Source organism: Chelonoidis abingdonii, chromosome 5 (assembly GCF_003597395.2).
Source record: "Chelonoidis abingdonii isolate Lonesome George chromosome 5, CheloAbing_2.0, whole genome shotgun sequence".
NCBI lineage: Eukaryota > Metazoa > Chordata > Testudines > Testudinidae > Chelonoidis > Chelonoidis abingdonii.
The window spans coordinates 65489696-65561784 of record NC_133773.1 but is presented as its reverse complement, the minus strand read 5'-3'; the positions used below and the strand labels follow the sequence as shown (position 1 = coordinate 65561784).

The window sequence follows — 72089 nt, the reverse complement described above, 5'->3', positions numbered from 1 at the left end:
ATGTAGTGAAGCTAGATGCAGAGAGTGTGGCAGGGCGTATGGGGGGGTGCGATGGCCTTCCCTGGGGAGAGCGGGAGGCGTTTCTCTTAACGTATGCTGGATTCCGCCCTGGTTCCCTACACAGCTTGCCTCATGTGCACGCATGGTCCCCCACCCCTCACGGCACAATGGCGCGGACTCGTTAGCCTGATCTGAGACAAGACCACGTGCTCTCCCTATAACTGCGGAAGCGCATTGTTACACGCTCGGCTGAAACTTTTTGAAGAGATACAGGAGGCTGATTACCGCGAGCGTACGATGAAGACAAATCAATGGGCTATTCACATCTAGCATGCTTGCAGGCAGCATACCCCCCTCCTCCCAAAACATTTCCATCCTTACAATAAAAGCTTTTACCAGGAAAGCAGGCTCCTCTGCTGGTTCTCACTACCAAGTTGCCAGTGGCTGCCGACTGGCTAGCTTTTCCTGTGGCGGAAATAGCTCCTGCTGCATGACTCCTGGGAGTCTCCCAAGCAACCGTCAGTAGCCTCCTTTTGGTTTCCTCAACCCCCTCCCCCTCCTCTCCCGGCTCTAACTGTCCATCATGATCCTCGGAATTGCAGTGGGTCACATCCAAGTATCACATCCACGCCCTTGTAAAAAGGCAGGTCGTGGGGCAGCACCTGAGCGGCGGTTTCCCTCCTGTGCTTTGCATGTAGGCACTCCGCAGCTCCTTTACTTACCCTGCACTGCCACCGCATCCGTCATAGCCCTGTATGCATTGACTTTGAGTATCTGGCCGTAGGTATCATATTTCTTACAGCTGCGAGCGCAGCTGTGCCTGCACAGTTCCTCCTCACCAAACACTGATGAGATCCTGCAGCTCGGGAGTTCTCCATGCTGGCGGTCATTTGGGGCGTGGAGGTATGGTCACTGACTCATGATTGATTGCACTCCACGTCTCGCTGAGCAAACAGGAAAGGGATTTTTAAAATTCCCGGGGCATTTAAAGGGCAGGTCACCTGAGCCCAGGGCAGAGTGCGAAACGATGACCAGAAAGGCTGTAAAGGTATGCTGGGATACCTCCTAATACCCTGGAGGCCAGTTACAGCGCTGGTGAGTGTCCACACCGGATGAGCAGCGCTGTATCACCAGCGCTGGATTCGCTACACCTATAGCAGACCAGGAGTACAGCCAGCGCTGCAGACAGGGAGTTGCAGTGCTGGCTGAGCTTTGTAAGTGTGGACACCGAGTAAGTTGCAGCGCTGTAACCCCCTCACCAGCGCTGCAACTTGCAAGTGTAGCCAAGGCCAAAGTCTACATGAGAGAGCTTACAGCGGCACAACTGCACCTCTGTAGTGCTGCTAGTACAGATGCTATAAGCTGATGGGCGAGAGCTCTCCCATCGACTTAATTACTCCAGCCCCAGCTAGTGGCAGTAGCTATGTTGACGGGAGAAGCTCTCCCGCCCACATTGTACTGGCTGTCCACACGGGCGATTATGTTTGTGTAACTTATGTCGCTTGGGAAGTGGCTTATTGATACCCAACGGACGTTAGTTCTACCAACTTAAGTTGTAGTGTGTACATAGCCTGAGATAAATCTAGCATTGGTGTACAAATTATTCCATTGAACTACTAGAGGCCTAGATAGAGTCACCCCAAACACTCCACTTGATCTCACACGTAATATAGCTCTCCTCTTGAAGAAGTTTAAATTATGATCCAGTGGCCTTCCAGAGTCACAGACAAATCCTTAGGGTCCCTCCTAAGTACCAACGGTGAAGGTCTCATATTTTGTATTTTTAGACTGTCAGCTGCCTGACACAGAAACTGTGACAAGCAAACTGTTGGCACTTAATGAATGATAAATAATAATGGAGGTTTTTCTGAAGCTGTTTTCCACTAAATTATTTTTTGAGATAACAAACTTTTGCAGTTCTGTACAACTAGGCTCATAGCGTAATTATTTTTCAATATTGTATTTCACATGGCAATAATGGAACTTGCAGCCCTCTGGTAGAGTGCAAAAAATAATTGGTTAAAACATTTAAACGCTTCCCACAATCAATCAGTTTTTCATTCTGTAAACAAACAAACTGGAAATCTACTCATGCGATTGATTTTCTGTAAAAGCTGTAAGAGCACAATCAATCCCAAACGAGTCTTCTGCTGCAGCAAAATTCATGTAGTTACTAAATTACAGATTTCTAAGAAGATGCCCTTCAGTAGTCAATTGTAAGAGATGGACAACCAGGAAATCTGTTTGTTCCTTTAAAGTGCCTATTTTGAAAGAGGTCTAGTAACTGTTTTTAAAATAGTAAAAACAATTATTTTTTCTACAGACTTAATCCCTTGCACTTTTGCTGGATTTGAAATATCAAGAAAGTACAGCGAAGAAAAAAGAATCCATTTTAACAAGTGACTTCATTTCAGTTTTACATACCAACACGGAATGCCAGAAACCAAAACAAAAAGCTAACAAACTAATTATTTTCCTTTGGAGTGTTCTTATTTATTAAACCACAAGTCACTGCCAATTAATATTAGGAATCTGAGTCCTTGTTACACAAAAAGAAAATGCAGAGTCAAGTCTGAAACTCCTTTCTTAGTTAATTCACCAATTTCTCTGTAAATAAGCAATAGATACTGTGGCACATGTGAGCTAGGTTTTGTATAAGCCTGGCAGGTAAAGGCTAGAACACTCATAATGTTGTGGGATCCTACTTTAGTGATTTGCAGGGTAAATAATTTTTTTTAAATGAGTCTAGTTTCCTAGAAGCCAGAGCAATTGGATTGCAACTTGCACTTATAGAACTTAATCCTACAAGGTTTGTCTTGCACTGAAGCCAGGAGAAGAGGAGGGTTTAGGGTGACCAGATGTCCTGATTTTATAGGGACAGTCCCTATTTTGGGGTCTTTTTCTTATACAGGCTCCTATTACCCCTCATCCCCATCCTGATTTTTCACACTTGCTGTCTGGTCACCCTAGAAGGGTTGTCAACACCTTGCAGAATTGACGCCATAGTATTTAGAGCCAAGATCTGGATGAATACTGTGAAGAATAACCTCCAAAAATTTGTGTATCTAAAACTAGTGAATACCATCATATCAAATTCCCATTCTCCGTATAATCACTGTTCTGGAACGTTTAGATAGATGCTTAAATCTGAAAATATTTCATTCTGAAGACCACCAGCAAGAGCTGATCATACCACTGATGCTTCATTTTCCATAATCTGAGCACCCATGAAATAAAGAATAATGGGAGACATTAGATTACTTTATATCTGCCATGAGTGTAGTAATGAAGTTCAAAAACTGAACTAATCTTTCCCTGATAAATGGTGGGCACTATAGGTTTTATAATAAAATTATTCATCTTCCATAACATGCCTTGTAATATTTTGTTTGATATGAAGCTGTACAATGATGATGAAAGGTTTATATTGTTGCTTTCCAATTGTTTTCTCATCAGACAGAGCTTTGTCTTTCTCCCAGCTTGTTTTAATAGCAGTTAGAGAATTATAAACTATTCTATTGTTTAACTAAAATGAAGTATTTTAGATTCAAGAATTAAATTTAATTATTTCATCTTAAATATACCACTCTAATTTTACAAAGATTGCTTTTCTTAAAGATTAACAATCAAACAAAATTACCCGGGGAGAGAGAGCTGTGCAGAATAACTACTTCATGTGTATTTTCTGGAAAGATAAATTACCTCTGGGATGTTCTGCCTGCTTTGGATAAAGTTATTGAAGAGAACCATATTATATAGAGCAATTAATGAATAATTTGATAAACCATCTCTCTTTTATAACAACAAAATTAAGTGAGCTGATTCGGTTTCTAATAAGGTGATTTCTCTCCTGGAAAATTAATTGTTTTTAATCATAGATGGAGCAATTTCTAATTTACTAGCATTTTCTTTTAAAACACTTCCAGTAATCAAGATAAGTAACATTTTCACTTTATTATCGGAACCTTGATTGCAGCTAATTGGCACTTCATAAGAATTAATTCAAGGAAATAATTGATTTATAGGTCCACATTGGAAATGCTTGATCTCTCTGCAAGGAAAATCTTCATATTGGCAATAGCCTGAGATCCTTCCTCAGTCCTTACAGGCAATGCCCAATGGAGTTCATACGGCAGGTTCAAGGCCTCTATATTCCCAGAGGAGAAATGTGGTTGTAGTCTGCATTCCATTCTATGTAAGGCCAGCTCTATTTGCTAGTACAGGGGACAGGACAATAGCTCCACCATCACTTCTTTTCTTTCCTCTACCTGTGACTTTTGAGGAGATTAGTACAGTTGTCTGTCCTACTTTAAATCAGTTCTGCTCTCAAAGCAGCCCTTGTGTGCCTTACTGTCTTACTACCCCCTCACCACTTGTGCATCTTTGCAGTATTGGACACAGTACTAATTAGACCAGATCCAAAGAACATACACTTTCAAACTGACAGCAGTGTAAATAAACAAGTGCTTCCTTTTATCTTAGCAAATTGCTATTTTTGCCTCTGTACTGAAAGCACTTATCTATATTTGCAGCAAAAATGTTCCGTGTGCAGTAGTAGCCTAGATACATCCTGGGCAACACAGGGAAAAAAAAGTTTCCTTTGTCTTGACACCTCTTGTAAGGAAAATATCCTGTAATTAACAAAACACAATCTAGAAATCTGTGGGCAATTAAAATAATTGAATTTCCTTACAGGCCAGAATATTTTCATATGGGCCATCAAAACACAGATTTATCTCTTGTTTTTAAGCCTGTTTCAGTCTTCATTTTTGTATCTAACATGAGTATATTTAGACTGTCACAATCATTTAGCTTCATTAGTTGGTGTATGTGAAATCTCCCATTTTACCTTGCTTTGTACATAAATGTCTGAAAAAATAAGGTGCAAAAATCTATTTTTCACTAAAGTAGTATTTAGTACACAAACAAAATGCAGGATCGTGATGCTGTCAACAAATATTTGACAAGACATAAAAACTATTAGATACGTATTTTATTGCTATGTTCGATGCTAATCTGAAATAAAGTATTACTGACAGTTTGTTTAGAAGCAATCACAATTTGTAAAACTTTGATCAGTAAAATGGACAAGTTTTTGGGGGGCTTTTTCTGTTTTAGATTGCTGCCTCAATAAAGCTATACTATACATTTGATTGAGCATTTTTGCTGTAGCAGGAATAATCTAACTAATATCTTGCTGCATCATCTTGACATCCACCCATACACAGTCAGGGAGAAAGTCAGGTCAACAGAGAGGAGAAAGATGCTTTTGGAGGCACGCAGCCCTAGCCTCTTTTGCATATCCCATTGGAATAGGGAAAGAACAATCTTTTTGCTCATCTAAGCACAAGGATTGCAAATGTACTTTGTCCTTTTACAGGCAGTGCAAGAGATCGGAGGTGTGAAAAGGCTCCTTGGGCAACTCTTCCTCCTCCGTCCTCAACTCTGCACTCAGAGAAGGGCCAGGTGGAATCTGGATCTGAAAGAACACTCCGGTTATATATTTAGGCTGGGATTTTCAAAGGAACCTAAGGGAGGTAGATGCCCAACTCTGACTGAATTTCAAAGAGGAAATAAGTGCCTAACTCCCTTAGGTTCCTTTGAAAATCCCAGCTTTTAACAACAGTATAAAAATTTATGGTTTATGCAAATATAAGAGCTATCACCGTTACCATGATCATTTGTCATCTATAGGCGGTGTCCAGTTTCTATTCCATTCCAATGGTGTTGCAGTGATCCCCTTTTCAAAAATAGTTTGAAACAAGAATGATATTAAAATATTGTTGTATGTTTTTATTTCTTTCCCTGCTCAATGTTTACAAATGATGTGAGCCCCTGCAAGGCAATGCTGACTTGATTCACTCTCTGAGCTAAAAGCAAACCTTTAGTGAGGGATTTCTACAAGCAATGCTCATTTTTCTATTAGTTCACTTTTCTCATCCACCTGTCAATCAGAAGATGAGCTTATCATTTATATTAAGCCTCTTTATTTGTAACTGAATACTTTAAAATATATTCCTTCATGCATTTTGCTTTGGAATAGCCATTTTAGTTTTCCCTGTTATCAAAATGCTGCATAGTCAGAGATAAGAGGGTTGATTTTCTGCCTTATTACCATGCCTGAAAATATTTTTGTTATTGTGATAATATAACTGCAAAGGATGTGAAGCAAGCAATGATTATTTGCCATTAGAAATTTTTGCTTCTATTATTAAAACATTGCATCAATAGAAACTATGCTATTGGTAACTGGCAATCCTGAACTTGAATTATAGGGTTTTGGTACATAATATAAATATTTATGGAGTGACATTTAATTTAGCAAAATAAACTTGTGCCTTGTATATGCATATGTTTAGTTCTATAATCATTAGCCCACAGAACATCTAATTTGACAGTATTGGTGTATATAAAACTAGTAAAATATTAACTTAGTCCTTAGAATAACAATACTTCTTTCTTATTTTGTGTTTTTACTCAGTAGATCTCAAAGCACTTTACAAAGGAGGTCAGTGTCATTATCCCTATTTTACAAATAGAGAAGCAGAGGCAAAATGACTTGCCCAAGATCACACAGCTGGTGAGTGGCACAAGTAGGAATAGAATCTGACCCCTCCAATCATTGCTAATATACAAAGTGCCATGTTGCATAAGGCTTTGGTCCACCTCACCCAACAGCCTGTCTTTGACAGTGACCAGCAGGAGGTGCTTCTGAAGAAAGTACAAGTAACTCTGCAATAAATGCATTTGTGGGATAATCTGGCCCCAGTGAAAGTCTCATTGTGATGTAGTGTTCTCACCCCATACTAGCCTGGAAGGGGTTAATGAGGCTCATAAGAGGCCAAGTAATCTGATAGGCCAGAGGGAGAATTAGACTTGATGAGCAAACACTAATTGAGGATGGAGCACAGCTGAGCAGGAGCAGGCAGGGCTAATAAAAAGCCAGGCAGTATGCAGTAGAAAAGAATGAAAGAACATCCTCTGAAAGGATTGGTGAGTGTTCAGGGAAAGCAGGGTAGAATTAAAAAATCATTACTTCACTTTTTTTTAAATGATACAGGACTGAGTGAGCGGATATCAATTTTTTGCTTATGTGAAAACTGTGGTAGATGGCAGTTCTAGTCTCACATGCTGAGGCTACTGTGTGATAAAATGACAGGAAAAGAAGGAGTAGAGGGGGAGGATTGCAGTGAGGGAGCTGGCAGTCACCCTCTGGGCTTTGAGAGGGAAAGAATGAGAACGTGTGTATGTGTAATTGGACTGTTGGCTCCTTACTAAAACTCAGTGGTTTTTTTTGGTTGGCTAGCTCCCAGTACCAAAAGTAAGGGGAAAGGTGGATGGGAAATCAGGACCTTGAGACTGACAGTCCCCAGGAACAATAGGGAGAGGCCAGTGCTTGGGGTCAGCTTGATTGACAGGGCGGGCAGGCTAACAAAGGCAGATGGGACCTCCCTGACCTCTGTGTGAGCTGGAATTGCCTGGGTCAGACAAAGTGGGGCTGACCTAAGGAGAGCGCAAGAGCCCAAGTGGAGCTGGAGAGGAAAGCTGTGCCAGCCAGAGAGAAGCAGCCCAGGGAGCAGATCTGTGCTGGGAGAAGAGCCACAGCAACAAAAGCCAGAGAAGCAGACCAGGTAGCAGGCCCACACTGGAAGCAGAGCAACAGAAGCAGCCCACAGAGCAGACCTGTGCTGGGAGCAGAGTGCAGCAACCAGAGCCAGAGGGGCCAGAAAAGCAGCCCATGGAGCTGGCGGGAGAGCAGCAGTGCTGAGGCAGAGTGGGGCTGGGGTTGGGGCTGGAGCAATCCCCAGAGCCAGGTACAGTGAGCAGCTTGGGAGAGTGAGGGGGACCTGGGCAGCGAGCCCAGTGCAGGGAGATGCCTGCAGCAAAAAAGCCTTGCAGGCCACACTTGGGGGAGAGGGAAGGACTGTAACCCTGACAAGCAGGGGCTGATGCTGGGAAGAAGGGTCCTGCCACCTAGAGCCTGAAGGCGTGTGGCCACGGCCAGAGCAAGTGTCCAACCTGCAGCACAGCCAGGGCCTGAGAAGGAGGCCTGGCACATGTGAAGAACAGACTGAAATTCCCTTATATTCCAAAGACTGCTGGTTGTGATAACCCTGTTCTGTGACAGAGACATATGTTTTCCTTTAACATTTCCCATTTTTTCCTTTAAAAAAAAATTGATTGCTGTTTAATAAATTCTACTTGCCTGGAACTACATATAGTCAGGGAAGTGCCCAGTGCGGAGAGAGCACCCTGAGAGGGGACACCCTAGCCCCTGCCATAAGTGACCATGGCAAGGTTGGGAGGCCAAGCCCTGCAGCAGGGTGGATTTGATTTAAATCAATTTGATTTAAATCACTAGTCAGGAAGACTTGATTTAATCATGGATTCCTGCATAAGTGTATTCTTGTTGATTGGTATAACCTTAATACATCTGTCTCTGAAGATATGTATCTTTTGTTTTTAGAAGGCACACACTATATATTTTAAAGTGATTTATCAGAAAATGAATGATTGATTATTTCATTTACCAAAGGTAATTGAAGCAGATATTTATGAAGTCATTGGGAAGTAAACTATCTCCAGGTCAACCACTTAATCATTAATATTTGGACGACTTTCTTGCCAGGCTGTATTAGGAGGAGAACATCACCAGATAGACACTTAAATTATTTTAGTTAACTAAAACCACGTTATGTATTCTAGATTTTTTTCTTCAACAGCAAACATATAATATTTTACCAAAACAAACACACGAATTTTTGAATTTAGTTAAACATTCAAGTTTTTTAAAATCAGGTTTGTTTTTTGTTTTGTTTTTAACTAAAATAGTTAAATGAAATACTTAAAAAACAAAAACTAAATCTACTATGACAGCCAGGTCAACATGAGAAACTTAAAATAGTGGCTTCTGCAGCTAACTCAGTCATCTTCACTTCATTTTCCTGTTTTGTTCATAATCTGGAAAAGAAAAACAAGCTTTCCTGCTTTTTTTCAGGTCCCAAACGATTTCTTAATTTGGAATGAATTAGTCTAAAGGAAAAATATTCTTTCTACACCAGCAGAAGAAGCTACTGCGGTTAAAAGTGAGATTATCATTTCAACTGTCTCTGAATCCAAGTGCTTAAGTGACTTCTTCCAGTTCCCTGGTGTGACTTTCTTTAAAACATCAGCAAACATATATGCTTGACTGGTTCACCCTTAGCTCTGAAGATTATTAAAGTTGACATTATGGAGGGATGATTGCTAGATGTCCATGTCATAACCAACTCCTCTTCTTCAGCAGTTAAGGTTTGACTCTGGTACTGAGTTTTGAGAATACAACTCTACCCTGATATAACACAGTCCTCAGGAGCCAAAAAATCTCACCGCCTTATAGGTGAGACTGCATTATATACGGTTCAGTCTGGTACCTGGCTGTGATTTAAAGGGCCGGGTGCTCGAGCCGCAGTGGATGGAGCCTCTGGCCCTTCAAATCACTGCTGAAGCCTGGCTGCCAGAGCCCTGGCGGGGATTTAAAGGGCTCGGTGCTCCAGCTGCTGTGGGGAGCCCCAGTCCCTTTATTTCACCGGGGCTCTGGCAGCCAGGGTTGGATGGTTTTTTAAAGGGCCCAGGGCTCCACAAGAATTCGGATATAATGCGGTAAAGCAGCAGGGCTCAGGTGGCGCTTTAAAGGGCCTGGGGATCCCCACTGCTTTACCACGTTATATCTGAATTTGTGTTGTATAGAGTTGCGTTCTATTGGGGTAGAAGTGTACTTGCAAGAAAATGAGCTCTAGATAATGCTTGTCCCATTGGTTTTTTTTTTTTAACACTTGTAATTTAACTGTCATTGCATATTTCTCGTTCTAAGATCTCACTCAGTTCCTTCCAAATTTCAACAGCATCAGCAATAAAACAGCTATTTCCCTGGACTTTGTTCAAGGCTACAGAAATAGGCTCCAGGGTACTTGCATGCGTTCATTTCTCTTAAGCCCAATGTTGAGAACTTTGGCTGTGACAGGGCCTCCCACTTTTTTCAGAGCAGCTGCTGCAAAGTGGTTGTTACGGAAGTATTTTGCAATTTCAACAACATTATCCTTTATTTCTGGAACATTGAAGTCTTTGGCTAGGAGGTGCATCAAATCAGCACTGCAACCGTATGTTAGCTTTGGACGCTCTTCTAAATTTCTTCTCATCTTGGATACATTTGCAAAGCATTGTCTGTGACCAAGCTGTGTACTAGACATTTGAATTTTTTTTTAACACTTTGTTATAGTTCTTACTGCTACTTCTTGTAAGTATTCTGTGTGTGCATTTCCTGATGAATCAATTGTTTCTGTAAGGATGACATTCCCTTCTTTTGTTGTCACACAAGCACATACAACAGGATCATTATGAATGTTGCTCCACCCATCAAAACTCAGGTTAACAATTTCACCTTCTAGACCTTTTGCACACTGCTCAATTTCTTTTTCATATACTTTATCCAGCAATTTGCATGCAACATCTGCTCTGTTGGGTGAGCTGTATCCTGGTCTTAATGATTGAACCATGTGAATTAAGCGTGTTCTCAATTATACAGAAAGGAGAACTTGTTGCATAAACAAACCAGGCAATTTTTTCATCAGTTACCTCTTTTTGTAATCTGCTGGTTCTTATCACAAATTTATATATGGTTCTTTCTGGACGATGGAGATTTTTCCCCCTTTTTGCTACTGTGGCTATGTGACATACATGATATGACTGAAACACCATCACCGGCAGATAACTCTGAAACTATAGAAAATGATTGTGATCTTGAAGGTGGATAGTCTGCAGAATCCTGTATATTGAGGATGGATTCTCCTAAACAAAATAAGACAATGCAGTTATTTAATTATTATCACCATACTGCTCATTTAGTATTACTCATTGCATTCCCTGACACTCAGTACTACTTTAAAGGTGAAATTGTAAAAGGAAGAACTACCTATTTCAGCTATTTATTTTTTTATTACACCTGCATCTAAAATGATAGTACCATAGAGTAACAACTATATTTTTTGCTCAAACATGAGAATTCAAGAATAGTCCAGAAGTAAGACAGGCAGTCCTTAAGAAAGAAGCATGAAATAGAAAAAGTTTACCAACCTGAAGATCCTGAATGTTCAGACATGTTCCTTTCATCATCTTCAAAGCAGCTTCCTCCTGAGAAGGAACACTTCTCATGATGTTGTTTCATTCACGCAGCCAGGCCTTGCATTTTTTTGTTGCACTGTTTGCATTTTGCACACATGCCTGTCTTACCTACAGGTAGAGGAACTTCATTAAAATATGCCCAAACTGGGTCTCTTTTACGGCCTGCTGCCATTATAGGTTTTCCCTTCTAGTGAGAGAACGGTATGGTAGATATGAAGGCTACACTCAGAAAGACCTCAAACTTGAATATGCTGCTCAGACAGTTTCACTTTTTTCTACTGCCTGTCCCTCCTTCACAATTTATCTCCAGACTCTCCTTGTCCAATTATTCTATCCCTACAATCTTCTATTCATGAATTTTTGAAACTTTGCACTTTTAGAGAGAGGTAAGGGATTGACTCTGTGTACACACATTTGCAGAGGGACAATAGGGTTGAGGTCTGTTGTTTCTCTTATTTATTTAAATTTTTTTTTTTTTGCAGTTAACAAACATGTTATCTCTGGAGACACAGATCCACAGAACTGCAAAACTCAGCATCTCTGATGGTATCTTCTAGACTGAGCACTGAGTCCCAATGGGTAGATAGAAAGATTAACCTAAATTGATACAGAAGCCCCTGGAACCCCATAAGATTGGGTCCCTAATCTATAAACTATTGGAACTCATTTACAAAACTTTTCTTAAACATTACATTAATACATTGTCTCATACTATAGAATTAGAATTTATAATCCCTATTCCATGATGAGATATCTTTGAGCTAGAATTTTTTCCTCAAAAATCCAATTTAAGATTGTTTTAATTAAGATACATTCTAGCTTAAAGATATCTCATCATGGAATAGAGATTATAAATTCATCTAAAATAAAATCTGATTTTTATCCACCCTGCCCACCAAGTATCCTGGGCCCAGCATTGTTGGGGTTACAAGGACTCTGCCACACAGGAGAGTGGAAGGGGAGCCCTCGAGGTCAGGCAGGCCTCTGGGTAAAGGAAGCAGGAGCAAGAACTCAGATCCTTTCATTAGCCCGCTTTACCCGTGTAGTGTATAAGCCAGGAAAGTTCCCCACAATAGTGGGACCATTCCCCCACTTACATATGCAATGTACTATTTTGGTAGTTTTGGGTTTGTTTGTTTTTTTTAATGTATATTATACTGGAGAAGGATGATCAACATGTGCCTTGCACTTGGGAGCAGAAGAGTAAGGTTTATGGTCATTCTTAGTACCTATGGGAGCTCATTCCACAGTCTGGGAAAGACCTCCAAGAAAGCTTTCTCTTCCACAGAGAAGCTTTACTATTGTGGTACAAAGCTCTATTGTGCCTGAAGAGTGTAGTTAACTATGTCTAAAACTCTGGAATGAAAACCAATCTTTTAGATATCTTGGGCTCAGGCCAATGAGTGCATTGAAGAAAAGACCCTAACTTCAGAGGATTTCACTCATTCTTCCTCAGTGGCTGGTAGAGGAACTCGGGTCCTCTTGCTAGCCTGGATTCCAGCCCAGGCACCCTGTAGCTGGCAGCCAAGGTCAGATCTCTCAGACACTTTTGCCTGGTCCACACTATGCGTTTATACCGAATTTAGCAGCGTTAAACCGATTTTACGCTGCACCCGTCCACACAACGAAGCCCTTTATATCGATATAAAGATCTCTTAAAACCGATTTCTGTACTCCTCCCCGAAGAGGGGAGTAGCACTGAAATCGGTATTGCCATGTCGGATTAGGGCTAGTGTGGCTGCAATTCAATGGTATTGGCCTCCAGGAGCTATCCCACAGTGCACCATTGTGACCGCTCTGGAAAGCCATCTGAACTCGGATGCACTGGCCAGGTAGACAGGAAAAGCCCCGCGAACTTTTGAATTTCATTTCCTGTTTGGCCACCAGCACAGATGACCACGCAGAGCTCATCAGCACAGGTAACAATGCAGTCTCCTGAGAATCGAAAAAGAGCTCCAGCATGGACTGCAGGAAGGTACTGGATCTGATCGCTGTATGGGGAGAGGATTCCGTGCTAACAGAACTCTGTTCCAAAAGACGAAATGAAAAAACATTTGAAAAAATTTCCAAGGCCATGATGCAAAGAGCCACACCAGGGACTCAGTATAGTGCTGTGTGAAAGTTAAGGAGCTCAGACAAGCTTACCAGAAAACCAAATAAGCAAATGGAAGGTCTGGGGCAGGGCCGAAAACATGCCACTTCTATGCTGAGCTGCATGCAATTCTAGGGGGGTCCGCCACCACTACCCCACCCCTGTCCGTGGATTCCGAGGTGAGGGTCATAATCGCAGCCATGGCTGAGGATTCTGAAGATGAGGAGAAAGAGGAGGACGAGCTTGCAGAGAGCACACAGCATTCTGTTTTCCCCAACAGCCAGGAGCTTTTTCTCACCCTGATGGAATTACCCTCCCAGCCCTCCCAAGCAACTATCCCAGAAAATGAAGCCATGGAAGGGACCTTTGGTGAGTGTACCTTGTAAATATAAGACATGGTTTAAAAGCAAGTGTTGTTTTTTAATGACTACTTTGCCCTGAGGACTTGGGATGCATTTGCGGCCAGTACAGTTACTGGAAAAGTCTGTTAACATGTCTGGGGATGGAGCGGAAATCCTCCAGGGACATCTCCCTGAAGCTTTCCTGGAGGTACTCCAAAAGCCTTTGCAGAAGGTTTCTGGGCAGCGCTGCTTTATTCTGTCCTCCGTGGTAGGACACTTAGACAATGCCATGCCATGTAGCAGTAATCTGGTATCATTGCATGACAAGCTGAGCTGCATATGGTCCCGGTGTTTGCTGGCATTCAAGCAAACATCCGTTCTTTTCTCACTGTGTTATCTCAGGAGAGTGAAGCGTTCATGGTACTGGGTTGAAATAAGGATTTAAAGTAAGGGGAGAGAGGAGCATTCTTATGGGCTGTTGCCTGTAGCTTAAAAGAATCTTCCTGCAGGTAGCAAAGTGGGGAGAAGGGGGGCGGGGCGCGATTGGCGTGGAGCTTTTCCACGTTTGGCTAGCAGGGATGTTCTGCTACCAGTCAAGCGTTGCGGGGGAGCGGGGGAAGGGTGTTTAGCAGTGATCTTCATGATACACCACGGGGTGGTTTTGATGCTGCACGTTAAAGACAGAAGCAGCACTCAATGGGCTTTGCTTTGTTATTTGGGAAAGGAGGGGTGGATAGATAAGGCTGCAGAAGATGAAAGACAATGGTTTACCATGGCTACTTGCAAGTCGAATTCTGCTGCCTGACCTGCGTCTGTGATTGTAACACAAAGCCGCAGGCACTCAATATTAAGATGCAAATGCGACTTGTAGTGAAAACACATGTAGCTATGTAAGATGAATGTGTTGTTCAATCATGAAAGAGTATGACCATTGTTCTCTAAAACGTATCTTTTAAATACTTCCTCTCCTTTTTCCCTCCCTCATGCAGCTGCAAATTTTTCAAGCCTCCTATCATCCGAAGGCTATCTCAGATAAGGCGCAGAAAAAGACACGAAAAATGTTTTCGGAAATCATGGAAGTGACCCGCAATGAAAGAGTATCTGAAGAGTGGAAGAGACATGGTAGAAAGTACAGGAAAGATGCCAGTGACGTGAGGATAGGAGGGATGAATGTGAGGACAGGAGTGCTCGAGATGAGAGGTGGGCAGGAAGATCAGCGGTGGTGGGATTCACTCTGAGACTGCTGCGTGATCAAACTGGCGTGCTCCGGCATATGGTGGAGCTCAGGAACGGCACAGGATCACAGAGTGCCGCTGCAGCCCTGTATAAACCTCCCCCTCACCCATGTTCCTTAGCCTCCTCACACCAGACGAGTAAGAACTCATGGGGTAGGCTCCGTGCCCGCCCACTCCACCCAGTGGACAGCCAACCAAAAGGTTTCGTTATTAGAAATTTTTAGTGCTTTTCGTCCCTACTATTCTCCTCCCAAACCCCACCCAGGCTACCTTGTAGTTCTCTCTTCTTTTATAATTAACTAATAAAAATACATGATTTTAAACGAGAATGATTTATTTCCTTAGAAAGCAAGCTGTGATCGAGTGGGGGGGGGTGGCTTCAAGGAATGAGTCAGTCAAGGGGGGCGGGGTTTCATCAAAGAGAAATAAACACACAGTCACACTGTACATGGCAGTGATGAACTGGTTTCAAAGCTTCTCTAATGTGCACCGCTTCCTGTGTGCTTTCTAATTGTGGAGCACATTAGAGAGCTATTGTGGAGCACCAGCTGTGGAGCACACAGCAAAGCAATGACAATGGGGAATTGGTTTGGCTGAGGTCTGAGCTATTAGTAATGTGCGCCAGCGTGCTTTAAACGGCCAAATGCACATTCTACACATTCTGCACTTCTCAGCCTGTAGTTGACAGCTCTGATACTGTCGAGGCTACCTGTGTATGGCTTCATGAGCGTGGCATCAAGAGGATAGACAGGCATTTCAACATCCCAACTGTTGTTTCTGGTTTGGGAACTAATTCTCTTGCTCAGCATTTAAACAGAGTAGTGTTCCTGGACGCGAGCGTCATGAACCCTTCCGGCCATCCCACGTGGATGTTGGTGAAACGTCCCTTGTGATCCACCAGTGCTTGCAGGACATGGAAAATATCCCTTGCGATTTATATAGTGGGTGCCTTGGTGCTCCGGTGCAAGACAGGGATATGGGGCCCATCTATCGCCCACCACAGTTAGGAATCCATGCAGCAAAGCCATCACTATGACCTGCACATTTCCAGAGTCCAACTTTTCGTAGCAGCAGCTTAGTGATTGCTTTGGCTACTTGCATACAGCGCCCCCACAGTAGATTGCCCACTCCAAATTGATTCCCGACTGACGGTAGCTGTCTGGCATTGCAAGCTTCCAGAGGCTATTGCCACTCGCTTCTCACTGTGAGGCTGCTCTCATCTTTGTTTCTGGCACTTCAGGGCAGGGGAAAGCAAGTCACAAAGTTCCAAGAAAGTGCCTTTACGCATGCAAAGTTTTGCAGCCATTGGGAATCGTCCACCCCTGCAACACTATGCGGTCCCACGAGTCTGTGCTTGTTTCCGGCCAAAAATCGTGTTCATTGGCTAGAACTGCCCATTCCAGCAGGATCTCCAAAGTGCAAGGCCCGCATTTGACAGAATTCTGTTCCATGTCTCATCACTCTCATCGCGCTCTGCGTAGCCCACCGCCGCCTCGCCTGGCTTTGCAGGTCCGGTTCAGCATTGACTGCACGAGAATGCATGAGGTGTTTAAAACGTCCATGATTGCTGTCTTGAGCTCAGCAGGATCCGTGCTTGCCGTGCAATGGGCGTCTGCACAGTTCACCAGGAAAAAAGGCGCAAAATGGTTGGCTGCTGCTGCTTTCATGGAGGAAGGGTGAGGCTGTACCCAGAAGCCCAGCGGCAATGTTTTTTGCCCATCAGGACGGATCTCAACCAGCATTCAATGGGCGGGTGAATGTGGGAACTATGGGATAGCTATCCACAGTGCAACGATCAGGAAATTGACGTAGCTCGGTACATGGACGCACACCACAAAATTAATGTGCTTAGTGTGGCGGTGCACGACTTTATACATCTGTTTTAAAAAACCAGTTTCTGTAAAATCGAAATAATCCCGTAGTGTAGACATACCTTTTGCTGCTCTCTTGGAACACTGCCTACCTCTTCTATGTCCCCAAAGAATGACTACAAGACTGTGACCCTCGATCTAGGGCCCCCGTCCTGCAAACCCTCTTTCTGCTATCCTGCCCTCCCAGCTGGCGGTTTCAAAGATCTGCTAAGCCTGACTCTCCTGCCAGCTGCAGCTAGGTAACTTAATAGCCTCCCAGGCCCACCTTAACCCATTCAGGGTCTGTGAGTGGTTACAATACTCCATCTTTCAGAGGGGTAGCTGTGTTAGTCTGTATAAGCAAAAACAATGTGGAGTCCTTGTGGCACCTTAGGAGACTAACAAATTTATTTGGCACGTGGTTTTAGCCCACAAAGCTTATGCCCAAATAAATGTGTTAGGGCTTGGCTACACTTGGAAATGTGCAGCGCTGGGAGATACAGCTGTGGTCATACAGCTGTGTAAGGAACAGCGCTGCAGTGTGGCCACATTTGCAGCATTTGCAGCACTGTTGGGAGTGGTGCATTGTGGGCAGCTATCCCAGCGTTCAAGTGGCTGCAACGTGCTTTTCAAAAGAGGGGGGTGGGGTGGAGTGTGACAGGGAGCGTGAGGGAGACAGAGTGGATTTTTGGAACTGACAGCTCCCTGCCTTGTAAATTCTGGCCATTTCCCCCACCCCTCTCTCAATCACTCTTAAATGCAAAAAGGCTTCAAACCAGATAAGCAGCTTCTCTGACGGACGCCTACTTATAATAGTATTACTCATCTTGTGTTTTCTCTGTTCAAACTCTTCAGAAGTAATGAAAGATATCTGATAAATTCTGAATCATGGGTTATTTGTAATTGTCAATAAAACCTTTCAGTTAAAAATCTAGAATAATAACAATGGTAAGAGACATACATTTGCTTTATGTGAGGGAATAAAAAATGAACTCTAAGGGAGAGAGATGGGTGTGTGTGAATACACAAACATAATTGTGTTAATAACATAAGAGGCTTAGCTTTGTGGAGATGTTGTACCAGACTTAAACAAGGATTTACCGCTTGAAAGGAAATGCAAGTATTTAAGTTAGGGTAAAGTTCTTATAGTGAGGCCACTGAGATGATAGTATAGTTTGCTAAGGGAGGTAGCTGATACACTGTGTGGTATGCAGGGATCACACATAACTGCTTGCTTGTAAGTTGGACTTCAGTGAGATTTTGTCTGCTTAAGGGATATGAGATACCTAAATGTTACCTTTCCTGAGAGAGATAAGTGGCTGCTTCTACTCAGACTGATCCAAAGAATGTCTTGATCTTGGTTAGCATCCTCACTGTTGAATTATGAGGGGAAGATAGGAGGGTAGATGGGAAGATTGGTGGTTGGGTGAGCAGTGGCAGTCACAAAGGTGGAGAGGGTGAGAAAGAAGGCACTAGAGGATAGGAAACCAGATGGAATTGAGAAGCAATAGTGGGAAGTGGGATGGAGAATAAATGGGGGCTTGTCAGGAAGGGAGAGAACAAGTAGCTTTGGGTGCTGGGGAAACAAGTGGTGAGGGGCAGTGAGGAGGCAGACCAAGGAATATGCAGGGAGACCCAGGTGAGAGATGTACCAGCCAATAGGAAGAAAGGATGTACCAGCAATGGTGTAGAAAGGAGCTAGCACAGCATGAGAGCCAGCTAGCTGCAGGAAACAGGCTTTCAAAACTGATGATAAATTTTCATATATTACTTAAGAAAAGTGTGTGTGTGGAGGAGAAAGGTGGAAAATTGAGTGCATTTTTCAAATTCCTTCCTCATATCACTAAGAATTTGGAGGTTCTACTCTGAAATGCACAAAATTGTCATAGGATAACATTAATATAATTGTATTTTATAGAAGTACGTGTTCTTGTGTAACCCACTGGGCTGTGTGCATTATGCATCCCCCTCAGGAGCAAGGTCCACAGAGGATGAGTCTGTTGGAGTTGCTGGCTACAGAGTCTGGAGCTGTAGTTTAAAGTGTAGACACTCACCCTATTTCATTGTTTCTTACCTTGCCTACTTCACTGTGTCCAAAATATAGCCAAAGTCCGCCCTCATCTGGATTCAACCCCCTGGCCTCTCCTCCTTGAATTCCACAATATCAGAATATCCCTCCATCTGTATTCTGTGATTTATTTTTTGACTGTCACAATTCCTCTTTCTTGATGGCAAAGGGAATTTTTCCTGTCCCCTTCTTTCCTGACTGCTTGTAGGGATGTGGAAAGATCTGGGGCGCTCCAGTCTGCTGTTTGTTACTTCCTATGCTGCCGTGCATGCCTCAGACCATACAAGGAATGCTCCTGTCAGATAGTTAAGGGTTAATGTCTCGTTTACCTGTAAAGGGTTAACAAGCTTAGTGAACCTGGCTGACACCTGACCAAAGGACCAATTGGGGGACAAAATACTTTCAAATCTTGGTGGAGGGAAATCTTTGTTTGTGCTTTTTGTTTTGTTCATTGTTCTCTCTTGGGACTAAGAGGGGCCAGACGTGCAACCAGGTTTCTCCAATCTTCCTGAAACGGTCTCTCATGTTCAAAATAGTAAGTACTAGCTAGAAGACGGATTAGTCTTTTGTTTGTTTTCTTTATTTGCAAATGTGTATTTTGCTGGAAGGATATTTTACCTCTGTTTGCTGTAACTTGTAACTTAGGCTGGGGGAGGGAGTCCCTTTAGTATATATATAAGCTGAAGACCCTGTAAACATTTTCCACCTTGATTTTACAGAGATAATTTTTATTTTTTCTTTCTTTAATTAAAAGCTTTCTGTGCTCACCTCTCATGAAGTAATGCTTTGGTTTTTTGACATTTCAGTTAAAAAACAAGCATATCAAACACTCGTTCTTATCAATCCATTGTGTGAACCTTAAAATTTTAACCCATATACCCTAAACTTGTTCATCAACTCTGCCTTTTAACTACAGGATTTTCCCTAGGCCATTTTTCTCCACTATTTCAAATAGATTTAAAAGGATCCGATGTGGACTGAAGGACATATTTCAAATATGGGGCATTTAATAACAATAATAATTAATAATAATGTAGCCTAGAATACAATAAGGAGCTTGTCTAAATAAAAGTCATCTTCTATTCCCAGAACAGAGTGTCCAGGAAAGGTCTTATTCCAGCACCAAATTATTCTAACTATATGTCTTTGATGATTAGTGTTTCCCCATAGTTAAGCCTCTTACTCTTGATAGAAACTAGGAACTGCGTTTCCTTTGTGTTAACTTAATGTATAGTTCATTGTCTATTATTCATTATATATATATTAAAGCAGATTACAAGTGGCATGATTAGATTTAATAAAGACTTTTGACATTCTTCTAACCAATTTAAGCAATCTTGGTTGTTTCCAAACAGTTTAAGTGCCTTGGAAACATCTGAATTAACCGGCTTTAAATTAGTTTGTTAAATTACTTGTGTTCAACTTACTTTATGAAGTCTTTTAAAATCTCTCAAGGTTAACTAAAAAAAATTAACCGCAAGATTTTTCTGAGAGACTCACAAGACACAAACATTTAATATTTATATAATGTTTAAGTTGTAAAGAACTAGTGTTTTTTCCACAGGAAGCTGTCAGGTATTATTCCACACTTTGAACTTTAGCACCGGAAGTGGAACATTGCATTGCCCCTTTAACTTAAATTCGTAGCTTAGATTCCGATAGCACTGCCTACCAACCAAATACTAGTGTTTTGTGTACACTTTCTCTGTCCCGGCCAATACAATCTTCCCTGGGGACTCCAAGAACAAACCTCTTGTTGTCTTAAAAAGAGGAATAAACGCTATTCCCTCGCTTTGCCTCCTTCCAGACTTTTGCCCTCCCTGGGGTACCTGAGAGGATCACTGTGATCAAACTCCTTGAATCTCTACAACAGAGAGGAATTAACCTTTCCTCACCCTTTCTTCCGCCCCCACCGACTCCCTGAACAGTTTCAGACCAATCCTTGGGTCTTAACAAGGAAAAAATCATAATCAGTTCCTTAAAAGAAAAGCTTTTAATTAACATGAAGAAAAAATAAAATATATCTCTGTAAACACCAGGATGGAAATGTTTACAAGGTCTTTCAGCATACATAGACTAGAGTGGACTCCCTCCCCCAGCTCTAGTGTATAGTAAAGTCAGGATATGAGACTCTCCCTGTACATCTGGAAAGAATTTTAGAAGAGTGTAGTTGCATAGGCAGCGCCGTACCCATTCCAGGCTGCCCGAGCTGTGGAACTGCTTGTGACAGCAAATGACTCAATCTGAGTGTTGGGTGTAACTGCTATACAAGGGACAATGGTTGTCAAACCTTCGTTATGGAGAGGACGGACAGGTATCTGTGCTGGTGGCCAGTCTCCTTGGGAGCAGATAGACACACACTTCCCTCTCGCAAGTCCGGATTCTGCAGTGTAAGCAAAATCTTTTTAATAAAGCAAGGAATTAACGCGCAGCATCCATTGGAGAAACCCACACAGTTATAACACCAGAAACCAAAACCAAAATACCCACCCCAAGACGTTTGGCAAATCGTCCTTTTCCCCTTGAGGAGTCTTAAGTCCATCACCCAAAGTCCATATAACCCCAAAATCTTTGGTCCAATGCTACCCCAGATTCATAGAGTTTACTGTAGAGGTCCTCCCCAGCCTGGTAGAAAAGGGCACCTTGACTGTGTCCGGGGCCAACTGCCCTGCCTCTCCTGTGCTGCTTCCGCTCATTCTCCACAACTTTCTCCGCTTTACCACCGCTTCACTCTTGGCTCTCGCAGCTGTCCTCACAAACTTGCTCTCCGCTCCACTCGCAATGCTCTGACCACCAGCTGCCCCGTTGAGCTGCTCCAGTTGTCCCTGCAAACTGATCTACGCTCCGCTTGCTCTGTGTGGTCGCTCCCACCCGTCCCACACTACTACGCTCTGTCCAGCCACGTCCGCTCCACCAGGCTGTCCGTGATCCGCTCCAGCCATCCCCTACAAACTGCTCCACGCCGCCAGGCCTCTGTTCCGCAGCTCATAGATTCAGCCCCGCCCACTAGTTAGCACTAGTAACTTCAGTCTCTCCGCTCATTAATTTCAGCTCTTTAAGTATCATACTTTTAGTATATTTAGCTCTAAATTGGGCGAGCCCCATGCTAGTGCACCATTAGCCCAAAGTAAGTTCAGCTCAGTAACCTGTAATCTAAATTTTTAAGAACTAAAAAAATCAACTTTAAGCATTCCACATTGGAGACGAGGAAGGGGCTGAAAACTGTTGCTCTCTGGAATCCACAAGGGAGACGTGCGCACCGCCAGACAGATACCTGTCCCCCAGCCTTCTCTCAATTTTACTTGGTTGTTGGAAACCCATGTTCCCTGTTTCTAGCAAGGTTAACCAACCCAATACTAAAAGGTTAAGTCATTCTGGTACAAAAGCAATGTCATGCCAGCTCAGCAGCCTGGAGAAATGGGGAGGCCCAGGTGCCTATTGTGTGCAAATAAGCACGTCTCTAAAATCTTTTTCAACCAGAGGTGTCCGGGGGGTAGAGCTCAATCCTGACGCTTACATAAGTTACAGTTAGCAGGCATAACCGAGGTGAAAATATATCCTTCCAGCAAAAATACAATTGCAAATAAAAAAACAAACCAAAAGACTATCCGTCTTCTAGCAGTACTTACTATTTAACAATGAGAGACCGTTTCAAGGAAGATTGGGAGAAACCTGGTTCACGCTGGCCCCTCTTAGTCTTCAAAAGAGAAAATGAAGCAAAACAAGCACAAACAAAGATTCCCTCCACCAAGATTTGAAAGTATTTGTCCCCCAATTGGCCCTTTGGTCAGGTCAGCCCAGGGTTCACTAAGCTTGTTAACCCTTTAAAGCAGGTAAACGAGACATTAACCCTTAACTTCTGACAGGAAGCATTCCTTGGTATGGTCTGAAGGCATGCACGGCAAGCATAGGAAGTACAAACAGCAGACTGGAGCGCCCCAGATCTTTTCGCAACATCCACAAGCAGTCAGGAAAGAAGGGGACAGGAAAAATTCCCTGCCATCAAGAAAAGAATTGGAACAGTCCAAAAAGAATAAATCACAGAATATCAGATGGAGGGATATTCTGATAATTGTGGAAATTCAAAGGAGGAGAGGCCAGGGGGTGATCCAAGATAAAGGCGGACTTTGGCTATATTTTGGAACAGTGAAGTAGGCATAGGTAAAAACAAATGAAATAGTGGTGTCTACACTTTAAACTACAGCTCCATGACTCTGTAGCCAGCAACTCAACAGACCACCTCTGTGGACCTTGCTCCTGGAGGGGGATCAAGCACACAGCCAGTGGTTAACACAAGAACAACGTACTTCTATAAAATACAATAATTAGATGTTATGCCTAATGACAAATTTATGTCATTTCAGAGTAAGAACCTCCAAATTCTTAGTGAATGAAGGAAGGAATTTGAAAAATCACCAATTCCACCTTTCTCCTCCAAACACACACTTTCTTCTAAGTAATATATAAAATTTACATCAGTTTTGAAAGCCTGTTTCGCAAGCTACTGGCTCTCATGCTGTGCTAGCTCCTTCTCACCATTGCTGGTACAATCCTTCTTCCTATTGGCGGTACATCTCTCACCTGGTCTCCCTGCATATTCTGGTCTGCCTCCTCACTGCCTCTCAACCACCTTTGTTTCCCCAGCACCCAATAGCTACTTGTTCCTCCCTTCCTGACAACCCATTTATTCTCCATCCACTCCCACTATTTGCTTCTCAATTCCATCTGTTTCCTATCCTCTAGTGCTTCTTTCTCCACCCTCACCACCTTTGTTGACTGCAACTGCTCACCCAACCCAACAATCTTCCCATCTACCCCCTATCTTCCCCTCATAATTCAACAGGAGGATGCTAACCAAAGATCAAACATTCTTTGGATCAGTATGAGTAAGAAGAGACCACTTATCTCTCTCAGGAAAGGTAAACATTTAGGTATCATCATATCCCTTAAGCAGACAAATCTCACTGAAAGTCCAACTTACAAGCAAGCAAAGTTTATGTGTGATCCGCATACCACACAGTGTATCAGCTACCTCCCTAGCAAACTATACTACAATCTCAGTGGCCCTCACTATAAGAACTTTACCCCAAACTAAATAACTTGCATTCCCCTTTCAAGCGGTAATATCCTTGTTTAAGTCTGTACAAATCTCCAAACAAAAGCTAAGCCTCTTATGTTATAACACAATATGTTTTGGTATCACAGACCACACCCATCTCCCTCCCTTAGAGTTCAATTTTTATTCCCTCACATACATAAAACAAATGTATGTCTCTTACATTGTTATATCTAGATTTTTAAAAAACTGAAAAGGTTTTATTGACAATTACAAATAACCCATGATTCAGAATTTAATCAGAAATAATCTTCATTAACTTTGAAGAGTTGAAACAGAGAAAACACAAGATGAGTATACTATTATAAGTAGGCGTCCGTCAGAGAAGCTGCTTATCTGGTCTGAAGCCTTTTGCATTATAGAGTGATGAGAGAGGGGGTGGGGAAATGGCCAGAATTACAAGGCAGGGAGCTGTCCAGTTCCAAAACTCCACCTGTCTCCCCACGCCCCTGTCACCTCCAACCCCAACCCCCCTCTTTTGAAAAGCCCGTTGCAGGCCACTTGAACGCTGGGATAGCTGCCCACTGCCCACTTGCCCAACAGTGCTGCAAAGGCAGGCAAATGTGGCCACAACTGACAGCACTGGTAGCTGTCAGTGTGGCACACTGCAGCGCTGTTCCTTCATCAGCTGTATGACACACAGCTGTATCCCCAGCGTCTGCACATTTCCAAGTGAGCCAAGCCCTAACAACATTATTTGGGCATAGACTTTGGGTGGCAAAACCAACGTGCCAAATAAAATTGTTAGTCTCTAAGGTGCCACAAGGACCCACCACATTGTTTTTGCTTATACAGACTAACACAGCTAACCCCTCTGAAAGATGAAGTATGTAACCACTCACAGAACCCCTGAAATGGGTTAAGGTGGGCCTGGGAGGCTGATTAAGTTACCTAGCTGCGTGGCCAAGGAGAGTCAGGCTTACAAGATTCTTGAAACCCCCAGTGGGCAGGGCCAGATAGCAGAAAGAGGGGGGTTGCAGGAGGGGGCCCTAGATCGAGGGTCCACGTCTGTAGTCTTCTTATGGGGACATAGAAATGAGGTAGGCCAGTGTCCAAGAGAGCACAAAAGGTATGTCTACACACGGGATTATTCGATTTTAAAAACACAGAAACTGTTTTTAAAACAGTGTATAAAGTCGATGCACGCGGCCAACTAAGCACATTAATTTGGTGGTGTGCGTCCATTGACCGAGCTACGTCAATTCCTGATCGTGCACTGTGGATAGCTAATCCCATAGTCCCACATTCACCCGCCCATTGGAATGACGGTGGAGATCTCCAGTGCTGATGGGGCAAAAAACATTGCCGCGGTGCTCTGGGTACAGCCCCCCTCCTCGCTGAAAGCAGCAAGCCAACCATTGCGCACTTTTTTCCTGGTGAACTGTGCAGACGCCCATTGCACGGCCAAAGCACGGATCCTGCTGACTCAAGACGCACAATGGACGTTTTAAAACACTCATGCATTCTCCGTGCAGTCAATGCTGAACCGGGACTGCAAGCCAGGGAGGCCGGCGGGGCTACGGCAGAGCGCGATGAGAGTGATGAGTACAAATGGAACCAGAGTCTGTCAAATGCGTGGCCCTTGCCACTTTGAGATCCTGGCTAAGGGAATGGGCACGGTCTAGCCAAGAACACCTGTCGATTTGGCCTGGGAAACAAGCACAGACTCGTGGGACCTGCATAGGTTGCAGGGGTGGGAGACGATTCCCAATGGCTGCAAAACTTTTGCATGCGTAAGGCACTTTTCTGGAACTTTGTGACTTGCTTTCCCCTGCCTGAAGAGTGCCAGAAACAAAGATGAGAGCAAGCCCTCAACAGTTGAAAGCGAGTGGCAATAGCCCTTGGAAGCTTGCAATGACCAGACAGCTACCGGTCAGTCGGAACAATTTGGAGTTGCAAAATCTACTGTGGGGGCTGCTGTGATGCAAGTAAGGCAAAGCAATCAGCTAAGCTGCTGCTACGAAAAAGTTGGACTCTGGGAAATGTGCAGTCATAGGATTTTTTCCCTTGTGTAAGACCCAAGGGGATTGGGTCTGAACTCACCAGGGAGTGGTGGGGGGAAAGAAGGGGGGGGAAGGTTAATTCCTCTCTATTTTAAGATTCAAGGAGTTTGGATCACAGTGATCTCTCAGGGTACCCCAGGAAGGGGAAAGTCAGGAAGGAGGAAAAGGAGGGGGAATGGTTTATTCCTCTTTGTTTTAAGACCCAAGGGGTTTGGTTCTTGAGTCCCCCAGGGAAGATTTTGGGGGAACAGGAAGTGTACCAAAACACTGTATTTTTGGTTGGTGGCAGTGCTATCAGATCTAAGCTAGGAATTAAGCTTAGAAGGGTACATGCATGTTCCCACTTCCTGGATGCTAAAGTTCAAAGTGGGAATAATACCTTGACAGCTCCTGTGGAAAAAAACACTGTTCTTTACAACTTAAACATTATTAAATTTAAATGGTTTGGTGTCTTGTGAGTTCTCAGAAAATCTTGGGTTAATTTTTATTTTAGTAACCTTGAGAGTATTTAATAAGACTTCTAAAGTAACGTTGAAACAAGAATTTAACAAACTAATTTAAAGCACGGTAATTCAGTGTTCCAAGGCACTTAAACTGTTTGGAAACAACCCAAGATTGTAAATTGTTAGAAGAATGTCAAAGTTCCTTTATTTAATCTAATCATGCACTTAATCTGCTTATATATATATATAATGAAATAATTAGCCAATGAACTATACATTAAGTTAAAAAAGGAAACGCAGTTCTAGTTTCTTAAGAGTAAGGGCTTAACATGGGGAAAACTAATCATCAAGACTATAGTAGAATAATTGTGCTGGAATAACTTTCCTGGACACTCTGTTCTGGAATAGAAGTGACTTTATTTAGACAAGCCCTTCATTGTATATTAGAGCTACATTATTATTAATTATTATTGTTATTAAATGCCCCATATTTGATAATTGTCCTTCAGTCACATGTGATCCTTTTAAATCTATCTGAAATAGTAGGAGAAAAATGGCTAGGAAAATCCTGTAGTTAAAAGGGAGTTGATGAAAGTTTAAGGGTATGGGTAAAATTTAAGGTTACACACAATGGATTTGTAAGAGAGTGTTTGAATGCTTGTATTTTTAACTGAAATGTCAAAAAACCCAAAGCATTACTTTCATGAGGGTGAGCTACAAAATACCTGCTTAGTAATTATTTATTTAAGGGGTCCAAAAGACCAGATTATTAAATCACCTTAGTCGTATTCTGTTTATCTTAATAAAGACCTCTGTCATGATATGAACTCCATTAAATTTCCATTTGGGATTTGGTGATGGCTGATAGTAATATTGAAGGAAAGTTGTCATATCACTAGAGTAAGGTTGAGGGCATGACTAATGTGAAATGTCCACCTCAAGGGAAGGAGGTGAAGTTTTTCTTCACCAAATGGTATTACAAGAAGATTATTGCTCATGTTTTGAGTGGCTGACAAATAGTAATCACAAAATTCAAAGTATCTTTTGTATACCCAATGGAAAACATAAGGCCAAATTCTGGAAAAGAGTATAAAGCCTGAGTCAAGGGGATGTGAGTGCAGAAAATATGCTCCAGTGTTGGAGAGCTAAGGCAAGGATACTGCTGTACCTGATGTATCTCTAGCAGAGTGACATCTATATCTCTGACTACTCACATCTATTTCTTGGTCCTTAGTTGCTCACACCCTCTACTATCTAATGAAATGTATTTTGCCCACAAACACCTCTTGATTAAAATGAAGTGGAAAAATTTTACTTTAGAGATGGCTATACATTTGCACTAATCAAATCATATACAAAAGATCAGACATCAGATCTGTCTCATCCTTGCATACTGTGAGACATACCAGCTCAGTGAATAGAGTGGTTTCTAAATGCTTAATAAAAACATATTGGATTAGGTTTGAAGTTAGGAGTTAAACATATGGTTACACGCAGTATTTGGTAATGGTAGGGAAATGCAAATTCAATTGCTCAAATATTTGGAATTACAGATTGCATTTACCCTCCAGTGTTCACATTTCAGAGGACTATGTTACATTTGTAGAAACGATAGCAAAAATTTTTCTTGTTCAAAAGCTGGGGTGGGCGTGGGGGGCGGGAATTCTAAGCGCCCATGCTCGGATTCAGCTAGTGGAACCATAGATCTGGAAAAAGGCAGGAAGGGTTAAAGAATGAGGGAGATATTAGTTTTCCTCCAACCTTCTAGAAGCCCCTTTATGGGGTAACAGCTTTCTCTTTCCATCCCCTCCAAGTGCACAGAAGACCATCTCTGGGGCTTTAACCATTCTGTGCTGAATTCTCCCTAATCCAAAATTATCTCAGACATGGACAGTGGAACTTCTCTGATAAACGAGTTTTGGAGAACCAGTTGTAGACTAGGGATTCCTGAGCAGCAGCATTTTTTTTTTTTAGAAACTGTGTGGCTGAGGAACTCCAGGGAGCCTATGAAGCAGAGTGTATGCAAAGCTTCAACATGGACACCCCTTGGTACACTCATGGATTCCCTGAAAAATACAATTTTAATGCAGATGAATTACCAGGAAACTGAGTTAGTTGAAATTCTCAGTTTCCAGTCCCCGCTGCAGGATTATCTTGTGTTTTATAGGGAAAGATGGGCCCCTAGTTTAGGGCAGCAGGGAAGAATAGGGTAAAAAAAAAATCCAGTTTAAATAAGCAAGTCCTTTCAGATTAATCCATTTGCCTATCAAGCAACTAAGGTTGTTACTGTGAAGGTGAACACATTTGGAAATAAAGCTAATGTGTCATGCTTTGAAAAAAAGTTGTACTTGAGCAAAGCTTTCTGAGAGCTCAATCAGCAGGAAGCAGCATTCATTTTAAACTGTGAATTGCATTTTTTTTAAATAATGGCTTTTGGATACTGCTACCATCTTGTGGCACTGTAGGAGCCCCAGTGTTGGATCACAAATAATTTTCTATCGTTCTTCAAAAAATTCCAGCTGTCAGAAAAAAACTTTATTATCAGTGTTTATGTGAGTTCATTGTGACCTACCAAAGAAAAATGAAAACTGAGTTAATCTTAGGTTTTTGTGCTGAAAATTGGGTAAAATGTTGAAGCTCATGAGCATAACAGCTGCCCTTCATTCAGGATAAATGTAAAGAAATAGCTGAAACAATAGATGCCACTAGCCCAAACCCAGGGCACATGCAAGGCTGGTCAGAAATTGAGCTCTGTGGGTGGAGGGGTTTCACTGGGGGCTGAATGCAAATGCAGAAATCTGGGTATTGTTTTTACTGGAGGTGGGTGGGCAGGGGTGTATGTAGGGGGGAGGGGACGGGAAAGGGAGTGCAGATGCAGTCAGAAACATCATAGAAGCAGAAAGCTCAGGACAATCAGAGAAGCACTTGTAGTGTGACCCTGACAGAAAGGAGAGACAGAGCTTTTTGGATACGGTGCTGGCTGGAAAAAGAGGCTTGGAATGTTGAGTGAGGAAACTGTTTCCTGTTTGATTCCTACTGTGTTCAAGGAAACAGGACTTTGTATGTTCTTGGTAGATAAACAGGATTGCATCAAAGCAATATCTGAGTCTATCATCAACTTCTCCTAATGGCAACAACCTGCAACACTCTGAATATTGGCTGTCCACTTGTGTCAGAAGAGATAACACCCTTCTAGCCAGATGCACAGGGTGTGGGAAGTAGGGATGCTGGGGGTATGGTAACATCCCCTGGCTTGAAGTAGTAATAACCAAATCATGGTTTCTGCACCCACACTGTAAAAATTGTTTCAGCACCCCTGGAGTTGCATGCTTTTTCTCGCTGAATATGGGAGACTAAAGGACATTAGGCATAGAAATAAGTATAAGCTAACCTTTTTAGAAAGACTTTTTGGGGGGTAATGGCAGAAGGGCTAGCTCCTACGAGGATTCCACAGAAGGACAAATTAATTTACCAAGTTAGCTAAAAGTTACTTTGGTGTTTTCTCCCACAGAGCCTGGTTGGTTGGGATTTTCATCACAGAAATATGACTGTAGTTAAATTAATTTTACTAGGCCTTTCTCTGGTAAAGATTGTCTCCTGCAGAGATCCCATCTGTGCTGGGGCATGAGCCAGCTGCTGGTTTTGAATTGCAGCATAGACATATCCTCAGCCAAGCAAAGGGAGATGTTTATTGTTGGATTAGAGGTGACTACTATTTGTCTAAAAAAGCTCTAGTAATTTTAATCTTTGAAGGGTCCAACATCATTAAAAACATGAGCATATGGATCTGAATTGTCTGTCAATTATTTGTATTCTGATAAGGCTTAGCACATTGTCGGTGCTAACGTCCCATCCTCCTCTGACCCCCACAGAGACCCTATCCAAAGAGTTTATAATCTGTAGAGGAAAGAGAAGATTTGACTGTTAGGAACCAGAAACTGGAAGGTTAATTCCCCCTCACCCCCCCCCCGCCCCACACACTACTACGAGATGCCACTATATCAAACCCTCTGCCAAGATAAGGATTACAGTGAAGAGATATGGAAATTGCTGAAAATATGCACAGGGTTAGTTATTAACTTTTCATCATAAAGGATAAAACATGCAGTAACTTGTTTAAGTGCTGCTGTTGCATTGTGAGTGATAGCCTACGTTTTCTTGTATTTCTCAAATGGATATTCCATTTATGAATATGAATGTACAGCTTTCCTCGTTTAATGTGGCTACTTATAAATTGAAAATTAGTTATTGTCATGCTTTCCATTTGTCTGGTTTGACAGTTTTTAAAAGTTCTCCGTGTTTCCTTGTCTCACACTTAGAAAACCTATGCATCCACTCCTGGACAGCAAGTTCCAGAGCATTAAAGAAATTTGTCCTCTGTTTATCTCCTCTTTATCTGCAGTGAGTACCACATATAGAGCAACTTGCCACTATAGCACCTAATCAGTAGCATGTTTATTGTGTGTTCTACCATCCTCATCTGGGCCAATAGTGAGGTTTGAATCCAGAATCTTAATGCTAAAAGCATAAACCTCCATCACTTGTGTTATAGGACTAAATCCCACAGCTGCCTAACAAGAGCAAATTCATAAGCCTATTATATCCAGCAGGGGACAAGCACCCTCTCCCCCGACTCCCTGATTACAGTAGGAGGCAGTGATATCCAGTGATTAGGACATACGGGCACTGGACTAGGGCTCCAGAGACCAGAGTTTTACTCCTGGCCCTGCTGCTAACCTGCAGCAAGTCACTTCAACTTTGTGTCCCCTCTCGTATGATAGCAAGTAAGCTGCAGCTTTGAGAGCTTCAGCTCACTATTTCCTACTTGCATCCAGAGAGGTGCCCAGGACTGGCAGAGTTACATGCCACCCTTTACTCTAAGCTGTGGCTAAAATCGACCATCTAGCCCTAAGGAAATAAAAAGTTGTTGTACTGGTTTCTAATTAGGACCCAATCCTACTCTTACTGACTCCACTGGTGCAGGAGTGGGCCTTACATTTGAATAGAACTCTGATCTGTGTGAACAATGTTCTATAAAAGTCTTTGTTCTAGAAGTTTGTCACACTACTTCTCATGGGACCTCCAGGGAATGGATGCACTTTTCTCTGAATCACTTCAAACTATCTCACTGATGTATGAAGACTCAAACAACCAAAAAGCCTCCATCAAATTCTAAACCACTAGTGTAAGCAGCTTCAATCACCAGCATAAAATGTGCGCAGCAGACAGGTGTTTATAAGGAGAGATTATTTTAATGTACACCAAAGCATAGTGTGTTCAAATAAATCCCTATGTAAAACTGTCTTCCAAAGCAGAACAATGTTAAACTTCTACTAAATTCCCAGTCTTACCTAAAAAATATACTTTTCACACATTTTGTAATCGGCCTTCAAAACATGCCTGCCAAATATCTATGAAAGTGTTCATATAAAGCACTATTTTTTCTTATGTATAAGGGGAGGCTTAATATAGAGTTTTCAGCTAAAATTCACCACTGGCATCCCACCACTTGAGTTCAAATACTGTAAAACAAATCCAGTATTTACGTGCTCCAATTTTGCAGAGTGACAAAGAAATTATGCTGAACAGGCCAACTGGCATAGAGTTGCCAGCTGCTTGGCAGAACCTACTAAATCCTTAAGTAGCCTGGAAAGTATTATCTTTATTTGAATAAAGATTAAGGCAAAATCATCCCCTCTCATGAAGAAACAATAATTGTGGGAGGAAAAAATGTGGTTAGGAAACTACAACATACTGTCAGCTTGCCCTTCCGATCTGCCTGATGTGACATTCCTTACCTGCAAAAGCAGCGGGGACATAGCCCTCTAAATGCATGAAGTAACATGCCACAGTCTTCAAAATTCCCCTGCAAATCTGATTTATTTAGTTCACCATGGGCCCCTCCTATACTGGCAGCACAGCTCACCTAATTTTTTTTTTTTTTTGGTTAAATGTTTTCCCTGGAAAACCTGTTGTCCTTTTCAAATGTCTCTTTGGGTGATGCGTTGCGCTGGGACGCACTGGTGACAGAGTAAGAAAAAGTTTAGCGTAGGAGTTAGCCAGAACTGCAAGAAGTACTATGAACTAGGACAATCTTGTAGGCTTGCTAGGGAATGTTGCCATATACTGTAGTGCAGCAAGACACTGACTCCATTCACTCTGATCTTGCAGAATGCCAACCATGCACTGTCATAGTTCAGGGTTACCTGTGTTTTTGAGCCCCCTTCCATTCTCGTTAAATACACCCTATCAGGAGTCAGGCCTCTTGTCTCCACCTGTCCTGGGTGGAAATATGCAAATCTTCCACTTTCAAACCATCTTGCACAAACCTTGTATACCAGCTGTGATAGCACAGCAAGGCCAACTGGGTTCCATGACAGCCAGTTTCCCTTTGGGAACTGTGACCAGTAGGTGAATACAGTCACTCAAAATAGCCGTTTCAAAACCAAGTGTAGCTTAACCTCAACAGTAGGATCAAAGTGTAGCAAGAGACTATTTTAACATACCAGTCTCCACGCATATCTATCTTATCTAAAACTTAGATAGGTCTAGCTTCTTCCACGCACCCCCACATCTGGGGACTTAGTTCTTCCCTGCAGCCTGTCTCTTCCCCCTGTTTTTCAGGGGCTCTCTGTTATCAGTCCCAATGTTCTTTGAGTTTCCTACCTAAAGTTCAAGCTCCAGGGTCCCCTGCCAAGTAGTCTATCTCCACAGAGTCAGTGGTAAACTTCAAAGGGACTAATGTCTGCATTGCCCCATTCACCAGTACTTAAAGGGACAATCTGAAGCTATTGTCTCCTTTCCTGAAGATGCATAATAATTCCTTTTATGAAAATGCATAATAACTCCTACTGGAACTAACCCCTGGTAGTCATATAGCAAATAAAGGTGTACATATAATATTCATAAAATATTTACAGGTGTTTCCCATGTCCTTCACACATTGCTCATATAGGAGTCCACAGGAACTTTCTGAGGAACAAGGGGAACAGCTGCCATATTTTCTCCAATGGTAAAATAGGTTGAAGGAGAAGAGGGAATTCTTTCCATGCTAGACAATGAGATGGAGAAGCTGTGGGAGAGTACTACTTACCCAAGTCAGGGAAAGGAGTGAGAGTTTCATTCATCCCAGTTTCCCTTTACTTTAATTTCTGGTCGTGCCTATTCTTCATCCAGTTTTGTGGAGACTGAAGTGGAATTCCTGCTTTTCTTTCCCCTATACACACATTGCACAAGGGAAGAGGTTATGTGGCCCTAAACCAGTGTCTGTTGTTTCAGTGTTTACCATGTTCAGCTAGATGAAGCAATAATAAATTCCACTATTGGGTTGAGCTGCAATTAAAGTGGACTGTGTTATAACTCCTTCCCAGAACAAACAAAAAACTTAGTATCATTGTAGAGTGATAAAGCTATGAAAATAGACCCATGTATCATATCCACAAAACACATCAAATGAGAAATCACTTTGCTAGACAACGCTGACCGTGTCATGTCTATGGGATCCCTCTCTTTTTACAGGCCACCGTGAATTACAGACTCGCACTGAAGAAGTGCAATCCTGGCCCTCATGAAATCAATGGGAGTTTTGCCATTAACTTCAGTGGAGCCAGAATTTCACCCTAAGTCCTGGTTAAACATAAGACAAAGTAGTTTGCCATTTTGGAGTCAGAATGTTGTATATAGCCTTCTTAGAGTTTTTCTGTGTATTTTATAGATTACCTATTTAAAACAGAGATCTTGTCTGTGAGTTAGTGTACAAAATGTCCGTCAAGCATGGCTTTTGGCAAGATTTGACTCACTAGAAAGGGAACTTTAGATACTTTACAACTTAGCTTGATTTTAATTTGAGGACGGACATGAACATTTCATTGCCGGTCGGTTAGGTTTTTTGACAAAGGCAATTCAGCCATTCTTGCAATATGATATTTTAATTTAGTTAGTGATCCTGTTGGTTAAAATTCTGTTAAAACTGCTTCATTTTTCTCAAATTCAACTTGACTGAAATGTTGTCTTCTCTCCAAAAGCCATGCAATGATGTGGATCAATCACAGAGCTGGGAGCCAGAATGCCTGCACGCTACTCCTACCTCTATACACTTGTCGCACTTTGTAGCTCTTTACAAAACATAATTTAGGTAAAAAGTCAGTAAATATATTCCTATTTTACAGAGGGGGAGATGGAGGCCCAGCAAGGGTAGAAATTTATTAATTAAATCACATGTAGCTATACACAATATACTACTGCTAATTTAGAAGATCAGAGCCATAGTAATGGACTAGGACCCCATTATGCCTGACACTGTACAAACTCGGACCAAAGACGGTATGTGCACTCCAAATAAGAATTTGACAAAGGTGTAGTACACAGTATGCTTTCATTAAATACATTGTTTTTATTACATTGACATTTAGTATAAAACAATACACATTTCGTGAAGAGCATGAAAAAAAACTTTGCCAGTTTAACATAAGTACACTTTTATAATCAACAGCAACACTTTGATCAGCCACCAAGCATTGTATTTATTTTATTTTAAAAAAGTGAAATCTATTTGTCACACAGCAATTGTCTAGAGCGCCTTCAAACTGAATTGCGTTTGAAAACAATTAAAATTGACATTTGAGTCAATTGATGGTATTCATAATTTCAGTTGACATTTCATTTTTACATCTGTAAAAAAGCTCAAGTCAGACTCTGAATTTTAATTCTGGATTAACAAGAAAATTTTAAAGGAGATATTAGTAATAGGATTTAAGTATAAATGTCCCTACTGATTAAAAAAAAAGAGTAAGTTCTGCTGATTAAACAAAAAGCATTAGTAGTTTAACAGAAGTGTTAAAAAGTGAGTTTTTTTCCAGATGCAGCATCAGTATCTTAACTTAGGTTATTAAAGGAAGTGTAACCTACAGAACTGATCAAATAGTCAAAAACAGAAGTCATTATCCAGATAATATAGGGAGAAGCAACAGGCAAGCATAAGAAAATCTATATGGTGCTAAGAATAATAGCAAAGATGGTAGTGCCCCACTTACATGGTTAACACTTTTTGTTTTTACAAATGTATATATGCCGTTAATTTTAAACTTCATGTATTTCTAAGAATTACCACACCAAGACCAATGTGGACAGAAGTGGAGAAATAAAGTTGAATATATTCTGCAAGATAGTGATAGGTGAACCCAAATTGATGGACAAATACATTTTTGAAAATAGCTGCAGTGATATATTCTCACCCTTTTCCCTCACCCCCCCCCCCCAAAAAACCTCAACATTATTTTTTCATGGTCCTACTCTTTTATAATATAATATCATATCAAGTATACATATAATGTAGGACAGCAAGCAAGTCACTTAAATATATTTAAGGCAAGATCTTCACCTGGTGTAAATCAGCACAGCCCAACGGATATCCGTGGACTCATACTGATTTGTGCCAGCTGAAAAACTAACCTGTAGTCCAGTAGTGACACTTAAATTTAAATACTAAATTATACGACAGACCCACAAACCATTCTGTGCTAGTCCAATGTTTCAAAGGTGAGAGCATAGCAAATACCAATTTAATTTGTGCTTGAAATTTAAGATTAAAGTGTCTTGGAAGGAAGTGAACAAAAACTGGATTATTTACATATTAAAAACATACATCCTGATGGTCCATCGTCCTGAAAAAAATGTTTCCTAGGAAGTAAAGCTGCAAGAGGTATATATAGATAGACCAATTTAACAAATTGGCTAGATGTTTCTGATAAAATTATCAGTAAGGAAATATATAGTAACACTGACATTTCAATGTTTATAATTAGGATTTGCAGTTAATGCCCCACTGAGATAGGTGTGGAAATTCACACATTTCATACTGTTGTTTAAATCTGACTAGCTGCAGACTTGACAAGATACCAGTGCATCAGTTTGCACTTCCATGCAATTTCCACTGTTCTTTCAAATGAAAGATTAGATTTTGCAGAACCCAGAAATCTAGGAGAAGTCCTGTCCTTAGAATATGCAAATTATTCCTCCATCACTATTCAAGCACCAAGTAATATGCCCTGCACAAGGCAAAAAATTAAGACAGTCCCTATAGAGAGGAATGACTTTAAAAAAAAAAAAAACAAAACAAAAAACAAATAAAAATACAGAACCTCTTCAGTTTGCTCTGAAAAATAAAACAATCATATGGTTGTAGTTTAAAGAAAAGGTATCCAATAGCTTCACTCTTTGTGTAAATCATGTGTCAGGGCTGGTATACTGTTACGGGAAATGAGCATGACAGATAGCATAATCACTCCAATTTGCCTTAATCACACTAATTTGTAAATGCAGCAGATGGACTGGAATTTGAAATACAGCAGGTAAACACAGGCCATGTCAGTACAAGGCTCTTCATGGCTTGCCAATCTCCCTCAACTCCAAAGAGATGAGATTAGTTCAGTCTTCAAATCCATTCAGACCTTGGGCTTTCTGCTGAGGCTTATGACTGACCACTTACTAGGAATCAACTAACCAACTAACTTCACATAGGTTACTGAGGGGCACTTGCATGGTGAAGAGTTGGGGTCACTACTAATCTGTCAGATTAGAACTGCTACTTGGAAGTGGTGGTAATGCGATAACCAGCCTCTCTCTGAACCATCCAGTCTGTGAATCAAACTTCTGTAATGCTGTTCTCTTCTTTCATTAGTCATTTCAGAAAGATATCATGCCTGAGTTCCAGTAACTGACATCTGAAGTACATCCAGGAATCCCAGACATAAATGGAGAGAAACCTATTCTGAAGTGGAGGAGAAATCGGACTATTGCTGAGGGAAAGAAAGGAGCTAAATTACAAAATAATCAAAGTTAACAAATCTTAGTTTTAGGGCTAGATTGTGCTCCTACTCCTTGCTCGATCAACCCAGGGCTTGGGTGTGGTGTGAAAGGCAACTCCTACTCTCCACATACTGCCACTATGGGGTGTGGGCAGAGATCTGACTCTGTGCCACCCCACCTCCACAGTTGCTGAGGAGTGAAGTGAGCTGCATGCTAAGGGTTGTAATTACTTACTTCCCTTCCCTCTCGAGCAAGAAGGGAGTAGGGGCAAAATTGTGACTGAGTCACAATTCCTTCCTGGGGCTGCTCAGTCATTCACTGCCTCTTACATAGGGTCCAGGATGAACCTAAAGGATCAAGAAGGTCTTTATTCCTATTTGTCTGTCTGGTTCAGAAAGCAAGATGTATCTGGAGATTGTGGTCAGCAGAGGAAACTCAGTGTTCAGAGAACTGAATGTTCTGTAAATTCTATTTCAGGGGAAACATAACTCTACATCAGTGACTTCTAAGATTAATAAGCAAAGTTTGTCTCTGTCCTGGTTATTAGTTTTTAATATCTGTTTATTGTTTCAAATGCCAGCAAGAAATATTGGGCCACTTCCTCACCTGGCTTAAACCTGTGTATGACACTGATATCAATGAAGCATTGCTGATATCTACCAGCTGAGGAACTGGCTCATTACTGCTATGAAACAAGCTCTAAATGTAGAAGCGTTTAGAAATGTGGAGTGTTCCTAGCAACATAACTTGTACATTGTGAGTGAGGCTGGGATTAATAACTGGGCAAGCATGAGATCAGAGACTGACAGAGGAAGACTGGGCCAGACATTCAATGATTGTCCTCTCGTAGGTGTTTAGGTACCCAGCTCTGTGTATATATGTGTGCACACACACACGTCAGAGCATATATAAATTTATTTGGCTCCTACATTGGGTACCTAGAAGTGGCCACATTTTCAGACATGCTGATTACACAGATACAGCTCTCCTTGGTTTTACTGGAAAGTCTCAACATGTCTGAAAATCTTAGACCATTTATTTAGGTGTGTATATTAGGATTTTGGTGCCTCACTTCAGGCAAGGTTTTGTGTGTGGGTCAAGGTATATGTGGCCGACTATATGAACAGACAGCAATGCAGAAATAGCAAGGACCCTGCACAGCAGGTGACTGCCTACAGTGATGAACAGAAAAGCATGAAGCTTTCATCTTGATATGTCCTGCATTTCTGTGCCCTTTGACAACAGATATTATACACTACAATTTTGTTTTAAATTAGAAGATATGTTCCATTCATTAAGTAAATTCAGACAGCAGTGTGGCTCAGGCATCTAGACTTGCACAATTTTTTGATTTTTCACTGTAAAACAAATTTATCCCCAAACTGTTCTTTATTCCTTTTCCAAATATATTTTCCTCAGGGGGGGAAAAAAAACATTTTCTTTTTACAAAAAAAACACTACAGCTGTAGTCCTAAGGGTCTCAGGAAGCTGCCTGAAGCCTGAGGTTAGAACATTATAATTCTACAAATCCCTGCCACAGGCCACAAAGATCTTTGCAATATCATGGAAGGGGGGAGGGAATTGTGGGCGCGATGGAGATACAATCATATGCTTACACACACTCCCTGATGACTTTTAGCCTTAAACCCCACGTTCAGACAAGCAACACATGCTGCTCTTCCCTAGGGTCTGGATTAGAGTAGCCTGGCAGGTTGGGGCTGTGGATTCCATCCCTCTGTCCCTGGAAACTTCTGCAAGAAGCAAAGCCCTTTCAGGCAGCATTTGCTCCTTTCAATAGTTTGGTCACTGGAGGGAGTCTCACTCTATTATTATCACTACAAAAGCTTTTTTTTCTCCTCCTGCTGATAATAGCTCATCTTAATTAATTAATTAGCCTCTTAGAGTAGGCAACTCTCACCTTTTCATGTTCTCTGTATGTATATACATCTCCTCACTATATGTTCCATTCTATGCATCTGATGAAGTAGGCTGTAGCCTACGAAAGCTTATGCTCAAATAAATGTGTTAGTCTCTAAAGTGCCGCAAGTATTCCTGTTTTTTTTGTGGATACAGACTAACACCGCTATTTTGAAATCACTCTATTTTGAAATTGTACATGCAAATCGAGTCATGATACATCACATGCAATTTGCCCTCGAGCAAAACCTGTTTGACAACATAGAAATTACCATGAATTTTTAGTATAACCAATTACAAAATGTTACTGTGACAGCCACAGCTTTAACATGGAATGTGCTGTATGAAAAAGTCTGACTATTCAGAAAATGCACAATATTTGCAGCCTGTCAACAAATGTTTAACTAACTGTATATGTAACCTGGTAACAAACTTACATTTCTTACACTGAAGGTATTGCTCCAGTTCCAGAATAAATTGTTTGCATACTTCCTCACAATTCTACTTCAACTGAGTAGATTTTAGAAAATATTTCAAGAATGATGCCCAAGGTACTAATATTTGCATAATTTAAGTGGAACTGTAATCTACTTCTTTCAATAAAACAAAACAAAATGATCATCAATAAACGCTGTTAACAAACCTTGATTCAGTGATGTTATGGTTACTTTGTTACCAGATTGTTTTGTATATCAGCCCTAATACTCCAGAACACACAGTATATTAAAACAAATGTACTGCCTTGCAAAGTAAAATATTAAGAAGCCAGAATTAATATTCCCTTTATCCTCCAACCTGCAAAGATGAATTAAAACTTATCCTGATTCAATGATAGTTTATAGACCAATGCACTATATCAGAAAATTATAAAAATTATTTGAAATCCTTTGAAGGCCAATTTTTGCTCCTACAATCACCCAGAAAGACAACACTGGCATCTTCCAATATATTTTAAAAAAATATTTCACACTATCCTTTTACTTGTTTCAGGCCTGAAACAAATTCTGCTGAATTTTCTCAGTTGGCATAAAAAAACGTGAATTATGAATATTCGCCAGTCTCTTGTGAGAGTCAAGATCTATTAATCATCTCAGAAAGCGTCAGAGATTGCAGTCTTCTTACAGTGTTTTTATTCCCCAGTAGCACCATCTGCTGGTCCAAGCAATCCTTCAAATTTTAGAAAATGCTGTGGAGAGTGATCCAGCCAAAATGACGCAAAATGCTACTAAGAGTAACAGGTAGTTTTTCAATCCCTATATAGTCAAAGAAAGAGAAGAAAAACGTAATATCACTTGTTTATAAAGCAGTGTTTAAAAAAAAAGATGGGTGAGTAAAATGAAGGTGAAATTGGGTTGTTCATAGTAGATGGCATGAATAAGTGAGTTTTCTGAAATAGCATTTATCAGAAACAAATTTTAAGTGAAGACTCGTGGAAAGTGAATCCCAAGTTCATATAACATGAGTACTTATAATAGAAGAGTTATTGTCTTCCAGTCAGGGAACCAAACATACTTGATGTGTCCATTCAAACCCAGCCAAACACTGCTTAAATAATGCAGTTAATGGGAGGCTTTCCGTTGACTTCAAAGGGAGCTGGCCTGGGTTCATAAAGATTGTTCACAAAGCAGCTCACTGTGAGTAATCTACACAGCCATATCTGTTTTTATATGGGAATTAGTCACAAAAACTATTCAACAAATAACTGAATATTTCTGAGAAATTTCATTCTACTCAAGGACAATTCTCAAACAGCAAAAGAAGCAGTTAGTTGAATAGATTTTTACAAATTAACTGGGCAACTTGAGTTCTAATCCTATTTTGGACACTGGCATGCTGTGTGATGTTGGGTCAGCCAGTCTCCCTGAGCCTCACTTTTCTCATATAGATATAGATATAGATAGATCTCAGATGATGATATTTACCAACTTTACTTAAGCATGTGCTTATGGGTATATACACATGGCAATACGAGGCCTGTGGCATGGTCGTAGCTGGCCCAGGTCAGCTGACTTGGACTCACAGGGCTCAAAAACTGCAGTGTAGATGTTCGGGCTTGGTCTGGAGCCTGGGCTCTGAAATACTGCAATGGGGGTGGCTTTCAAAGCCTGGCTGCAAGCCCAACCATGAATGTCTATACTGCAAGTTTTAGCCTCATCACCTGAGCCCTGCTAGTCTGGGTCAACTGATTTTGGGCTGCAGGTTTTTATTGCAGTGTGGATGTACCCGTAAGCACATGCTTCAGTATGTGAGTATCTGTAGTCCTACTGAAGTCAGTGACACTTTAATGTACTTGCATGATCTTAAGTGCCAAAACCTTTAAGGATCTGGGCCTTAGGCCCTTTTTCAGCAAAAGCACTTAACTCTAATTGATTTTAATGGGAATTAGGTGCATAATCCCTTATATGAGTCTATGTGCCAATCCACTACACGATGTGACTCATGAGACAGTGGCACCACCAGCTTTAGAAGTTTGTTCAAATTTCACAAGGGTGACTTTTAAAGTGAAAATGGCTTTTCAGTTTCCCCCCCTACCCCCCGCCAAATCAAAGCTCTTCAGTTTTATGTAAATTTCATAAACTAGAAGCAAGCAACTGTTCAACTAGGGGGAAAAAAAAACAACTTATGACAAATATTTCAGCCAGCTCTAATTATAGTGGTAGAATTTAGTAATCTCTCTAAACATCAGAGACTAATTTTAGCAGTATTCCCCTTTTAATCTTTCAAAATGTAGAACTTTAAAAGTATATAATTTTTTAAATTACAGCAAAGTATATGGTCACTCCTGAGACCTCCAAAATCTTCTTTCAGACATCCAAAAATAGTACTCCATTAATCTAAAACATGTTTTAGTACATTGGTCCATGTCAATCTAAAACATGTTTAATATCTAAAAGGCTTTTTGTTATATTCTTAAATAATCCATTTGTTCTTGGGCTCTTGCCTCCTGATCCTGCTAAAAGTCCTTCATGCTATCTCACTGCTTTTTATACAGATTCAAGTTTTAATTCTTCTAAAGCGAATGAAAGCTCCACACAGTCACATCAAACTTTTTCTTAGAAAAAAATACTCTGGCATAACAACGGTCCTATAGCTCCATCTTGTATCTGCTCACTTATGACAGGTGCAGAAGAAGTCTCATGGTGACAGCACTGTACCACGTATCCTCAAGTCTAGGTTTCACGTGCAATTCCAGAAGTCAGATACAGGTAAAAAGTTAGGACATTGTTGGACTTACCTTTATTTCTTTAAATACCAGGACTCCCCACATAGCAGCTACAAAGCCAGGGCCCTAAAGAACAAAGTTAGCTTTCTTCATATGTGTAGCATTTCTTAAAAATGGGCAATTTTCTCAATACTTAATTCAGACCTTTCCTTCCTGTGTAATGCTCATGAACAAAACATAAACACTATTTTAAACATTTCAAAGGAAGGGTCAGTAAATCCTGCAGGAGGAAGAAAAGGGGGAAGAAATCTGAAGAGAGGGTATGATCTAGACCTAAATTAGACTGCAGAGGCTGCACCTTGAACCAGCCACTATATTCATTCTTGATATTCTCCAACTAGTAAATCTCACCTCAGATTTTCATCTGCAGTCCAGGTTGGAGGAGGCTACTCAGGCTTCTGCACATGTTCTTATCAGTTACCCTGGTTATTCCTAATACTTCATTATTACAACTAACTAGTTGAACAAAGGTTTCAGAGTGGTAGCCGTGTTAGTCTGTATCAGCAAAAACAATGAGGAGTCCTTGTGGCATCTTAGAGACTAACAAATTTATTTGGGCATAAGCCTCTCCAAATAAATTTGTTAGTCTCTAAGGTGCCACAAGGACTCCTCGTTGTTTTTTTTAGTTGAACAACGTTGGGGGAGAGCCGATAGCTGAGTGGCTTGAGCATTGGCCTCCTAAACCTAGGGTTGTGAGTTCAATCCTTGAGGGGGCCATTTGGGAATTGGTCCTGCTTTGAGCAGGGGGTTGGACTAGATGATCTCTGGAGGTCCCTTCCAACCCTAATGATCTATGATTCACTTGTCCTGAAAGTGAAAGACTACAAATACATCCTCCTTTATTTAGCAAGAATCTGGATAATCCACAAGGGGTCAGGCCAGGTGCACAGGTCATAAAACTACCATTTATCAATGACGTTATACTGCAGTTTTCCTAGCTGACAGCAAACTTAGCAATAATGAAGAGCACCTGGAAAAACCATTCTTTTCCCAGTGAAAGCTATATTATGACTTCCAGTTCCTGAAGGAAAGAATTATTAAATACACACCAAGAAATCATCATACTATGAACAAAAAGATGTCACTTTAAAATACACAACAATGAATGAGTTCTCATGTTACACTTAATACATGCAAGGTGAATAAAGGTGGGGAAGAGAGTCAATAACAAGTGTGGGACAGTGAGCTGTCTGGAAACCCAGTCGCCAACCCCTCTAAAATGGAGTAGAGAGGTTGATTCAAACTAAAAGAAGTGCATTTCATCCGATGCTAAAATCATGACTGACACCACAAGACTACAGTTTCCCTCTACAAAAAGAAACATACATTAACAGCATAAGCTCATTTGCTGCATCATCTCTTACACTGATATAGAGTACCTGGCAAAGTGGCCCTTTATCTAGTGGAGGATAAAACTTACCCAGCTATAAAAGACTAACTGCTCATACGCACTGTATCATACATGTAAATAAAATAGGCAAAATTGGCCAACTGCTGCTCATCTCAGTTACACAAATAGTACCATTAATCTTTTTAACAAAGAACATGTTTTAGGTATTGAAAACACACAAAAGGATTAGTATCTGAATTCATAACTTTATGCAAAAGAAATATTAAAGACAGAAAATATCACAAATTGTGAGGAAGACAGTGAACAGTGTAACTGCCAAGATGAAATCATGTAACTGACTGATCAGTGTCTCCTCCCCTACCCCCGTGCCTCATCTACAGAGGATGAGGGTCTGTTACAGAGATTGACTCTCTTACTTAAAAAATTACTACTGCTTTTAGCTCTGGAGGCCTCTAGTTCAACCCTGGATGCCACCCAAGATGGTTGTTGTCACAATTATACATTCCTAAAAGCCAAAGGCAACGGGGGAGACACAGAACTAGGGGTCCTAAGAAAAGTTTACAGACTGGTTGTACAAGACTGGACACCTCAAAGTTGCAAATTGTCCCCCAAAAGGGAAAAGAAAACCCTCATTTTAAATAATAATGACACAGTGAACAAAGTTTTTAAAAAAGGTACTCACTGCAGTAATTATTGGAAAGCTGACCACCGCACTGAGGTAGTGATTAGCTATGAACCAGCAACAATTGGCTATTGCCCAAAGCACACCAGCAACAAATCCTAGAATCAACAAATTCCAATCAGAAAACTATGTACAACAAAATATAGGCCACCTACGGCAGGCAGTGAAAGACATCACAATTTACTGTGTGCAAATATAAAACAGAATCTGAATACTATGTTGACAATTGATTATCTAAATCGAACCTTACAGGATAAAATCATCCTTTTCAAGAGAAATGGCTATGGAATGGTAACACCACAAGGAGTGTTCGTGGGTGAGCAGTTAGGTGGTGTCACAATTCAAGGAAACTGCATCTGTATTTCCCCTCAGTGGTTCAGCAAGGGCACCCACTGTCAGGCTCCCAGCTTCCCAACCATTGCTCTTGGATGGACCTCTGTGTGTGTCTCTCTCTTCTCACTGGGGAATTTCCAGGCGGCACAGTTCCCTGCCTACACTATTATTCCCAGCACAGGCAGGCTGCCCCAGGACACCTGCTTCTTTCTCTTCAGAGATGGGTAACAGGTGTAATTGTTACAGTTACAGGGTACCACACAGCACTTTCTATGCATGCTTACTTTGTTCTTAAGGTAAAAAGCATTACAGAGAAAACAAATAAAAAAACAATAAAAACCCACACACGTGCTAATAAGTTTACCAATGCTAACATGGATTCTGGAGAGAGCAGTTCTTCAATCTCCCTCCCAAGGGGATTCCTTGTGGTTATAAGTTCATCTCAGAGCAAACACCCAGTTTTATGAGATCCCAGTGGGCCTAGTCCTTCCAACTCTACCCTAAGGACTGGAACTCTCTGTGGACCAGGAGTCTTGTCCATTTGCTGGATCAGAAAGAAGGCCCTGAGTCAGTTTAAAACCAGGCTATCAATCAAAAACCTTCTTGCCTGTTGGTTCCTTCTAAGGGTTGATAATGGAGAAAGTATGTTAGCATCCTCTCCCTACTAGAGAAGGTACATACAATAACATATACAGAATTGGATTTTTAATATAATGTACCCCAAAGGTATTAAACCTAATTCAATAAGGTTTAATTTTATTTAAGTTTACTTTAATTCCATAAGGTTTGTTCAGGATATTGTCAGTCTGTCACAGCTAGCCCAGTCCTGGGTGGAGATATGGCTTGATCTCATTGTGCAGATTTTCTAAGATCCACAGTAGGATTTGACTGAAACAGTCAGGACTGATGTAAATGTATTTGGAATATTTCTCATAATACAATGTTTGCATTTAATATTGATCATGAAATTTGGTATCTTAAATGTTTCTGTTACTCTACATAAAGACAAAATATGAAGTTCAATATGTGCCTTCATGTTACTAGCAAAAGTAAATATTGATAGGGTGGGCTAGAAAGAGAAGAACTTCTGCTGAAATCAAAAGAATAATTCTTTCAGACTCTAGTCTTTGTTCCAGGCAGATTTAATTATTACACTTTTGTTCTCTTAACACTTACAGCAAAGAACACTTACAGAAATTCAGGCCTATAACCTCTTCCCACCCGCTATGTGAACAAAATATTTTTTCTAAATGGCAATAATATAGTAAAATAATGCATCATTACCAAAGTGAAAGAACACACATATGGAGTAATTAATTGCTTTACTATTATACTGCTGTTTAGGAAACTGTGGTTTTGCATTCATATGTGGATCTGGGAAATGTTTAGCCTGGATTTCTATTTGTTCATTTTGCTTTGTTCAATGGGTGTTATTCATAGCATTAAATTAGAAAAAAAATCAGTTAGTCACTGATCATTTAATAACAGGACAAGAGAGTTTGAGGTCGAAGTGTTTTTTGGTTTAAGATTATTTAAACTATATGGGTGTCACAAAAATCCTGCTTAGATATTGAGTTCTGGAAAAATAAAGGCAATCCAAATACGCTGAATTTACAATGTCTGTTAATTCAGTTTCTGTTCATTTTTCTTACATTTGCAGTGACACTACTTCACCATCTGGCTTTTCGCAAAGAGGATATATTTTTTTCTCCTCACTCCTTCCCCACAGAAGTTCTAACATTTTCAAAGGTTAGAACAATAAGTAGGACTCTGTTATAATTTTCTGGGCAATGTGTCCTCAGTTCTGGCAAAGTGTTAATTTCAGAACATCTTTAACACGCAACATCACATTTCAAATTGGACCACAATTTTTCATTGTCTCCAAACCTTTTCACACGTGCTCTTTCAAAAGATACCAGAAGTCAAGAGAATGTACTTCCAAGATTAAGTATAATCCCAAGAGTATGATTTGGAATAATTATATTAATACAGTTGCAATTATTACAGGAATTAACTTAAATTAATACCTATTTTATTGAATAGTCATACCTGGTATTATGGCTTCAGGGTAAACTTTAGGTTTATTTTTCATGACTGCACAGTAGATCAAAAAATATATGGTACTTGTGAGAAAGATTCCACTAAAGTGTGCAAAGACATAGTCTAAATCTGAAACAGAAATGGCACAGAGGTAAAGATATAAAATCACAGTAACTGTAAATATTTTTACTAAGCTTATTCTATGCTGTTTCATACATAGTGTGCATAAAGCCAAAAATGCACAAGGCATTACTACTACTAACTTGAAGCGTGGTCATCGTCCATCCATTTTAAATAAAACAAAAATAAGAAAAACAAAGGAAGGGTGCTTGTTGCATTATCCATGTGACACAAACATGACTGCAAATATTACTATAGATGGAGTTGTTCAATCATGCAAATTAAGGGACTTCCACTGCGTTGACTATGCCATAAAATCATATAAACATAGGATTAGAAGGGGCTTCAAGAGTGTGGATCACAGTAGAGCCTAAAACTGGGATTTGGGTGCTGAAACCTCACACTTAAGCATCAATGTTTTTGACTCAAGAAGAAAAGGAATCCCTTTTTTTTGTCCTAATGCTGCACTCCTGAGCTTGTTGCGCTGTCTTCTAGGTCAGTGGGGGCAAACCATGGCCTGCGGGCCACATCTGGCCCGCAGGACCCTTCCCTCTGGTCCCTGAGCTCCTGCCAGGGAGCAGGGTCAGGACAGGCTTGGGAGGAGCCAGCCCAACTCCCCGGCAGCGCGGTGATGAAGAATTTGGGAGCCAAGAAGCTTGTTGTCCACCTACCTAATTAGAGACTTTGGTTCATTATTACTGCAGCACTGTGAGGAGAAAAAATTATGAAGGCTCCACTCCGACAAAAAATTGCAAGAGAATGACAGTGGTACAAAACACTTGCATGAATTGTTGGAAGATAGAGGAGAAGCAGATAGGACTGCAAAGTGGGGGGAAGTTAACCCTGGGGAAAGATGGCTTGAAATGCTTCTTACAACTCAGTTAGTAGGCACTAAATCAGTCTCTCTCCCCTGCTTGGGCTGCTCATGCCCTCAACCTACTCACTTCTGATGCTGTGCTGGCCAGGCTGGAGGAGCATGGAATAGTAAGCCCTTGTGTTCTCTCACACCCACCCCAGGTGGAATTAATGCCACCGGAAGCCTGCAACCGAGAGAGAAAATTGAGCTGTCTTGTTTGGCTGCAGCTGAATGCATATCCACTCTTAAAGCAGAGGGTCTCTATATTTTCCCATAATTCATAATTACCCCCATAAAGTATGGAGACAATTAATATAAACGTCACAGAAATATATTTTCTGCACAATAAAAGCAGAGCATGAGCTGAAAAATGGATGAAGAAACCAAACATTTATATTATCAGGCTCCTTATGTATTTGGAATGTTGCCTACCAATGCAGCAGTGAAAATCTAGATGGTCTCACAAGAAAAATAAGTAGAAAATATGACTAAATTTCAAAATGCTTCAAAGAAAAAACATTTTGTTGTGAATGAAATTGTGTCTAAACATCAGTGAGGTTTGGCATTCACTGGGCCTGATCGACCCAGTTTGCACAGCTGTAAGTGACTACAAATGGGGCAAAGTAGTGGAGAATCATGTGCACCGATTCCTTTGTCACCACATAACACCAGGAGGCATGGAAAAAAAATCACCAAATCTATTTACAAAATTAATAGGATATACAGTAGTTATAAATTGAAATAAAAATGGTGGATTGGCTTTTACCAAATTGACTTGCTCCTGTGTATACCGTTCCATTTCTTCTACCATGGTCCTTGATGTACAGCACTGGCACAAAGCTGGAACCATAGAATATTCCAGCTACTACTGCTAGGGTACAGCCTCTTAGAGAGAGGGAGAGAGAGAGAGAGGAAGTCATTATTAATCAGTAGATAGACGTGATAATATACTTAAGACAAAAAGAACAGGAGTACTTGTGGCACCTTAGAGACGAACAAATTTATTTGAGCATAAGCTTTCGTGGGCTACAGCCCACGTCATTGGATGCATAGACTGGAACATACAGCAAGAAAATATTTATACATAGAGAGAACTTGAGAAGGTGGAAGTAGCTGTAAGAGGCCAATCAACTGAGATGAACTATCACGAGAAAAAAAACCTTTTGGAGTGATAATTGAGATGGCCCAACAGGCTCCAAAGAGAAACTGCTGAACTCGAATTAATATGCAAATTAGATACAATTAACTTAGGTTTAAACAGAGACTGGGAATGGCTGGGTCATTACATTAACTGAATCTATTTTCCCATGTTAAGTTCTCCTCACATTTTCTATGGGTCATCTTGATTATCACTTCAAAGGTTTTTTTTCTCCTGCTGATGATAGCTGGTCTCAATTGATTGGCCTCTTAGAGTTGGCCTGGGTGCTCCCACCTTTTCATGTTCTCTGTATGTATAAATATCTCCTGTCTGTGTGTTCCATTCTATGCATCCAAAGAAGTGGGCTGTAGCCCACGAAAGCTTATGCTGAAATAAATGTGTTAGTCTCTAAAGTGTCACAAGTACTCCTGTTCTTTTTGCGGATACAGACTAACACGGCTGATACTCTAAAACTAGTAATGATATAGAAATTACACCTTCTGTCACATTATTTTTATCTTACAGTAGTGCCTAGAGGCCCTATCCAGGGCGCCATATAGCTAGATGCTGTATATGCATGTAACAAAGAGACAGCCTCTGCCCTAAAGAGTGTACATTCCAGGTTAATGACAAGACCCAACAATGAACTTTACTAAGATGTGGTGGTAGCTATGAACATTTAGAACCACTCTACAGGGTAACCCACTAAAGGGCATAAAGGAAGCAGATAAAAGTCTCATAGATTCATAGACTTTAAGGTTAGAAGAGACCATCATGATCATCTAATCTGACCTCCTGCAAATTGCAGACCACATAACCCCACCCACCCACTCCTGAAATGAACCCCTACCCTCTGGCTGAGTTACTGAAGTCCTCAAATCATGGTTTAAAGACTTCCAGCTACAGAGAATTCACCATTTACACTGGTTCAAACCTGTGAGTGACCCTTGCTGCATGCTACAGAGGAAGGCGAAACCCCCAGGGTCTCTTGCCAATCTGACTTGGGGGCAAATTCCTTCCCAATCCAAAATATGGCGGTCAGTTAGATCCTGAGCATGTGGGCAAGACCTACCAGAAAGATACCTGGAAAATAATTCTCTATAGTAACTCAGAGCCCTCCCTATACAGTGTCTTGTCTCCAGCTGTTAGAGATTTTTGCTATTGCCAGTCACTGATGGGCCACATGCCATCCTAGGCAGTCTCATCATTCCATCCCCTCCATAAACTTATCAAACTCAGTCTTGAAGCCAGTTAGGTTTTTAACCTCCACTGCTTCCCAGAGAAGGCTGTTCTAGAATTTCACTCCTCTGATAGTTAGAAACCTTTGCCTAATTTCAAGCCTAAACTAAGTCTGTGTTAAGAGAAAATAAACACAGTATTGCACTCAAACTGACCACAGCATCCGGTGTTTCTGTAATCTCTACATATGATGGCATAAAACACACATTCGGGCAACTGAAAAGTCACTGAAAATCTATTTTAAGTAATCTCCACAAGACAGTATAGATAATTTGTAATTGTAATTAATATTGTGGCCAGTAAGAGACAGTGCATTGAAAAATTAGAAGAACAAACACTGTTATCCAGTTAAAATGTACCTAAGCAGTTTTGCAGTTACGCCTCTTCATTATAATACTAACATTTATAAAAATTATCATTCGTTACAGTGTGAGAATGTGCTTCATACGGTACAGAACACAGAAGTTCCTTTACTATTTTGTAGCAACTTCAAGAATGTCAACTAGCCAGAATGAAGAAAAGAAATGGTAACTACTTACATTACTCTTTTTCGTACTGCAGAAAGACTGTCTACCCATGAAGCATCAGAATAGGTATTTTCAGAATTGTTGACTGACTGTTGACAACAGTTACAATTTTAGTGTCAAATGTTTTGGAAAACATCCAAAAAAAGTGCATCCTTTAAAACAGAACAGTCACACACTGGGGAAAAATCATCTTCTGAATGAAAGTCAGGAAACATAGGTTTACAGATAGGCCCAAGCCAAAAAGATTGGCTCAGGATTTCAAATGCTTCAGGGTGTCTGACTCTGGGGCTTAACTCAACACATTGTAGAGAGAGAATCCAAGTACAAATTTGGATTTGAAAACATGTTTTCCCTTAAATTTGGTGGGTGCTACAATCCAGAGGTTTTCTTTGTTCTCTGTTTCCAGTGTTGTTGTTGACTGTGTGGGTCCTTTGCCATCACTAGAATCATTTCATAGCCATATCCATTTCTGCTTATTTTTGCCTTCCTGTACGCACACAGAATCCTTCTCTATAATACAAGCAGATTCTATGTCACTCTCTGCTTCCTTTGCTCTACCCACAAATCCCCTGCTAAAGATTTCCTTGATAAGGAGGAATCCCAGAGGGCATAGTTGGGTCTTATACCTCCCTCCCTGTGGTTCCCAGTTCAGGCAGCATAGTGAGGGGGAGATAGACTGAAGTGTGCTGCTGTGCTCCAGTTATCCTTGCCTGGTTCATGCGCTCTAAGGGACAATAGCCATCTGGCACCAGTTTCAGGTCTCTAACCTGTGCTAAGGGCAGGGTGAAGAAACAGGGAGTCATAATTACCTGCCTGCTAGCTTCCCCACTCTGCTGTGCAGCAGGGAATCTGGCTGCCAAGACACATTGTTTGCTTCCTTTTATCTAATATTCTACTTTTACAGTTCAGTTTTAGTTCCAAAAGCTGTAATTAAAATTATTTCCACTTTCTGACATGGGGGGATATTCTCAATCATTTATTAAACCTGGAAAAGGACTTGTGAACCTATACAACATGCCAAGCCAGTAACAACCAGACTGTTGTGAAAAGCTGTATCTGTTGCTAAATACTGTTGATCTTACAAGACACATAAATTGAAGTTCATATAAATAGGCATCTCCATTTGACCATGAATGTTGACAAATCTGGGTAACATCAAGTAATTGCTTTTCTTTCTATGCTGATGCACATTTTCAGTGAAGTAAAACAATAGTCAGAGTACTTACCCTTTCTCCCAGTAATGGAGTGACTTCTAACGAAGTTGAAGAACTTTGAACTTCACTTTTTACAAAAAGAAATATGATAGTGCTGTGAAGAGAAAAGTACATTAACATGTACCAAACATCAGTTCATGACGACATAACATTTAATATCCCAGGGCAAAAAAAGTAGTTGAAGGTGTAATCCTCATTTTCATTCTGTTCCTTATTTTTCATCCTTTGTTTGACAATGTCACACTTTAGTATATCTTGAAACGAACCCTTACCTAGCTTGATTCATCTTATTAATTAATTTAAACACAAGTATATACTTTGATCAAATCTACTTTTAAAAATGTAGTAGAGTCCTTATAGTTACCTCTTGTCATATTAAGAGGATGTAAATGTCACTGTTCTGAGATATCATCGCATTATTTTTCTAAAGACAGTTGTTATAGCCCAGTACTGCATTTTCAAACTATAGCAGATGTACACTGGGATATCCTAAGGGAAATTCTATATACACCCTCTATGGGGTGGGAGTGAGGGGTAAGGAGAGGAGAAAATGAATGAGACCTTCTTTCCAAAAAGCAAAAGCATACTACATTTACCAGAATTAGTGTTTCTAGAAAGTAACTAAACGGTTCACAATAAGGATGTTTTTAACACACCTTTACATTTACAGCTTCTGTGCAGGAGACTTAACAGCTTACTGCACTTCATTTGGCCTGCGACCAGGACAGCCAGTCAGGTAGCGGCACAGACAGCTGCAGCGGCACAGCAGCCAGCAAACAGAGCTGGAATCAGGGGAGTTTCAGAGGGAGTTCTGTTGGAGGAGCAGGTTTTTGTAGTTTGTGGATTGTATTGTGTAGTTTGTGTGTGTGCGGAGGCTGCTAGGGGCCATGTGCTGGGAGAGCGGCTGAGCCCTGATTAGGGGGCAGGGCTTACCTGCTTAGGGGTCCTATAAAAGTAGCCAGCCAGTCAGACAGCGGCACAGCAGCCAGCCCTGGAAACAGGGGAGTTTCAGAGGGAGTTTACAGGGGGAGGTTCCAGGGGAGACTAAGACAGAGGAACCGACAGGCTAGTTAAGGGAGTGGGTGGTGCTCTGCCAGCGTTCTGGTGCCTGTTGGGGGTTTGTGTTGTATTGTGTGTCTCGGACTACCAGGCACTAGGTGGTAAGGCTATGACTGATACAGAGGTAGCAGTGAAAGACACAGTGAGGATGACCGGATGTGGAAGCTGCGGCATGTACATGATCCTAGAGGGGTTACCTGAAAAGGATTTCATCTGCATGAAGTGCCGCCTGATAGAGCTGATGGAAGAAAAGATCCGAGGACTGGAGATGCAGGTGGAAACTCTGGTTGAGTTTAGAAGGGGGTTTGAGCAAATGATGGAACACAGACAGACACGAGGAGGCTGACGGGGATAAGCTCAGACTTGCAGATGGAAGCAAGACCAAAGAATTCTGAGGGAGGAGAGCTGCTGGGTGAGGAAAGTGGACGGTGGAAAGCATGTGACTAGAGAACCAGCAGAGGAAAAAGACGGGCCATTGAAGGAGAAAATAGAACTCAGGAACAGCGATGTTTGCAGAGTTGGAAAATGAAGAAGGAGCACAGCAAGTGGTCGCTGAAGGAAGAAGAGGGCAACGAAGGAAAAAGAGAAAGAGCCACTAGTCTCCTGGCAGGAGAGGGGAGGAGAGTCAATGGAGGCAACACCAAATATAGAGGCCCCAGGAGGAGATTGCAAGGGTGAATAGGAATCGAGTAAGACTTGCAGCCAGGGGGTGCAGGGGATAAGGACCTGGAGAATCACGCTTGTCACCAGAAAAGGCAGGGTCTACGTGATTTGGAGACTCCTTACTGAGAAGAATAGACAGGCCTGTAACTAGAGCTGATCCCATGGAGAACAGAAGGTGTGCTGTCCTGCCAGGTGCTAAGATACGGGATGTGGACCTGAGAGGCTGAAAGGATCCTAGCGGAGTCAGCGGGAAAGAATCCCGCTTGGATTGTCCTTCATGTGGGAATGAATGATATGGCTAGATTCTCACTGGAATGTAATTAAGGGAGACTACGCCAGACTGGGGAAGAGCTTAAGGAAATTGAGGCTCAGGTGATCTTCAGTGGGATTCTGCTAGTCCCCCTAGAGAAGGGCAACAAAGGTGTGACAAGATTATGGCGATCAACAGATGGCTTAGGCAGTGGTGCTATATAGGAAGGGCTTTGGGGATGTACAGTCAATGGGAAGCATTTACGAACAGAAGACTGTTCTCTTGGGATGGACTTCACCTGAGTAAGGAGGGAAATAGACTTCTAGGATGGAGGCTCGCCCAACTGATTAAGAGAGCTTTAAACTAGGAATTTGGGGAGATGGTTGGGAGATGTCCAGGTGATCTCCACGACGGAATTTAACCTTGAGAGGGAAGTAAACAAAGTAAGAGGGGATACAGCCATGGACAGAAAGAATTGACATAAGCTGTTTAGGAAAGACAGAAATAAAGGCAAAGGTGGTGGAGTAGCATTGTACATCAATGATGAGGTTAACTGTAAAGAAATAAGAAGTGATGGAATGGATAAGACAGAGTCTGTCTGGGCAAAAATCACACTGGGAAAGAAAGCTACTAGAGCCTCCCCTGAGATAGTGCTTGGGGTGTGCTACAGACCGCTGGGATCTGATTTGGATATGGATAGAGACCTCTTTAATGTTTTTAATGAAGTAAACACTAATGGGAATTGTGTGATCATGGGAGACTTTAACTTCCCAGATATAGACTGGAGGACAAGTGCTAGCAAGAATAATAGGGCTCAGATTTTTCTGGATGTGATAGCAGATGGATTTCTTCACCAAGTAGTTGAAGAACCAACAAGGGGGATGCCATTTTAGATTTGGTTTTGGTGAGCAGTGAGGACCTCATAGAAGAAATGGTTGTAGGGGACAACCTTGGTTCGAGTGATCATGAGCTAATTCAGTTCAAACTAGATGGAAGGATAAACAAAAATAGATCTGGGACTAGGGTTTTTTTTCTTCAAAAGGGCTAACTTTAAAGAATTAAGGAAATTAGTTAGGGAAGTGGATTGGACTGAAGAACTTGTGGATCTAAATGCGGAGGAGGCCTGGAATTACTTTAAGTCGACAGCTGCAGAAACTATCAGAAGCCTGCATCCCAGAAAGAAAGGGGAAAAAAACCATAGGCAGGAGTTGTAGACCAAGCTGGATGAGCAAGCATCTCAGAGAGGGTGATTAAGAAAAAGCAGAAAGCCTACAAGGAGTGGAAGATGGTGGGATTAGCAAGGGAAGCTACCTTAGTGAGGTCAGAACATGTAGGGATAAAGTGAGGAAGGCTAAAAGCCATGTAGAGTTGGACCTTGCAAAGGGAATTAAAACCAATAGTAAAAGGTTCTATAGCCACATAAATAAGAAGAAAACAAAGAAAAAGAAGTGGGACCGCTAAACACTGAGGATGGAATGGAGGTTAAGGATAACCTAGGCATGGCCCAATATCTAAATAAGTACTTTGCCTCAGTCTTTAATAAGGCTAATGAGGAGCTTAGGGATGATGGAAGGATGACAAATGGGAATGAGGATATGGAGGTGGATATTACCACACATCTGAGGTAGAAGCCAAACTTGAACAGCTTAATGGGACAAAATCGGAGGGCCCAGACAATCTTCATCCAAGAATATTAAAGGAACTGGCGCATGAAATTGCAAGCCCATTAGCAAGAATTTTTAATGAATCGGTAAACTCAGGGGTTGTACCGTACGACTGGAGAATTGCTAACATAGTTCCTATCTTCAAGAAAGGGAAAAAAAGTGATCCGAGTAACTATAGGCCTGTTAGTTTGACATCTGTAGTATGTAAGGTCTTGGAAAAAATTTTGAAGGAGAAAGTAGTTAAGGACATTGAGGTCAATGGTAATTGGGACAAATTACAACATGGTTTTACTAAAGGTAGATCGTGCCAAACCAACCTGATCTCCTTCTTCGAGAAGGTGACAGATTTTTAGACAAAGGAAATGCAGTAGATCTAATTTACCTCGATTTCAGTAAGGCATTTGACACGGTTCCACATGGGGAATTATTAGTTAAATTGGAAAAGATGGGGATCAATATGAAAATTGAAAGGTGGATAAGGAACTGGTAAAGGGGAGACTCCAACGGGTCGTACTGAAGGGTGAACTGTCAGGCTGGAAGGAGGTTACTAGTGGAGTTCCTCAAGGATCAGTTTTGGGACCAATCTTATTTAACCTTTTTATTACTGACCTTGGCACAAAGAGCGGAATGTGCTAATAAAGTTTGCGGATGACACAAAGCTGGGGGTATTGCTAACACAGAGAAGGACCGGGATATCATACAGGAAGATCTGGATGACCTTGTAAACTGGAGTAATAGTAATAGGATGAAATTTAATAGTGAAAAGTGCAAGGTCATGCATTTAGGGATTAATAATAAGAATTTTAGATATACATTGGGGACACATCAGTTGGAAGCAACAGAGGAGGAGAAGGACCTTGGAGTATTGGTTGATCACAGGATGACTATGAGCCGCCAATGCGATATGGCCGTTAAAAAAGCAAATGCGGTTTTAGGATGCATCAGGCGAGGTATTTCCAGCAAAGATAAGGAGGTGTTAGTACCGTTATATAAGGCACTGGTGAGACCTCATCTGGAATACTGTGTGCAGTTCTGGTCTCCCATGTTTAAGAAGGATGAATTCAAACTGGAACAGGTTCAGAGACGGGCTACTAGGATGATCCGAGGAATGGAAAACCTGCCTTATGAAAGGAGACTCAAAGAGCTTGGCTTGTTTAGCCTAGCCAAAAGAAGGCTGCGGGGGGATATGCTTGCTCTTTATAAATATATCAGGGGATTAACATTAGGGAGGGAGAGGAATTATTTAAGCTTAGTACTAATGTAGACACAAGAACAAATGGGTACAAACTGGACTAGGAAGTTTAGACTTGAAATTAGACGAAGGTTTCTAACCATTAGAGGAGTGAAGTTCTGGAACAGCCTTCCAAGGGGAGTAGTGGGGGCAAAAGACATATCTGGCTTTAAGACTAAGCTTGATAAGTTTATGGAAGGGATGGTATGATAGGATAGTTTAATTTTGGCAATTGATCTTTGATTATCAGTAGATAAGTCTGCCCAATGGTCTGTGATGGGATGTTGGATGGGATAGGATCTGAGTTACTGCAGAGAATTCTTTCCTGAGTGCTGGCTGGTGAGTCTTGCCCACATGCTCACGGTTTAGCTGATCACCATATTTGGGGTCGGGAAGGAATTTTTCTCTGGGGCAGATTGGCAGAGGCCCTGGAGGTTTTTCGCCTTCCTCTGCAGCGTGAGCATGGGTCACTTGCTGGTGGATTCTCTGCAGCCTGAAGTCTTCAAACCACAATTTGAAGACTTTAATAACTCAGACATAGGTTAGGGGTTTGTTATAGAAGTGGATGGCTAGGGTTCTGTGGCCTGCTTTGTGCAGGAGGTCAGACTAGATGATCATATTGGTCCCTTCTGGTCTATGAGTCTATGACATAAACTGAGAATAGAAATTCTAGGTCCATTTTCTCAAGCAGAATTCTGATTTGTTCTTTGTTTTGTTTTTTATAGTCTTGCTTGTTTTTCAGTTAAATTCAACTGAAAATGTTAGGTCCCTCCTCAGAAGCCTAGTTCTGTGAGATTGGTAGGAGTGTGGAACAGTGAGATTTAAACAGGAGTAATTACCAACATATTTAACTTTCAGATTTGATCAGGTAAATATGTGCAATCAGAATTGGCAGGGTTTGTTTTTTAATGCCAAGGAATGGCGCGGGTCCCCATCATGCATGGTTCTTCCCCCTCCTGAAAGGATAGGAAGGAATATTGGCAAGGGGGGATGTCAGTCTCCTCCATGAAGACTAGGAAAAGACATATTGTTCCCCCTCCAGGCCTATGAAGCTTAGATGAAATGCTTAAACTGTGAGTTCCTTCCTCCCTAAGGGTATGGCTACACTTGCAGATGTAGATGGCGGTGGGGGGCGGGGTAGGGTGGAGTATGACAGGGAGTGTGTTGTGTGTATGTGGGGGGAGAGAATGTGGGTTTTGGGGGCGCTGAGATCATGTCAGCATGCTGTCTTGTAAGTTCAGACAGCAGCAGACCCCTCCTCCTCCCTGCCTCTCTCTCTCTCTGTCACATAGCATTCCACAATAATGGTTGCTTTGTCTCGGAGCAGATAAGCATGCCAGCTGTCAGAAATGGAGCTTTCAAAGGGCATATCCACATTCCTGCAATAATTAAAAAACAATGACAAGAGTGACCACTTGACTTAAGGGGATTATGGGATGTTTCCGGAGGCTGCTCAGAGAGCACTAATGCAACACCTCATTCACACTGATTCCCGGGCATTTCAGCCAATGTACACCAAGTGTTAATTTTCTCGCCGAGTGCTTTAGCCCTGGAGTTAGAGTGCTCTACGTGCCTTGCCAGTGTTGATGGGCAGTGAGCTAGGGTGTCTGGAGCTGCTTTAATGTGCTCTAACTCGCAAGTGTAGCCAAGCCCTAAGTGCCTGGAAAGTGTCCTGCGTAGAATAGCTGCTCCCATAAATAAATAAAGAATTTGGAGGCCCTGTAGGGGCTCCTGGAGGATGCCCTGGTTGGGGAATTCTGGCAGTATGGCTTCAGAGTTTCGCTGCTGGGGATTGCAGAGCCTCTGGGGACAAGAGATGGTGTGGATGGCCCTAGATTACGCTGAATCTATGGAGTATGCCAGGTTTGAGGAATGGTTTTGTGGCCTAGTCTATGGAAAGGGGCAAAGAAGAAGCAAACTCCACCTCTCTGAAGGATTGATGAGAGACAAATTCCACCAGGAGATCATAGCTTTTTCCTGGGAAGGCTTTTCCCAACAATTTTCAAAGTGAAACATTTGAGTAATTTCATTATGACAATCAATCAGTCTACATCTGGGATGGTATTTAACATGTCCATTGGCATAAAAATGTGCATCTCCATTTATGAAGACCTACTTTGCCATTGAATTGGCATTAACATTTGTCTGATTCTGAAAATATTTCTTTGTCTCACTGGGTAAAACAACTTATTATGTTTTAAATGAACTGCATTTGAAAAATTCATTCAACTAACGCACATCCTCTCCTATTAAATCAATACCTCAGTAATTAAATCAATGATCTATTAAATCAAATAAGTTGTTTATTATTAGGAAAAATATTTACCTTAACACTGAAAGTCCAGCTCCAATATAATTTAAGATGGGTTTTGATACCTCTTCTGGGTCAATTCCAAACCAGCCGAACCTGGAATATTTAACCAGTTTTATTTGATTCCATTTATATGTATTAAATTTTAAATTAGAGTCCAGTCTTGGAAATCCTTACTAATGCAAGTAGTCCCCCTGCAGTCCAGATTATCAGGACTGGGCTCATGCTTAGTGAAGTTTTGCCAAGAGGCATGTAAATGTAAATGTCCAGGCTAAAAGAAATCAATTTAACCATGTACAAATATGATGATAAAGAAAACAATGAAAATAAAAACAGCATTTTACTTGGACATGAAAAATATGATTTTAATTAATCAGATGAGTGAGCATCTAGGGTCTTTTGCAAAGAAGATCCAGTAAACATTTTCTTCTTATTGAGAATCTCACAAATAAGGGAGCACAGTGAATTACAATTAACCTGAATATTTCACTGGGAGAAAAAAATTTCTTTTCTATTTCATACATCTTTTGCATTCATGCTGAGTGCTTTCATTAGAGTTGCTAATGAAGAAATGACAGCATTCGCATTGGGTAGTTTAAAGTTTAAATGTAGTTACCTTGAGCTTGCCCAGCCAGTTAACAAATTAAAAGAAGCCCAGATTAAGAGTCCAAGACCTAAACCAATGGTTTTAACAATGGGGACAACTGTAATGTTACCTGCAACATTGAAAAACACAAAAGCGAACTTATTTTAATGCCAAAATATTTTGGTTTTAAAATTTAGCACTCATATGTGTACTTTGAATTCCAATATGGTTTATAATACCAGATCCTTTGAACATCAGTCAATATGAAATACATGATGTTGTTGTTAAATATTTAACAAATGCACACACACACAAACACACTTTCTTCAATTCTTCGTCATCCACAATTTTGAAAGCTATGGTGCTTATAAAAGGAAAGTACTGAAGGCATTGTATGTAAGGTCTTTAATGCACCTCAGCCCTACAAGAATGCCTGGTACTCTGGTTCTAAATCTCTCTCAAGAAGAGAATGCCATTTATGTCTAACTGTGCAATAATCATGTTTTAGGAATAGGAAGAGACCAGTATTCTTGAGTTTTTATATTTTCCCATGTACATACTGAACTGAAAAATTCTGTATTCTGTAAAGAGTTTCCCTGTCATTAAAGTGGGTTAAGTTGGTTCTACTCTGCCTTTTCACTGACTCAAGTTTGAACTCAAAGTACTGGGTGCTATATGAAATTTCACCAACTAGGTTTTAATTCACATAACCTGAGGTGTTTTTGCTTCTACCAATGGCATGAAGACACATCAAGGCAATTTAGAGCTATTTCTGTCTCTACGGAGAAGAATCTGTCTGTTTTATGCAGTGATGCTTCCTATTAAAGAGCCCTGCACTGGACTACAGCTTAGACTGTCTAGTCATTTCATGCTTTTTTTTTTTGACGATTTTTTTTAAGGTTTAATTTATATCAATCCAATTTGAGGACAAAATTAGGAAATACACAGACAGTGCTTATCATCCAGCAGCTCCCACTGGCTTCAGTGGGAGCTGCTGGCTGCTCAGCACTCTTGAAAATCAGGCCACTTACTTAGAAGCTTAACTTGGGCTTTTGAAAAACTTGGGCCAATAGGTTTCTTATAGCTATTTAAAATGTAAGCATTCCGCCTATGTTGCCATATGGCTAAGGTAACTTTAGCAGCTTCTGTTTCTTCAGCCCTTCTAAAACATGGATATTATTTGGTACTTGTATTACTTTAGGTTTTTAAATAAGGCTGCTGAAGACCACTGTCAATGATAAAACTGTAAAATCTCATGTTCACAGTAATACATACAATAATGGCAGAGATCCAACAGTGTAGAAAATAACAAAGATCCATTTAGTATTTCAGTGTTATCATCTCTGCCTGCTCTGAGGAATTAGCTTTATTGTGTCTCTGAAGAAGTAGGATCTCTTCCTCATTACCTGTAGCCCATACACTACCCCCAACCATAGCAAGAGGCCAAAACCTAGGGCTATTCCGAATAAGGTTCACCACCAATGATACTATCCATATTGCAGCACAGAGAATCCACTGGAAGAACATTCCTGGAGGGGAAAACAGACAAATAAATGAATGTGTTACCATCAATGGTTTTTAAAAAAGATTTCTTTCAAGTACTGTATGTGTGAGCCTGTTGTTTCTTGTTCATATAATATATCTCAGATGAAATTATGCAGATACAATTGAAATCTGGTCACATATTTTAAAGAACTATCCCTCATAAGGTTTATATAGCCATGTTACAATATTTTTAAAAGGTTATATTTTGGGGCAAGATGTTAGCAGTCAACCAGTCATTTATTTCTGGGTTCTCACATTCTCCGTACACTTGCTAACTACATTTGCTTGGACAGAGTTAATACAGCCCAGATCCTCAGGTGCACATGAGCTCTGCTTAGCTCTTGAAGAGGATGGACTTGAGTTACTCTCCCTCCGTTCCACTCCCAACCATGAACATGTTAGAACAGCCTAGATATTACTCTAACTTGCATAGGATGGCCAGATTCCTGTACACTTTGGCCAAACTTCCTCTCACTCCCAGCAGATCCTGTACTTGGAGGGGCCAGGAGCGGGTGAAATCTTTGCTGGCTTAATGCCCCTCCTCCCCCAGGACTTCCCTTACAAGAGGGCAATTCTTGGTTGAATATTTAAACCAACTTTTTTGTCCCCTTTGCAGTGCTGGATTAGCACAAAAAGAGGAGAAAACAGAGGCTAGGATCCACCCTCTAATGCAGATATGGTTACAGAAAATAATTTGGGATAAGCCTTTTTTGATCACAGGATTCTGGTAACCAATGAATAATAATAATATGTCTTCACGTATACCTAGATACAGCATAACCCCAGTATAAAGCAAGTGAAGTGCTGTGGCAAAATCATAAATCATAAGTAGGAAACTAAAGGGGTTGTTTGGTGTTTATCAGATTGCCAAGACAGAAGTACTCAAGTTTCTACTTTTGATGGCTTTTAATGTTATCTACAATAACGTGACTCAAGGGATGGAGATATTTAATAGATCACCAGCTATAAAGGGTAAATAATACACACTTCAGTGTGTATTTGAGAATTTGCAAACTGCGGGGGATTGAAAGACACTCCACTTTTTGCTTTTCCATCTTGCAGCATCCTGTAGTACACTCTCTCTGTCTCTTAAGTGGATGGCAAGACATAAGAAGGGCTTCTCAAAGTTTTTCCACTTCTTTGAGTTTTTATTATTGCTTTTACAAAACTAATTGTTGTGAGGAAAAAATGCTATACTTCTTCCACCTCTCTCTATAGCTGAAGGCTGTGCTGGGGCTAATGCTGATATAGCTGGGAGGTTTCAGTAACCAGCAGATTTCATATTCTCACTGAAAGTGTGTAAAACTTCAACATTGTTCTTACAAGTGGTAAAACTATTAAAAAAAAACAGATTGTTTACCATCACCAGTATCAAATTTCTTAACAGGTACAAAGTTTGTCCCAAATAAAAAGACAGCTATTGCAGAAGAGGTAAAGCCGATAGTGAGATCTGTTCCATTACTGTTGACGGAACTGTTATTTGCTGTCCAGCTATTCATTTCTGTTCTGAAAATGCTTCTTGTTGTGATGCTCTTTTAACGAAGATCCTTTCAGACAGCTTCTGGGAACAGAGACCAGGATTAAATAAATATATGTCATTGGATCATAGCAGTCCTAATGGAGTTTGATTTTTAGCACTGTGAGGGTTTAAAAGGTCCTGCTTTCTACTTCTCAAAAGCTGAAAACAATTGTAAGGAATAATGTAGCCTAATGAGCTACCACCATGAAATTTAGATAAGGGAGAAACTAAAGGAATACACATTAAATATCTCATCTCAAAAGCAACTTCAAGCAGAAGAGTATATGGAAATATAAAACATGAGTAGTTAGAGAACAGACATAGCCATAATACAGAATTATGAATACTCAAATGTATCCAGATTAAGGGAAGGCCTGTGCTTCTTTATGGACAGGTGCTAATATTGGAATGATCCTAGTTCCAGAATGTTGCTATGGGAGACTGCCTGGAACCAAGCAGGCTGATGTCTTTTAGGTTTGCATGACAGCACGTATTAGGCAATTCAATGCAATCATCTTCCTCTGGTGGAGGAAGTCTTGGCAGTGAGACTCTCGTCAACCACATTGCCTAGAAACCAGAATGGAGGGGAAGGTGGGCAGTGCAATGATTCCACAGAGCCAGTATGGAAGCCTAGGCTTAAAGCTCTTAAAATCCATGGAGTTTAAGGGGCCTGGGTTTTTTTCTGCAGAAGGTAAGGAGAAACCCATAAAGTTTCTTCCTTAAATCTCCATGGAAACTTTTGGGAAGAACACAGTGAGGGAAAGCTTGCAGAGTTTTTCTTCACTCCATAGCCCCACTCCTGTGGGGTTTCCCCAAGGGAAGGGCTGCTCTGGACCTATTTAAGTAAAATTCTTCTGAAATATACCCTAGTCTTAGTGAGGGGAAAATGGCATTTCAATTTTTTTTTTGTAGATTTAAGATAGAGTTTAATGTAAAGCTATTTCCTCAGTTTTTCTTTATTTCAGAGGAAGAAGAGCTGTGTTCCCCAACGTCCATTCCCTTACTTTACCTCACCTTCTCCAGAATTTCACTATTAGTTCTGTTGGACTGGCACTATTATCAACTGCTGCAGCAGAGTCACAGGTTTTGCTTGAAACTAGTGATTTGCATCAGCAGGTGAAAAGTTCACTCTCCACATGGAGCAAAATAAATGTAATTATTTAAATGTTTCCCTCTGGAAGACGTTGGGGTGTTTTCTCTTTGAACACCCAAGAAAAAAAGCCGGAGATTCCTTACGATTGGAGTAGGAGGTACCTCACCATGAGAAGAGCATGGGGTACCTTACTCTACCTTTCTAGGTCTCTGTTTTCCCTCACATCCTTTGTCTGTCTGGTCTATTTAGAATGGAAGCTGTTTCAGAGAGTTTTTACTGTATTTTGCTATATGTTTGTAAATAAAAAAAACCCAGCATAATGGAATCCCATTCTTGGCTAGGGCATGTAGGCACTATTGTAATGCAACTAATAATAACTAATGCTAGAACTGCTTGAGAGACTAACTTCTCAGTTTGAGAAACACCATGCTGGAGTGTTAATTTTATACAGCACTCAGACACCACAGGGTTGGATGTGGAGTAGATAAGGAAAGATAAAAATGAAAAGTCCAGCATGTTTGTTTACTCACTAAGCCATTGTACTCATCTGCATATGTGTGCATGTCAAGTAGGGGACCATACCTGGGTTTTGCACAAGAAAATCTTCACATTGTTAAGAACATTGACATAGTATTGATTTTCCTGCTTTCATTACATTTCTGCAAACACAGTATGCAATTCTGTAGCCTTTAATCTCATAAAACATGACAGTGCTTTAAGCTGCCCTTCAAAGGGGGAAAACGGTGTGTGCTCTTCTGAACTTCATTATGGTGTATAAAGGAGCCCTGAAATGTTGCTTTTATTATGCCCTAGGAAAAATGTGTGTGGTGGGAAACAAGAGAGAGTTCTGCTTGTTTCTAACATTTAAAATTGTTATATTGTGTGCCCTGGAAGATTATGTATGACTTGAGAAGTATTTGCACTACACCACAGATACAAAAGAAAATGAAACCTCTAATTAACTGCAAGGGGAAGTTATTTTTACTCAAACTGTTTAAAACTCCCCGTTTTCCTTAAAATCCATTTGCCTAAAGCACTTAGGAGACAAGCTCATTTTAAGATTGAACACCCTTACTTCAGTTAAGGTTTGAAAAAGTTTCCAATAGTAATCTACAGAGTCTTCCAACAACAATTACAGGAACAAAAAAGACTGGACTTGTCATTTCTGCTAATTCTAAGAGGCTGGGGGTGGGGGCACAAAGCAGAAAATGAATTATGTACAAGACCGAAAAGACCCTTTCAGTCTCTCTGTGTACCTCAGAGAAAAATGAAAAAAAGGCCACAAGCTAATTTTTTTCATTTGTAGGTCACCCCTAAGGACTGAAGCGTCAAGGCTATCTACTGTTGATATAACGTACCGTAAATAGTTTGAAAGTAGGATACTGACAGCTACTGAGGAACACTCAAAGTAAGGAGACTTCAATTTTGATATATACAAATTCCACATAATTTTATGTACTTTCTTTCTTGCAAAATATTTGTTGCAATGTTCTTTTTTCTAACAAATCCTGAGCTATCAACCTAACTTCACAATAAGTGCATCCAGAAACCATATTCACCCAGCAAGAGGCTCTAATTCCAAAATCAGGATCTTACTATGTCTCCCTCACATCTGATCCAACCAGAGCTTGAATGAGAACTAGCTGGCTGTGGCTCAATCCAGACAAGGACAACATAATGTTGCTAGGCTAGGAGGCAGCAACAAGAAGAGTTAGCAAAACTCATATTCTCAGAGCAGGAACGTGACCTCCATTTAGAAAAAAGGAACATAACTTGAAGTTGATATTGGATCCTTGGTTGACTTGCTCCCTCCCTTTTGTCAGCTGCAGCCCAGGTGCGTTAACCTTCCAGACACACTGCAAAGCTCATCTTTTCTCTCTTGGTTGAGGCAGGTGTAAGCTGAGGGGGATATATTTACAGGTAGCCCTTCGTTTATGATTATATTGATTTCTAATGTATGAGATGGGCACTCAGAGCTATTAATGAGCACCTGCAGAGGTATTTTAAAAAAAATCAGAGGAAGGAATATATAAAGAATACTAGTTCTTCAGAAATATGGATACAAGCTGTAAATTCAGTTTTTAAACACCCAAACATTTAAGGGTGCTTGGATCCAGATTTCAGTTCAGATCCAAATTTCTGATTCTATTTTTAACTACTGTACTTGGAAAAAAAAATAACTTTTGCCCTTGAGATGACATCCCATAGCATTTAGGTTAGCCATATGTGTTTTATTTATATATTATACACCAGTTCCTGGATCTAGCCTCTGTTTGCTTGGAACAGCTCAGGAGAAGGATTGCAAAAATGGATATGAACCACCTTTGTTCTACCAGATGTTGGGACAACAGCAGCACCACAGGGTAGACAGTCGCTACAGTCTCTGTAACAGACTTCTGTTCTCTTCAGAAGAAGGAGAAATCTGGGATGTCCAGTTGAACGCCCTTTAAGCCTGCTTTGTATTGCCAGTAGCAAGGCGATGATCTGACAGCATTGGCAAGATCCTGAGGTCTGTGGAGCTTTGCTGATTTATACAAGCTGAAAATTGGGCCTTATATTTTCATTATGTTTCCTTAGGACAGCACTTACAATTTGCTATGCTTTTTCTAGACAATTACGACAACAAGGATCCTACCCCAAAGAACTTTCATGTCAAGATGGATGAAGGATGCTGTTAAGACTTCAGAGTAATTGTGGCTTGCTCTGGGGTATGGAGCTTTGTTAATAAAACAGATATTTGTAGAGACCACATGCCATTGACAGTCCATTCCCTCTGTAATCTCTTCATTGAAGAGCATATTTTCACTGTGATTATCATAGAATCCTTTCACATCAAAGAGGTATTACAACGAAACTTAAATGTGAGTCTGAGATTTGGTTACTTGCTAATGAAAGGTCTCTTATGCTTTCCTTTCTAAATTAAATGTTTTTGAAAGATGATTCTTCAGACTAAGTTGTTAAAAAAATGTACTTAAATTACATAGAAAAAATAGCTGTTTGCAGTGTTGTTGTAGCTGTCTTGGTCCCACGATATTTGAAAGACAAGGTAGGTTGGCCCAGTAAAAGACAATGCCTCACTTACCTTTTTTCTCTCATAGAAAAAATATGCAGTTCAATTCACCAAGGGCCAGATTTTACCTCCCTTACTCATGCTGAGTAGTACCTTATTCCATGATGTCAAGAGAACTACACTCAGAGTAAAGGACTTCCCAACTGGAATACAGATGGCAGAATCTGGCCAGAAATAGTAATCACAAATACAATCACAAATGAAATAACAGCACATGTAATTTATTTTTTCACATACTCATCTGCAAATATTGTGCAACTCTTCAAAAATGTAACTCAAGTGTTAACTGAGAACTCAAACTCTTTGTTATCCTTTCCCCCTTTCAGACAAAAGCAGCATGGATGATAGTCCATTTAATAATTACAGTTTTAATGGATTTGTTTCCACAGTCAGCATACTTGTACAGAGGACCTAGGATGAAATTGCGTCTTGTTGGAAGTGGGCTCAGCTCTTGAGAATTCAGCGTAGCCTCGCTCATTTACATCAGCAGATATTTCACCCCTTTCATGACTCACTCCAGAAGCATTAACTAGGCAAATTACCACACTCAAAGAAGCATAAACATACCCACAGAAGCATTATAGGCACAGTATATCCTCTCCTTTGGGCTTTCATTCACTTCATTCATTGCCTTTGCATGATTATATTATTAAAAAGTACTTAAATTATTTAAAATTGTTTAATTCAAATGGCAGGAACTTACTCTGATTTTAATGAAGTGATAATAAGGGTTTACCTATCTACTCTATCAGTTCAACTGCTGGATTTAGTTTCATTTCTCTCTGCCCATTTTATTTTTGAAATTAACATCTCCTTTACCTTGCGCTTTATAAATGTTCCCCCCCTTACTATTCTACTTTTACTAGTGTATCTATGTGACCCTCCTTGCAATCTCTTTACTCACATTACAAAATTCCTAGGCACACAAATGTGTTTTCCTTTACAGTGACTTTACTTACAATTGTTTCTTTGCAGTTCCGACTTCCTGCACTGACTTGCTCTGCAGAAACTGCCGGTGCCCAGCTCCAGTTCCTGCTCCTCCTCATGTGATCAAGGCTCTCATCCACCCAGCCACCCGTCCTTCTCTTTCATTCATTTATCTTTTGGGCACATTTGATACTGAAGGGAACTTGTCATACTATGTGTGTGTTGAGAGTGGAGGGGAAAGGATAACTCCCAAACTGCAAATAAAGCAGAATAGCCTTCTGATTCTGACCTCTGTATCCCACCTTCTTCCCTTTTGTGGCTCCGCTGTATCAACGCTTATTTCATGTCATGTGCTTGGGTCTGATCACGAGTGCAAGGCACTGACAGGAGCAAGAGGAGGAGCAAGCGTTGCAGTAACTAAGGCAGTTTGGGTGCAGTGTTTGAGAAGTGCCGGCTTAATTTAACTCCATGTTTTTTGGATTTCTAATACTTAAAGCTTTCTTAAAATAAACAACCCTCAAATGCTTTGAAAAGAAATAGGCACTCACACCACTGATATGTGCCTGCAGCAGCTGCAGCTTTAACTAGATCTTAATTAATTTTTTTGTGTGGTGATATATATGCGCACACACACACCTATCACACTCAAAAGAACATTATTGAGGTTGCAGTCAAATGCTCAAAATTTAGGAAATGCCAGAATAAAGGTTGCCTGTGCAACCTTTAGTCACTCCCCTCCCGCTGCCCCCCCTCCCCCGTTCCTGTGCATTACAATACTGCCCTTAATTACATGATTACATACTATTTTTTCCTGCATCATTCAGTGCATAAGATGTAGGGTGGTCACTTAATGAGCTGCTATTCAATATTTGGTTTTCTCCTTATTATTCAATGAGTGGCCCCAAGCCTTATTTACTTCACATTATTCAAACCCTGCTCTGGAAACAGAATTGTTAACTTCCTCACAAGTGTTTCTGTAGCACTTATCACTATAGTATCTGAATGCTTCACAAACATCAATATTTTTCACATCACTCTTGTGAGGTTGGGGGTGATATTATCCCCATTTTACAGATGTGGAACTGAGGCATACAGAAGTTAGGTAAAAAATTTCCCATACTTTTTGGTGCTCAATGCCAGGACCTGATTTTTCAGAGGTTTTAGCATTTTTATACCACTTCAGAAGTTCAAAGCACCACTCTAATCTATTTTGTATGCAGTAATGAGCGCTCAGCATTTCAGCAAATCTAGTCCCAGGTGAGTCAAGCTTGACAACCCAAAAATGAGGAACACACAATTAGTGATCACATGAAAATTTTGGTTTAAATGACTTGCTCAATATCACTCTATTGTGGGAGCAGAGATATAATCCAGTTCTCCCAGATGGAATTTCCTGGCTGGGATCTTGTGGAAAAAACTAATGACTGATGTAATTAGAGACTGACTGTATCATAATGTATAAGGGGACAGAATGTATAAGATTGTGCCTTAATTCTGGCATTTTCAATTTCCCCCTTCTCTTTCCCTTGACTCCCACCCCAAACTCCTGCTTCACTTTTCCTCTGCTCTTATCCATTCCTGCCTGCCCCCGCCCCCCATTCCACTTTGCTGCTTAACTACTTTTGTCTCCTGTCTTCAAGTTTAAAGTATACGGTATTGTCAACTTATTTGTTTCTTCACTTCTTATTTTTCAAATTAAGGTTCAATAATATTAGTGTGTGAGGTGCTTTTTAAACTATCTTATGTTTTCAAAATAAAACAGCAAAGCTAGTGCCTGAAATAATTTCTTAGAAATTGAGATATTCATGAGCAAAATCTTGCTTGCTTTATTTATTATGGATGTTCTATGGATTGTGGGTTGCCTGAGGATGACATGGATATGGTACACAAGCTTGCCACGGTGTACAGATATATCTCTAGAAAAATGCAACCAAGAACCGTTTCACAAAACTTCAGGTAATTTAAATTCAGCCGCCTTTTGGAAAACTGTGGGGTTGTACCAAGTAGAGAGGACTTTATATACAAAAGTAAATAGGAATGGAGGAGAACATTTCTTGGTAGTCCATCGATCCAGTGCTGACAAATCTGTGCAGATCAACTATTGTTGGTCTCATGGTGTGCCCTCTGATGACTATACAAGCCAATTCTAGAGGTGCACATTTTGCTGCAGATGGTGCATGGGAAGTTCACGGTCAGTCGGTTGTACTGCACTAATAACTGGCTGAATTCCCACTTGTAGTTGTGGGATGTGGTATTTATAGTGAGTGATATACCTTTGATCTAATGGCATTTGCATTGTCAGGTTGGATTCCACAGTGAAGTCGTAATCCTGGCCTTGATCCTGCTCTACTCAAATACTTGGAGGCTGCAAAGTTTTCCACAAATCTTTGAAGATGTTTGTGTGTGTGTACCTTCCTCTCACCCCCTTGCAAGAAATCAATTGAGATTCCTCCCCAAGTCACCCATACCCTAGAATCCTCATGGACAAAAGCCAGCTGCTTGGAGATCCAGTGCCTCTACACTGGTGCTGGGATCCCAGCACACTCAACCCACTCCATAGCAATCTGACTGTAATAGAGGAGCCGTTCCATCAGGCTTCCCTTGGTTGTGACTGCCCTTGCTGTTTCCTATCTGGATTGGATCCATGGAAAGGTAGTTTATCACTGTATCAACTCTTTTGGTTAATCTTTGAGAATACTTGGTGGATGATTGCATTTCCCAGCCTCCTACCCTCTTCCCCACCACATGCCCAAGTCCTAATCCTTGCTCCAACACAGACTGACCCTGGGAAATCCATCTATGTGATCACATGAAAGGATTGGGGGGATAGTGCAGTGACCTTGGCTGATTTTATAGATATACATACACACTTCCTTCATGGGATAGGTGAAATCCACTTGGGAGTGGCTTCCATGAACAGGTCTAGGTGAGGCTATTTGGATCCTTGTTTGGGATATTAGAATGTGATGCACAGGGAATGGTAGAGTTGTGACAAAGGCAACATTATAACCTTGCTGCAGATTGAAGCAGAAAGAGAGCATGCCTTGAAGAAATCTTTTGCCAGATACAAATATCTTTAAAAATTTGTAAAATAATTAGAGACAACTATTTTTAAAATATCAAACAAATGTAAAAGTAATATGTGGTACTTTTGGGCTGAATGGTTAGTCCATATCTGAGGCCTTGCTGGGCTATTTCCATTAGAAGGAAAAATTGATAATAGGAATCAGGTATTTCTTTAATGCAAACTCTGCTCCCTCTCAGGGCCATGCTCATGACTGCTTTTCTGGCTTTCTTTTGGCTCTCTCCACCCAGCAACCAATCAATGCCTCATCTCCTGCATTTGCAATCAGGCCCTAGAAAACCCCCTTGGTCAATATGGCTCAACTTCTAATTGGCCCTGCATGCATCCTAGTGCCTTAGGCTTCTATTGTCTCCTCCTATTTTATGCCATAAAGGAGATCTATTGCATCTTTCATTTAGCCTGAATGAAGGTATCAGAGGGGTAGCCGTGTTAGTCTGGATCTGTAAAAGCAGCAGAGAATCCTGTGGCACCTTATAGACTAACAGACGTTTTGGAGCGTCTGTTAGTCTATAAGGTGCCACTGTTGGACGCAGGTAGTGGAAATTTCCAGGGGTAGGTATATATATGCTAGCAAGCAAGCTAGAGATAACGAGGTTAGTTCAATCAGGGAGGATGGGGCCCTGCCTTAGCAGTAAAGGTGTGAAAACCAAGGGAGGAGAAACTGGTTCTGTAATTGGCAAGCCATTCACAGTCTTTGTTTAGTCCAGAGCTGATGGTGTCAAATTTGCAAATGAACTGAAGCTCAGCAGTTTCTCTTTGAAGTCTGGTCCTGAAGTTTTTTTGTTTCTCCATTATGGGAAGTCCTGAGACCTGAAGTTTTTCTCTGCCTGCAGGATGGCCACCTTAAGGTCTCTATAGTGTGGCCCAGGGAGTTTGAAGTGTTCCCTACAGTTTTTGTATATTCCAATTACTGCATATCATAATTTGGTCCATTATCCTTTTTCCGTAGTGACTGTCCAGTTGGCCGATGTACATCAGCAGAGAGGAGCATGCTGGCATAACTGATGGCGTATATGACATTGCGTGGCGTCAGCGGTGATGACACCAGTGATGGTCGGGGCTAGATCTGGTAGGATCCTTGATGGTGTCGCGGGTATGATACTCTGGGCCAGAGTTGGCATCGAGGTTGTATTGCATGGATTGGTTCCTGAGTAGAGATACTAATGGTTACGGTGTGCAGATTGCTGGTGACGCAAACGTTAGGTTTGGCGGTTGTCTGTGAGCACAGATTTGCGCCATGCCATCCAAAGGACCTGTGAAAGTTTGGGAATTCAATTGTCGCCAGGATGGGTTGTAGATCTCATGATGGATGCGATTGGAGGGGGTTTTAGC

At 41.0% G+C, this 72089-nt stretch overlaps 1 protein-coding gene across 1 annotated transcript; it reads right to left on the bottom strand.

The window, feature by feature from the left end:
• Positions 1-38549: 38549 nt before the first annotated feature.
• On the bottom strand, positions 38550-68014 carry TMEM144 (transmembrane protein 144). The gene is given in 14 exon segments (XM_032803465.2): positions 38550-40284; positions 42267-42320; positions 44288-44385; positions 46670-46789; positions 48403-48521; positions 50553-50629; positions 51767-51848; positions 58948-59028; positions 59549-59648; positions 60925-61047; positions 62424-62597; positions 62600-62624; positions 67705-67809; positions 67812-68014. Coding segments are annotated over 14 exon segments (1272 nt in total). The 5' UTR covers positions 67842-68014; the 3' UTR covers positions 38550-40200.
• Between the last annotated feature and the right edge of the window lie 4075 nt (positions 68015-72089).